The 72089-nt window shown below is 44.9% G+C and overlaps 1 protein-coding gene across 1 annotated transcript; it reads left to right on the forward strand.

Moving 5' to 3' along the window:
- The first annotated feature begins 14867 nt into the window (after nt 1-14867).
- On the forward strand, nt 14868-46995 carry mchr2a (melanin concentrating hormone receptor 2a). The gene is made up of 5 exons (XM_078542312.1): nt 14868-15055; nt 21889-22098; nt 32357-32551; nt 35166-35285; nt 46671-46995. The coding sequence occupies exons 1-5, from the start codon at nt 14868-14870 to the stop codon at nt 46993-46995; spliced, it is 1038 nt and encodes a 345-aa protein (XP_078398438.1).
- The last annotated feature ends 25094 nt before the right edge of the window (nt 46996-72089 follow it).

Raw genomic sequence — 72089 nt, forward strand, 5'->3', positions numbered from 1 at the left:
CTTCTAATTTGTCAGCTAGCAGTGGCTGCTTCCTGCTTCGGAACAAAGCTCCGCACTTTTGCGTTCATTTTGGCTAAGGCTCCCTGCCCAACGTGGAGGACAACACCATTTTGCACTCCTCATATGGCTTCTGAGTCTCGTACTGCACCTTCCATTGCCAGAGCGATTTCCAATGCCCTCTGAAAATCTAGGTTTGTTTCAGCAAGTAATCTCTTCTGAATTGCATTTTTATTTATACCGCACTCCAAATGATCTCTAAGCATATCATTGACAGATGTAACAAACTCGCGATATTCAGTTAATTGCTTCAGAGTTGCCACAAAACAAGCAACTGTCTCCCCCATGGCTCTATTTCTTTAATTAAATTTAATTTAATTAATTAAATTTAAACCATTGCATCGTCACTGATGGGCTGGGCTGGTAATGATTCTTTACGAGGTTCACTAAATCATCAACATTTTTCGAGTCACCCACACCCTATCCCCATAATCATTGATCCTTGGCATAGCTTTCGACCTCCCTACCATTACCCTTCACCCCTCTCCCTTCTCCTTCAACAGTGTTCAAATCACCGTCCACGTACCCTTCCTCCCCAAGAATCCCACCCCGTCACCATTGACTTGCCCACCCTCTTCCTGCCGACCTCCCAACAGCCCTCGGGGTCCCATTACGCGACATCATCACAGACTCACCCTCCCACCCTATGGCTCCCTCTCTCCCTTGTAACCCTCACCATTCTCTCAGCCATGCCTACCCTCAGTTTGCCCCCAGGAGTCCAAAATTGACTCTACCGACCCCTCCCTGTCAACCCCTTCACACCTCGACACCCTCTCCAAGCCCCTTCACAACTTGACACCCCTCCTCCATGTCCCTTCAGACATGCACACATAACCACCCCCCCTCTCCTGGCCCAGGGCCAACACAGCCCTTCCCACCCTCCTGCACCGTTCCATTTGTCGCCTTGCAAGATCCCTCTATTACCCTTTCCTCAGCACCCCCGACCACCCACACTCCCATCTAGGCCTGAACCCCCGCACCACCTCTTCATTCCTTTCCTACTATTCTTTCAACCAACCGTCTCCCTCCCCGAACTGTCCCTCACTGCCCAACAGTACCTCCTGCTACCTTCCACCTGCAGCGGGACAATCTAATCCCATGGCGAGATCCCTGGAGGAAGATGCAAAGCCTTGACGAAGTCCCTGGAGGAAGGTCTGATCCCTCGGTGAAGTAACTGCACCAAGAACAACCGTCTCCTGGATGCTGCTTTGCAGAGAAGATCCACGTGGTTGAAGCTCCACCCACCCAGCGCTACACATTGTGTTCCAGGGTCCAATTGGTGGAGGCCTTCATCTTCTCCTTGGATCTCCATGAGCTGCCCAAAGTCTTCTTAAGGTAAGTCCTGACTTTTGCACGCCACACTTTTACTCTGGCATCGTATACAATCAGACGAGGAAGGGAAAAGTCCAATCAGGTCTTCATCTGCATCCCATTAGCGAGATACAAATCGGTTTCACCCCATCCTTTGGCGGGAATCACAGGAATGGCAGACAGCAGCAGAGGATCATCATTTCAGACCAACATGAAACTGATTTTTGGACCTCCCGCCCAATTCTTCCCCACCGACACCACCCACCATTAACTCACTGACGGGAGCATGGTAGAATTCCACCCATCATGTTTCCACAATAAGCCAGGAGGCCCTCAAGGCAAACATAACACAGGGAATGGGAGCAGCTAGGCACATAGATCAATTCAAGGAGTGTGAGCCCGAGGGCCTGGCTACAAAGCTGGAAAAAGTTCAGTGACTTTGCACAAGTGGTCAAGGTCAGTAAATGCACCTTCAAATGTCATATTCGACTCACTGCACCACCGACCTCACAGACTGCTCAATGTACCATACACCCATCATTCACATTTCTGGCAATCCAGACTCATTTAGCTTCCAGCTAATTTCACTGTTCAGCTATGACAAGCACATTACCCAAACAACTTGTACCACACTCAATGACACCCTACCTCTCTTATGCATATTTGCCAAGGCGACACAGCAGGAGGCAGCAGCAAATAGCTGGCAAAGGACAAGAACACCTATATCTCCTGAGCTTCCAGAAGGAGATGGTGCTGTGAATCATTGGGCTGGCAGTGATTGAACCAATGTTACCAAGAACATTCAGGATGAAGATATGTTCCTTCCTTAAGTACCTTGTGAAATCCCAACTCACCCTCATCCCATAATCTGGCAAGAAGTACAAACTACAGAAGATGCAAACATGGACTTCTTGCTTACCAGCCTTCACTCCAACCCTTCCCCCTGCATTTGTTCTTTCAGATACCCAAGAACTGCCACCTGCGCTTCTTGGAAAAGTCCAGCACCACTCCCTTCTGACTCCAACAACTTTCAAGAGCTCCTCCAACAACACAGATTACAATAATTCTCGAACTCAACAGCATTAAAAGAAAATCGGAAGTCCATCACCATTCTGATGTCCTTCAACAACCATTGTGGGTCCCTTGTGCAGCTAAATGCATGTCAGCTCAGAATGGTTAACAGAGGAGGTCAAAAGAACTATTGAGATCCAAAATGGTTGGCACACATGCCAAAATCAGCGTTCGACGCTGAGTAACATCACAATGTGCCCACTCTGCATGCTTCCAGCATATGCACAGCACGCTTGTGCTAGCACCATTCCAAACATGGTGCATTGTGCAGGGTGCTCCAGAAGTGGCCAGAAGCTGATCAGTCATCATTTTCTGCATTTCCGGCTTCATCGCATTGTCACTAGCAGCACTACGGAGTCCAATTTTGAAGCCACTATATCATTTCAAATAAAATAAATAATATAGGAATATGGTGGCTTATTGGTAATGTCAGTGAACTAGTAATCCAAAGGCCCAGGCTACTAACCTAGGGATATGGGTTTGAATCCCACCATAGCAGGTGGAATTTGAATTTTTTTGAATTTAATTAATAAATTCAGTTGATTAATAAAGATACCTGGAATTGAAAGCCAGTCTTAGTAATGGTGCTATCATAAATTGTTGTTAAAAATCCATCTGGTTTACTAATGTTCTTTAGGGAAGGAAAGGAAATTGAGGAGGTGATATTGTCACTAGACAAATACTCCAGAGACGCAGGGTAATGCTCTGCACCACGGCAGGTGGTAAAATTTGAATTCAATAAAAATCTGGAAGTAAAAGTGTAATGATTGTCATAGGGAAGGAAATCTGCTGTTCTTACCTGGTCTGGCTTACATGTGACTCCAAACGCACACAATGTATCTGACTCTTAAATGCCCTCTGAACAAGAGCAATTAGGGCTAGGCAATAAATGCTGGCCTAGCCAGTGATGCCCACATCCCATGAATGAATAAAAATCTACCATCCTTACCTGGCCTGGCCTACATGTGACTCCAGACCCACAGCAATGTTGTTGAACTGCTCTCTGAAATGGCCTAACAAGTCACTCAGTTCAAGGGCAATTAAGGATGGGCAACAAATGCTGCCCTTGCCGATGACACCCACATCCCATGAAAGAATAAAAGCGAACACATTTTGTTGTATTTTAAATACTTCAGTGTATTCCTTTAATTTTTTATCTCTTCGCTATCCGCTGTTTCAAGATTTGCTGTAATCAAGCCCTTTCAAAATGCCAAACTGCAACTTATCAATATGCACAGCCTTTGATTCAGTGTGCAATTCCACAGGACACCAAATTACTATATATAAAGAGAATACTGTCAATTTATCCTCAGTTGATACCCAACCTTTACATTGAATAGAGCTTGAAATCAATAACTCTTGTAATCAGAGTTGTAAACAATTCTCCGACATCTTTGAAGAAGAACATCAAAGCAATTAACGAGAAAGTAGCTCATTATGTACCTCAGTCATTCCATACTAATTATACATCCTATCTAATGATAATAAATGCAAAGGAATTTACATCATATTTGAATGAATATATTGCAAAGAGGCCATAGCTTGCCAATTATAATACAATTACAAAAGTGAAAGATTTTGTAAGGACAAAATGTAAATGAAATGTTATCTAAAACAAAGAGTCCTAGGCTCCAGCATAAAGGAGGCCATTTGGCCCATCATGTTCATAACATACGCGCAAGAGCAACTCAATTTATCCCGTTCAACCTGCCCTACCATAATTAAAAATAGCTTCTTTGATAAGCAAAGCCAGCTAGTGAAAGACCAGAAATGCAACAATTTTAATTAATTTCCCATTTCATTTTTCCAATCCCTTCTTAGATATTTCCTTCCTTATCCACCACTCCAGTTTCCACAATTATGTTTCCTTCCACTACCAAGGTGTGCATTGCGAGTTTTCCCCTCAGACATCTGTACATCGCCTTTAACAGTGAGTTACAGTGTTGTTCCCAGGAGTCGATCAGCTTTTCTTCTCTTTTTGACAGAGAATGCTCCATGAGATACAAGTTTTCATTAACCATGTTGAGCAAGAACTAAAATACTCACCCCTCTGCGTAGATAGATTCTGATGTGAGTTAGTTAAATAGACTAAACTACAACAAGCCATTAATCTGTCAAGAAATCCACAAAGGAACATATTAAGACAAAACTGCGTTGTTCTGCTAAAAACCCTTAAGATCTATTTTTCTTATAGACTTGTCATGACAGTTTATGGTGATTTGTTTTACAATCTTGTAAGACAAGATTGTCTTTCACATTAACATCAAGTCACTCATATTTATTTTGTCAGCTTATGGTTCTGTTTCCAAAGTAGTTTCCATCATGGGCAGTACCAGCTAGAATAGCGCATTTCTGCACTTCAGATACCATAGCATTCATAGCAACAATGATCTCACTAATCTAATGTTGTGAGGATTTACATTAACCAACAAGGAAAACTAAATCTGTTATAAGGTTATGAAAAGCCCAGGTGGCAGAAACCATAGAGCAAAGCTGAAGTAATTCAGAAATATTGCTGAAACCAAAGACTGTGGACTGAATTTTAGTGGAGGCGGGGGGAGGGTGGAGTACTGTTAGCCAGGTGAGAAGTGACAAAGTGTGGTAAACATGAGCAGAGGCACCCACCCCACCCCGCCCCAAAGGACATACCCCCTTTCCTTCCCACCTGTTAACTAGTCTGGTTAATAAAAGCAACTTACCCACTCACACCTGCCTGTCCACACCAGTCCTACTATGGTGTGGACATTGTAATACTTGGGTCAATTGGCTTGTTAACAAGCTCAAATGCCCATTAATTATATCTTTAAAACTGGTGGGCAGGCTGCCAATTTTCTTTTATGGGGACCGGGTTAGGGATGAGCAGGGAGGTGATAGGCTAACCATCCGTCATATTTTACGTGCTCTCACTCTCCCACCAAAACCACATCCGGCAGGCTCATTACATTCAGCCCTGTGTTGTAGCTTTGTAACCCACTCCAATTGGATTGTTATTTCCTAAATATACAGGGTTAATTTATTTTCCTTTTTGATGAGTAACACCATTTTTTTGCATTAACTTATTTTGAATTGAAGTCTTGAGCAACAATGGCAGGACTTTCTGCTAGATGCACTGTTTTTAAGCGCAAATTTACCAAAACTAGCCAAACCAATGCGAAAGATTGGAGAATTTCAAAAGCAGCTTATTTTCTGCGCAAATTGATGCGCATGATCTTTTACGCTAGCTCAAAAAAACATTGCGATAGAAACAGCCCTGCCCCCAAAACTGGCCTTGTCCCCTGATGAAATTAATCACCATTGCAAATTTCCACCAATTGCTTTCATTAGTGGTCCTTCAAGAAAGCTCATAAGGATTCATCTTTGTCTTAGGCACAAGGATGTTAATAGAGATTAGAAGCTTTTATCTTTTTATTTACTAATTTGACAACTGTACCTCAGTGCAACTAATAAATGGTTCTGTATAGTTCTTTTAAAGTCACTTTCAGTTTTTTAATATTGGGATATTTACATGGTGGACATATTTATTTGTAATAAACCACTCATAAAAGTCGCAAGGAATATTTTTAATGTTAACACTTTTAAAGAAGCACTGCCTGATTGTGCTGCTTCAGGCAGACTCCAGGGTCAGGATTTTCGGGTCTGCGAGCTGGGGTGGGGCCCGTTTGCCAACGTGTAAAATGACATGCGGTGACGTCGGGCGTGCGTCCCAATGTCACCGTGCGTCATTCAGATTTTAAGTTCGGCGGGTGTGCACCGGAGTCAGCTGCGCACCCGCTGAACTGTCAAGGACCTATTAAGGCCATTTAAATATCAATTAAAACAATAAACTGAGCTACCCGTCCAACCTTAAGGTTGGCGGGCAGGCAAAGAGCCCAAGCGGCCTTCGCATTTATCATGTAACCTCCTCCATTGGGGGGGATGTGGTTTCATGAAGGTAATTAAAGTTTTATAAAAAATTTTAATAACATTCATAGACATGTCCCAGCTCATGTGACACCTTCACACGAGGGGACATGTCTTAAATTTATTTTTTTCTCTTTATTAAAATTTTCAGAACTTAAACTAATTTCCTTGAGGCTCAGGGAGATTTCTGCGCTCTTTAGCATTCATGTGCGTGAAAGAGCGCACTCCCCGACTCAGGCAACCTCCACCCGCCCCCACAGGGAGCGCTCAGCGCTTCCGGGTGCGCGTCACACTGGGTGGGCCTTAATTGGCCCGCCCACGTAAAATGGCGGCGCCCATGCGATTGTGGGTGGCGATCAGCTGCACGCCCGCCCGTGCTCGCTCCCGCCCAACCCCCCACCGATGGGGAGAAAATTCTCCCCCATATTCAGTGATATGCGAATGAGCTTGTGCAGAAACTTGAGAAAAACTTCTAAAAACTAGGGCAATTTTGAGCACAATTAGCACAGAGATCGTCAAAAGCAGAAACTCGTGGTTCACATTTAAGATCATGGGAGGAGAATTTTCTCCCCATCAGGGGGTTTGGGCGGGAGCGGGCAGGGCGAGCGAGCGAATTAAGGCCCGCCCAGCCTGACGCACTCCCAGAAGCACTGAGCGCTCCCTGTGTGGGCGGGGGCTGTTGCCTGAGTCAGGAGAGCGCTCTTTCATGCATGCGTGTGAAAGATCGCAAAAATTTCCCTGAGGTGCAGAGCTGCCTCTGGGAGATTAGTTTAGTCCTGAAAATTTTAATAAAGAAAATAAAAAATTAAGACATATCCCTCATGTGAAAATGTCACATGAGCTGTGACATGTTAATGAACGTTATTAAAAATTTTTATAAAACTTTAAATACCTTCATGAAACCTCATCCCGCCCATGGATGAGGCCCCATGAAAAATGCAAAGGCCGCCTGGGCTCTTCGCCTGCCCGCCAACCTTAAGGTTGGACGGGCAGCTCAGTTTATTGTTTTAATTGATATTTAAATGGTCTTAATAGGCCTTTGGCAGTTGGCGGTTGTGCAGCTGACTCAGGTGCGCGCCCGCCGAACTGAAAATCTGAAAGACGATCGGTGATGTCAGGCCGCACACCCGAAGTCACCGCGCGTCATTTTACATGTCGGCGAGCGGGCCCCGCCCCCACTCATTGACCCAAAAATTCTGGCCATGGAATTATAAACTGTCTGCCTTATGGAGGCCACATGCAAATTACAAAATAGTGGCACTTAAGGACTTAAATACAGTCCATGGTGTGATAGCAAATAGAAAGAATATGGTGCCTTTCCACACCCCAAATATCCCAAATTGCTTTGCAGCCATTGAAATACTTTGAAATGTAGTTACCATTGTAATGTATGGAAATGCTACAAAGTCAGGCTGGTCTCATTTAATCCTTGGGCACTCAGTTGGACATGACAGGCTAGGAAGATAGTCAGCCAGACTGAGCCCTATCCAACTGGGTCCTGTCAGAAGTGTGGCTATTGGGTGAGATCTAGAACAGATTTAGTCAAATAGATTGCCTGGGTACAGTAGCAATGTGGTTATATTATTAGACTAGTAATCCAAATGTTTAGACTAATTATCTGCAAAAGATGAGAGTTCAAATCTCAGCGGAACAACTGGGGAATTTAAATTCAATGAATTAAATAGAATGATGTAGTTGGATTACAGTCATCACAGCGCAGTAACAGATGAGCTACAGTAGATTTTTGAGGATGGCACAAGACAGTCAAATGTGGCATACCATGACATCAGATCTCTTGGTAGGAATAGCTACAAGCAGAAGAGGAAGGAAGAATTTAATAAACCTGGAATAAAAGGCTAGATTCAGTAATGGTGACCATGAAACTATCAGATTATTGTAAAATCCCTTTAGAAATGGAAATTTGTCATCTCTATCTGGCCTGACCCGTATGTCACTCCAGACTAACAGCAATGTGATTAACTCAGTTGTCACCACCAGCTATGGAAGGGCAATGGGCAATAAATGCTAACTTTGTCAGTGATGCCCATATCTTACCTTTAACATGGTAATCTCCTATAGCACATTGAGATCTCTGTGCTCCTCCAATTCTGGCATTCCCAATTTTATTCCCTCCTGCTTTGGCAGCCATGCCTTCGGCTGCCAAGGCCCAAAAATCAGGAATTCCCTCCCTAAATTTCTCCACCTGTCCATCTCTCTTTTCTCCATTAAGACACTCTTAAAACCTATCTCTTTGACCAAGCTTTTGGCCACCCCCAATGTTTCCTTATGAATCTGGATATTAAATTTTGTTTGATGATGGCCCTGTGAAGTGTCTTGGGGGCAGTGAAAAATAGTGGGAATGGGACGAGTAATGTTAAAAAGACAAGCCTTAAAGCTTTGTGCCTTACTCGCGAGGAACATTTGCAATAAAGTCGATGAATTAACCACGCAAATAGGTGTAAATAGGCATGATATAGTCGGAATTACGGAGACATGGCTGCAGGGTGACCAGGGATGGGAGCTGAACATCCAGGGGTATTCAGTATTTAGGAAGGATAGATAAAAAGGAAAAGGCGGTGGAGTTGCATTGCTGGTTAAAGAGGAAATTAACACAATAGTGAGGAAAGATATTAGCTCTGACGATGTGCAATCTGTATGGGTAGAGCTGAGAAACACTAAGGGGCAAAAAACGTTAGTGGGTGTTGTATATAGACCCCCAAACTGTAGTGGTGATGTTGGGAATGGCATTAAACAGGAAATTAGAGATGCATGTGATAAAGGAACATCTGTAATTATGGGTGACTTTAATATGCATATTGATTGGGCAAATCAAAATAGTATCAATACTGTAGAGGAGGAATTCCTGGAGTGTATACAGGATGTTTTTCTGGACCAATACATTGAGGAACCAACAAGAGAACAGGCCATCCTAGGCTGGGTATTGTGTAATGAGAAAGGAATAATTGGCAATCTAGTTGTGTGAGGCCCATTGGGGATGAGCGACCGTAATATGGTAGAATTCTTCATCAAGATGGAGAGTGACGTAGTTGATTCTGAGACTTGGGTACTGAATCTTAATAAAGGAAACTACGATGGCATGAGGCACAAGTTGGCTATGATCGATTGGGAAACATTACTTAAAGGGATGACAGTGGATAGGCAATGGCAAACATTCAAAGAGCGCATGGGTGAACTGCAACAATTGTTTATTCCTGTCTGGTGCAAACGTAAAACAGGAAAGGTGGCCAAACCATGGCTTACAAGGGAAATTATAGACAGTATTAGATGCAAGGAAGAGGCATACAAATTGGCCAGAAAAAACAACAGACCTGAGGATTGGGAGCAGTTTAGAATTCAGCAAATAAGGACCAAGAGATTGAGTAAGAAGGGGAAAATAGAGTACGAGAGTAAGCTTGCAGGGAACATAAAAACTGACTCTATAGGTATGTGAAGAGAAAAAGATTGGTGAAGATGAATGTAGGTCCTTTACAGTCAGAAACAGGGCAATTTATAATGGGGAACAAAGAAATGGCTGACCAACTAAATACATACTTTGGTTCTGTCTTCACAAAGGAGGACACTAATAACATACCAGAAATGTTGGGGAACACAGGGTTTAGTGAGAGGGAGGAACTGAAAGAAATCAGTATTAGTAGGGAAATGGTGTTGGGGAAATTGATGGTATTGAAGGTCGATAAATCCCCGGGGCTTGATAATTTACATCCCAGAGTACTTAAGGAAGTGGCCCTAGAAATAGTGGATGCATTGGTGGTCATCTTCCGAGATTCTGTAGACTCTGGAACAGTTCCTACAGATTAGAGGGTAGCTAATGTAACCCCACTATTTAAAAAGGGAGACAGAGAGAAAACAGGGAATTATAGAGCAGTCAGCCTGACATTGGTAGTGGGGAAAATTCAAGTGTCCATTATAAAAGATTTAATAGCTGAGCATGTGGAAAACAGTGGCAGAATTGGACAGAGTCAGCATGGATTTATGAAAGGGAAATCATGCTTGACAAATCTACTGAAATTTTTCGAGGATATAACTAGTAGAGTTGATGAAGGGGAGCCAGTGGATGTGGTTTATTTGGATTTTCAGAAGGCCCACAAAAGAGATTGTCGTGTAAAATTAAAGTTCATGGGATTGGGGGTAGTGTATTGAGATGGATAGAAAACTGGTTGGCAGACAGGAAACAAAGAGTAGGAATAAATGGGTCTTTTTCCAAATGGCAGGCAGTGACTAGTGGGGTACCACAGGGATCGGTGCTGGGACCCCAGTTATTCACAATATATATTAATGATTTAGATGAGGGAATTAAATGTAATATCTCCAAATTTGCAGATGACACAAAGCTGGGTGGGAGGGTGAACTGTGAGGAGGATGCAGAGATGCTTCAGTGTGATTTGGACAAGCTGAGTGAGTGGGCAAATGCATGGCAGATGCAGTATAATGTGGATAAATGTGAGGTTATCCATTTTGGTAGCAAAAACAGAAGGCAGATTATTATCTGAATGGCTATAAATTGAGAGAGGGAAATGTGCAATGAGATCTGGGTGTCCTTATACACCAGTCGCTGAAGGTAAGCATGCAGGTGCAACAGGCTGTAAAGAAGGCAAATGGTATGTTGGCCTTCATAGCCAGAGGATTCAAGTACAGGAACAGGGAAGTCTTGCTGCAATCGTACAGGGCATTGGTGAGACCACACCTGGAATATTGTTTTGGTCTCCTTATCTGAGGAAGGATGTACTTGCTACAGAGGGAGTGCAGCAAAGGTTTACCAGACTGATTCCTGGGATGGCGGTACTGACATATGAGGAGAGATTGAGTCGATTAGTATTATATTCGCTGGAGTTCAGAAGAATGAGGGGGATCTCATAGAAACCTATGAAATTCTAACAGGACTAGACAGGGTAGATGCAGGAAGGATGATCCCGATGGTGGGGGAGCCCAGAACCAGGGGTCACAGGGATCTGAGGATATGGGGTAGACCATTTAGGACTGAGATGAGGAGAAATTTCTTCACCCAGAGAGTAGTAAGCCTGTGGAATTCGTTACCACAGAAAGTAGTTGAGACCAAAACATTGTATGCTTTCAAGAAGGAGTTAGATATAGCTCTTGGGGCAAAAGGGATCAAAGGGTATGGGGAGAAAGCGGGAGCAGACTATTGAGTTGGATAAAACAAAAACAGAATTACCTGGAAAAATTCAGCAGGCCTGGCAGCATCGGTGGAGAAGAAAAGAGCTGACATTTTGGGTCCACATGACCCTTCAACTTTGTTTTTATCTCTTTTTTCTATTAAGTTGGATGATCAGCCATGATCATAACGAATGGCGGAGCAGGCTCGTAGTGCCAAATGGCCTACTCCTGCTCCTAGTTTCTATTTAACTACATTAAAGATGTTACAGGAATGCAAGTTGTTTCTGTTGTAAACGCATTCTCAGAGCATTTCCTGCAGTGGAACAGTTGGAACATAGTATGCTCAATATTCCAAAGGCAGCCTCACCAGGGATCTGTACAAAATTAGGATTAAGTTATTATTATTTTGGTTTACAGCTAAACATCTTTAAGATGCACCAAAGCAAAAGAAGCTTGCAGTTGAGAATTTGGAACCTTTGAGGAGCATGATTTACTGAAAATATGTCTTTCATTAACCTTTTCAAAAAAATGCATAAAGGAGTAAACCAGAAAGTTCTAGGTCAGTTAATTAAGAGGACAATGAAGCCCATTAACAGAGCAATTGACTCCGATTTTTTGTGGTCGTTCCAACCTTACGATGGCGGACAGGCGAATTGGCCAGGCGTCCTTTTCATTTCTCGTGAAACCTCATCCACAGGCGGGATGAGATTTCCGTGACGCAATAAAATGTAAATACATTTCTGTGGGCAACATTTTCAGCAGCTAAATTTTTAGGTGATTTATCATGATGCATGGACACTTTCTTTCAGCTTATGAAACCTTTATTTTTGATTTTTCAGGTCTTCAGTTCCCTGAGGCAGCTCTCTGCCTTCAGGGAGCTTTCTCTCAGCACTGACCTGCACCAGCATCGACATCAGTGCCCGGCATCTTCCCGCCCCCACCCCAGCAGCACTGAGCTTCTCAGCTTGTGCCCCACACTGGTTGACCATTAATTGGCCAGCCAGCATGAAATCGCGGTCGGAGGCCGATCATGGCCGGCGGTCTGTTCCCCGGCTGATCCTGGGCCCGCTGATCACACAGGCCTGCTGATTGCACCCACCCGCCGACCTAAAAATTCAAGCCCTGATGTTGTTACCCAATCTGGCCTGTATGTGACTCCAGACCCAAAACAATGTGATTGACTCTCAACTGCTCTTTGACATGGGGCAGGATTTTCCTGTCGGCAAGCAGGGGGCGGGGCCCACTCGCTGACGTGTAAAATGACGGGCGGTGACGTCAGGTGAAATCCCCATTTAAATTTTCAGGTAGGTGGGGGCGCAGCAAAATCAGCTGCGCACCCGCCGACCTGTCAATGGCCAATTGAGGCCACTGACAGAATAATTAAACTAATTAATGGACCTGCCTGTCCAACCTTAAGGTTGGCGGGCAGGTCAGGAGCCCTGGTGGGAATTAGAAAAAGCATGAAACCTCATCCACGGGAGGGATGATGTTTCATGTAGGTTTTAAAAAATTAAATTAAAGTTTTTTTTTTAAATCATGGACATGTCCCAACTTATGTGACAGTGTCACATGAGGGGACATGTCAGGGAATTTTTTTTTCTATTTTTAACATTTTTGACAGTAGAGCTGATCTCCCTGAGGCAGCACTTAGCCTCAAGGAGATGAGTGCACTTTTCTGTGCGAATGCGTGAAAGGGTGCACTCTCAGGTTTAAGGATTCCCCCCCTGCCCGCACAGGAAGCCCATAGCGCTTCCATGCGGACGTCACGCTGGGCAGGTCTTAATTGGCCTGCCCACGTAAAATGGCGCGCGCCCCCAATTGGGGGCGCCAATCAGGGGCACCGATCAGATGCGTGCCTATGCGCACCCGCTCTTCAACTTCCCCCCCAAAGGGGGGAAAGTCCTGCCCATGGTAAAGCATGGTGGTGACTCACCACCATCTTCTCAAGGGAAGTTAGGGATGGGCAGTGAATGCTGGCATTGCCAGTGATGCCTAATTCCCATGAATGAATTAAAAACAACACTCCCTGACTGGCTCACATGTGAAGAATAGCCACTGAATAGTGAAGTTTGTGAAGAGTTAAGCATCCCTAGATCACACTATAATGAGTCAAGTTCGAAAGGGAGAAAAAAATGAAAATAAGTGTGCATGAAAAGTAACAATAACTAAAATTGGACATCCAGTAAAACTAAGACCAATTCGAGGAGCGAACCTTAGTTCCATGAGAAAGAGGAGCCAACATGGAAAGAATAGCACAAGCAGGCATGTGGTAATTATGATTATTACTAAGTTTTAAAACTATTCATGATTTATCCACAACCATCATGTTTCTCCCTCAACTCTTCATGTCAACTCCATTTCCCTCACCTCTTTATGTGTCAGCTGCATCATTCCCTTTACTGTGCGGAAACGAGTTTCGAATCAGTTCAATTCAATTCAAAGCTTGTGCTGCTAACAGCAGCTGGGTCAATTTTCTTACCACCAGCAATTCTGTTTTAAATAAAACAAAGCATTTTTTAGTAAGCTGCTCACCTTAAATAAATCAAGCTATTATCTTATGCAAGTTATGCAGTCATATTTTAATTTTGTATATTTAACCTAAATACCATGTAACTCAAATAAAATGTTCCATTTTACTTATTTAAAACTCAATAACTATTAAAAGATAAAATGAGATAGTGAGTAAACAATTTTTAAAATTTTTACCTTATTTTCAGTTTCTTTCAGTCTTGATATTTCAATGGATTTTGCTTTAATAACATTGGAATAAACTCAATTTAATGCAACATGTTGCATTTATATAGCTGCCTCAATGTAGGAAAATAAGCTGAGCATTTGACAGGAACTTGAGGTAAAAAGAAGCAGTTTAGTTATTGTAAACAAAAGTTTGGTCCAAGATATGCGTTTAAAGGTTACCTTAACCATGTAAATACGGGTAAGGAAGTGGAAGGCTTAGGGAAGGATTTCCAAAAAGTGGGTCGAGGCAATTGAAGGCCAATAGCGAGACAAGGAGAGAAAACAAATGCAGAAGAGCTGGGTCAAAAGAATGGCAAATTTGAGAATTGGGGCAGGTGAGAGAGGAGAGGTGGACATTATAGCACTGGTGGAGGTTACAGAGATAGTCAGGGTAAGGCCATGAACAGAGATAAACACAAAGATAAGAATTTTAAATGTGATGCCTTGACGGACTGTGAGCCGAAGTAGGTCAATAACGATAAACTGATGGGCAAGCATTAGGTACAAATAATGTCTGGTAGCAACATTAGCATTGGCTTGACCTTTATATATTGCTAGCAGTCTGATCCTTTCTAACTAGAATGCCTAGTCTTAATTGGCTCAAATACCAATGCTTCTTATTATTCTCATTGCAGGAAGAAGAAACCATATAGAAAATGAATGGATCTCAGACTCCATGCTGGGCCTGGCAAAATGGATCTGACTGGATAAACAAGTCTTGCACTGCTGTACATCAATATCATATGGTTTATGTAATAGAGACAATCCTCCTCCCTTCTTTTATTGGCGTTATCTGTTCAACAGGATTGGTCGGAAATATACTCATCCTATTTACCATTATCAGGTACAGAGAAACAAAAATGAAAGGAACTGAAAGGTTAGTTGAGCCATAGGTATTCAAATTTTAAAAGAAGTATGCGGAATTAGTGAACATCAGTGATTAGATTTTATTTGAAGCAAGACCATGTTTTGTCATTGTGAATGAGCTTTTAGTGATGTACTACAATAACACAGAATTCTATTGTTGCTGTTTGGTGGACATTTACATTCTTCTGCTGTCAAGTAGTTGAAAAGTAAGAACAAGATTGATGGTCAGGCTTTCCCAGGAATTAAGTAAGATGGCTTTAAACATATTGAGCATGTCTGTATTGGCACATACATTCAATAAAAAGTAAAATAAGAATCCAGGACACCGAAGAACAAAGTTATTAATTGACAAGTGTTCTCTAAGTTTCAGACAGCAATGCTCTAGTGTTACTGTAGTGTATTAAACATGTATCAAGTACGTTGGAGAGGAATGTCAGTTTTTTTAGCCTGCATTCATACGTAGATGCAGTTTGAGCAATTACACAGAAATGTTTGCGTCAGAAAAGCCAAATATAGATATTAGGTTTGAAAGCAAAATTGATTAAATTGCATATTTAATTATGCTCCCCTTTTTAGTACATTTATATCACAGTCAGATGAGATGATCACAGACAGCCCAAACGAAAAGACATTGTCTCAATTGCCTCTTCCCTTCTTCTTCCTCCTCCTCAGCTGCTCGCTGTAAACCTGGTGGCCTGTGCCCTCACGAGGGAGAGGTTTTTCAGGATGCATGCCATGAATCATGAGATGTGCACTCAAGACTATTGCAGGGCTCTTAGAGAGTAGACAAGGCAGCAGAAGCGTTGCCCAATGATCTCCTGAATAAAATTTCAGATAGCAGTATGGCTTTCATTAAATCCATGCTACCCACATGTGCATTGGTTGCACACTGGAGTCAAGGGCTACTTGGTTCTCAGATTACCAGATAAGCCGTTCAGAGAAGGTTCACTCAACTCATTCCTGGGATGAAGGACTTGTCTTATGAAGGAATGTTGAACATTTTGGGCCTATACCCATTGGCGTATAGAAGAATGAGGGGTAATCTTATTGAAACATATAAGATCCTGAGGGGGCTTGATAGGGTAGATATCAGAAGAATATTTTCTCTTGTGAAGGAGACTAGAACGAGGGGACACAGTTTAAAAATAAGAGTCCTCCCTTTTAAGACAGAGGGTCTCTCAGAGGGTCGTTAGTATGTGGAATCTCTTACTCAGAAAGCAGTGGTGGCTGGGTCATTGAATTTGTTCAAGGCAGAGTTAGACAGATTTTTGATAGGCAAGAGAGTCAAGGGTTATTGGGGGCAGACATCAAGGTGGAGTTAAGACCACAACCAGATTAGCCATGATGTTATCAAATGGCGGAGCAGCTCGAAGGACTGAATGGCATACTCCTGCTTCTAAGTCTATGTTCTTATGTTCCTATAACCTTTGATATCCAACAGTCAGCTTCTGGTTTTTCCTGGTGATTCAAATGTAAATAGTACAGCAGGCCAGCGCAGAATAAAACCATTGTGACTGCTTCCAGGATATATGTGCATACAGAGTGTCAGTGACCTCCGTTAGGCATCAGTGGAAGGCAAACTGCAAGATATTGGACATGTTGCTTGCTCCAGCCTGGAATGAGCCCAACATAAAGAAGTTGAAAGCCATGGTCACTTTTGCAGCCATTGGCACTGCCATCCCTTCCCTGCTTTGAGGTTGCAGGTCTATCTGCTTCACATGGCAGAAGTACCTCTTTTTTAAAATGGAGATGCCATACATTGTTTGTAGCTAGGGTTGAGATAGAATGCTCCCTGAAAACCTTAGATTGAATACAGCCTCCTGCTGAGAAACCATCTTTCCATCCTCCTCCACCCTCTTTAAGCAGTTTGTCCTACTCTGTGTTGTCTCTAGTTATTCTCCCTGTTCTCCTGCAGAACCATGACTGGAAGCAAGTGGTTTGAGCAGAACTCTTGAAGTGAGAACCAAGACTTTCACCACATGCCACATCACTCCTTGTTGGCTTCACCAATTTTATGTAACAGGACAAACCACTAAGCACTTCTAATAACTCAGTAACAGCCAGGAAAAATCAATCAGCAATTAACCTGAAAGCAGTTGATAATCCCATTAAGTAGCACAGGTGAGGGTCTTTCCTGCTGCTGGACACATGTTCAACTGTGCGAAGTTAAGAGAGGGCATTACCTGGAGTGTTGAGGTCGTAAATGGCACACATGGCATTGCACAATCTGCCTGCTCCAGGTGCACGATTCTTGAATCCATGCTAACAACCTGCCCAAAATGGTGTGAGCCACAGCCAGCATCAGAGGTGGGCATGCATGGCACAGATGCCTTTTGGATCTGAAAGTACGGGCATGACATAATCAAATTTTGTGATTTCTGCCTGATGGTGTAGTGAAAAAAACCTCTATATTTCATGAAGAAGTGAATGTTCAGTAATGGCTTCTCTATTCACTTGTGGAGTTCCTCAAGAATATATCCTTGGCCCTTCCTATTCTTCATCTGTAAGTTACCCCTTTGCTAATATTATCTACCGGCTGCTGTCATGGAGTCAGAGAGTCGTTATGGCACAGAAGGAGGCCATTTGACCCATTAAGTCTATGCTGGATGTACATGTTCCGCATGTCAGCTATTTCGTAAAATGAACAAACTTTGCTAAAATATTCTGCCTATTAGTATAGAATAAACACCCTCCAAATTTCTAAAGTGAACAGTTTTGAGTTATAAGAAAAAATATTCTTAAGCAACCTAATATCGGGCCTACATTCTATGTTTACAGGGTTTTACTAACAATGCTACCAGTTTGACAGCAACAGGGACAACAACATGCATTTATATAGTGCCCGTAATGTTTAAAAATGCCCAAGGTGCTTCACAGAGACATAAAGGCAAATTCATGTCAAGCTAAAGAAGGAGATATTAAAAGGGGAGGCCAAATGTTTGGCCACAGTGGTGAGTTTTAAAATAGAAGGCATTGTAAGATGTTCCTGCTCCTTAGGCACTGTTCTTTCATTTTCAAATCTTTCATCATCACCCCCTCTTCTCAAAAAAACATTGGTCCTTGACCCCTCTCTCTTTAAAAACTGCCACCGCACCTCCAACCTCCTTTTCCTCTTCAACATCCTTAAATTGGCTGTTGTCCCCTAAACCTGACATTGCCTTTCCTGCAACTCCATGCTTAAACCTATCAGATCAGTTTTCTGCCTCCATTGCAGCACTGAAGTGACCCTTATCAAAGTCCCTCATGATGTTTCTCAAGCTGTTTTACATGGTTGACCACGCCATCTTCCTCCAATGCCTCTCCTCTGGCATCAAACACAGTAGGGCCCACATTTTCATGCCTCTGTCCATGTCAGAATGGAGGTGAAAGGCATTAAGAATGGTGGACATGACCCAATTCCAGAATTCCCACCACCATTCCCATTTCTGGCAATTTTTTCCAGTGGGGGATGAGGGTGCAAATAGCAAGCCCATAGGCAGCACTCCCACCCTTGCCAGCTCCATTGTTGGGCAGGAATTTCAGGCCCCCTGCAATATTGAGGAGTCGGGAAAACCTAGTCTGGAGTCAGTAACTAAAGCAAAACAATCAGGAATTCAACATTCCCTGTGGGGAAAAAAATTCCCTCTTACCTTATCATAAACCTGTCAATCAAACACAGCTAGTGGAAATTCCCATTGAGCAAGCCTGTAATCCTATCCAAATAAACACATAGGCATTAAAAAACCAGTTCAAAGAAAGATCAATTTATTACAAGGTAAACAAGAAGTCAATCAAATAAAGCTATAAGTCCCCTTTGAAAATGTGTAAACAGCCCCTCACAAGCCTCAATGAATTAGTCATTCACTCAGCCAAGTATTCATAATGGCCATCTGTTTAGGCCAGCTGCTTCTGTTGATACAGTTGCCAGATGTCCTCATTACGAATGTTTGGCTGATCATTGAGGTGGCATGGATGAATGGAGGCTGCATGGGGCATGAAGGGGATATGGGAGATATGAGGAAGGCATGGAGGGGCATGGGAGATACTGGGGCTAGGAGGGGACATGGGAGCATGGGAGTGGGTGGAGGGTGAGGGGTGAGGTGTGGAGGGCTTAACAACCATGAATACAAATGGTTTATGTCCCAGTAAACAGCAGTGGGCCTTTTAATCTTCCTTGCCATCCCCCCGGCTGTGTTTCCACCTCAGAGACAGCAGGCCCATCTGCAGCCCATGCCCACCCTGCTGATATGAAAAAAGGTAGAACGGGCTACTCAAGGACGGTGACAGGATCACTGCGTCAGGAAAATCCCCAATTTACAACACCTATCTCCTTGACGAACTGGCCTGGTTCCTTTCTTACCCATTCAATCCAGGCCAGAGAATTTCCATCCATAACTACCTTCCCTGCTCCTGCACCTTGATTTCTGAAATGCTCCAAGAATATGGCCTTGCCCATCTCCTATTCCTCATTTATATGCTGCCCCTCGATGACATCATCCATACGATATTAAATTGTACAAGTACTGTATTAACACCCAGTTCCAGCACCTCTTTCAAACTCTGCTCTTTCTTTGTGTTGTCAGTCTGCTGTCCAACATCAGTGTTTTTTTTTTATTCATTCAAGGGATGTGGGCATCGCTGACTAGGCCAGCATTTATTGTCCATCCCAAATTAACTTTGTTTAGAGGGCATTTAAGAGTCAACCACATTGCTGTGGGTCTGGAGTCACATGTAGGCCAGACCAGGTAAGGATAGCTGATTTCCTTCCCTAAAGGACATTAGTGAACCAGATGGGTTTTTACAAAAGCCGACAATGGTTCAATGATCATCATTAGACTTTTAATTCCAGATTTTTTATTGAACTCAAATTCCACCATCTGCCGTGGTGGGATTATTAAACCTGGGTCCCCTGGGTCTCTGGATTACTAGTTCAGTGACAGTGTCACTACGCCATTGACTCCCCATAAGGGTAGGCTGCAATTTACTTCAAGCAAACACTGAGAAGACTAAAGCCATTATCTTTGGCCCCTACATCAAACCCCGTTCTCTCCCCATCCATTTCATTCCTTTCCTCAGCCACTATCTCAGGCTTAACCAGACAGTTCACAATTTCAGGGTTTATTTGATCCAAAGCTGAACTTCCAACTCCATAACCTCTCCAGGGCTGACAAGGTCCATACCCATAACACTACCCAATTCCACCTCTGCCTCTGCCTCAGCCTGTTTGCTGCTGAGGCCCTCATCCATCCTTTTGTCACTTCTAGTTTCAACTATTCCAATGCTTTCCTGATCGTCCTCACTTCCTCACCCTCCATAAAACTCATCTAGTCCAAAACCCTATCAGCCATATCCTAAGCAGCACAATCGTGTTGACCAGTCACTCGCCTCCCACCGTCTGCTCACTATCATACATTTGCTCCCAGTGGACTAATTCTCATCTTCATCATGATTCAAACTTGTTCAAGGTCTCAGCACATCCCTACCTCCTCCAACTGTACAACCCTCAGAGAACGTCGTATTCTGCCAATACTGGCCTTTTGTGCATCTCTACTTCTTTTACCCCATCACTGGTGGGCATACCTTGAGGCATCTAGGCCCTAAGTTCTGGAGTTCTCGTTCTGTCTCTCCGCCTCTTTCTCCTTCATTATGAACTTTCTGCAAATTTACCTCTTTGACCTAGGCTTCAATCACTCCTAATATTTTCTGCGTTCGCTTAGTGTCAATTTTCATCTGATTGCACTTCTCTGAAGTGCCTTGGAGTAGTTTCCCATTTTCTTAGTTTAAAGGCATTACGTAATGACTCTGCAGCAGCTTAACCTGGCCTGCTGCTTCCATGCCAGCCAAAGAACCGTGTAAATCTTTTCATAATTTAACAAATCTGGGGCAAGAGGAAGTTTAATAAATTATCTTGCAATTGACTACAGAGCTGTCACGATAATAGCTGATTGTGGTAGTGGACTCCAGTATTAGATACTATACAGTACTCTGTATTAGATACAGGGTCACCTGACCTGGGGGTTGAAGGTCAGATAACATATGTTGGAACCTGTCTTGATGGATTTCAGATACTGCAGATATATGTTCATGTTAGGAAAATATGTTATCAATAAAGTTAGCTCAGCTACAATGTCGACGGCCTGTGTGCACCATTGAAACAAGAAACAAGACAAGAGCCGTGTGCAGGAGGGGTGGGGGTGTAATTTAATTCTTAAGTTCCCATCCACATAGCCTAACAAAGTTGCACATTGGAAACACAATTCATTCAAAGCATCCAGTGATGCATTAGAGCTAATAATGGGGGAATATATTATATATAATGCATTTCCGTAGTTTGGCATTCGCTTCAATCAGTGCATTTCGCCAGTGGGTTGGTGTGGAGCTATATCTGCTGGGAGCACTTATCTGACCATTACCTCAATGGTTGCAAACTCATGCACTATGTACATCTGAATTTCCAATGTGCATTTTGTGCAGGTGAGGTTCCCTGCCAGGAGTGTTAAGTCAGAATATTATCACATAAATTACTACTGTTAATGTATACCTAGCAGGTGCACTGGCTTAAACGCAAAGATAGCTTGTTATATGGAAAATAAATCAATGCCTTAGTAAATGTTATTATTAACAGGGTGCTTAGCTATCATTGAGAAATACATATTGTTCAAGGTCATCAAAATGTTATCTGTGTTATTATAGCGCCATTATTTGAATAAGCCCATCACTAAACAAAATGAAGTACATTTAGTAAGACAAACATAGAAACCTATTTTACCAGGCAATAATAGAGTGGAATGGAATAGAATGGTGATTGAATTAAATTTGGATCTGTTTCAGGTCAGTGCGGAAGACCATCCCAGATATTTATATTTGTAACCTAGCAGTGGCAGATTTGGTTCACATTATTGGACTGCCATTCCTGATTCATCAGTGGGCACGAGGAGGTGGGTGGGTGTTTGGCAGTACTCTCTGCACCATTATCACATCGCTAGACAATTGCAACCAGTTTTCCTGTTGTGCAATTATGACAGCTATGAGTCTGGACAGGTAAGCAAGAGCACAATGTTGTTACTTTAACAAATCTTCAAAATAAACAAATGAATTATTGATTTTTTTTATTCATTCATTCACGGGATATGGGGAGGAGGGGAATGAACAGGTGGGGCAGATGTGAAGGCCTGGGGGGAGGTTGGGGGTGGTAGAAGAAAAAGAGAGATGCTGCGGGGTTCATGGAATGGGTGAGCGGCAGGGTGGACCGGGGCGTATTGGAGTGCGGGTGGGGGGCTATTGAGGTGTGGACTGGCATGGGGGTAGGGAAGAGGAAAGGAGTTCAGAGGGAGGGTTCGGGAGAGTCAATGTAGGCATCCTCGGTATCAGTGATAGGACGAAATGGTGACAGTTAAAAGGGGCAGCGGGCATCAGTAGGGTGGTCGAGTGAAGGGGCGCTGAAGGTTGTTGGAGGGAATGTAGAAGTTGATGCGGATTCAGGGGGTCAGCAGGATGAGGGGGGCATGCCTATTGTAATGGGGGGGTTGGTGGGCTCTTTGGGAAAGCAGGGGACTTCAACATTGACCTGCACGGGATGGAAGCTCATGGGGGACGGTTGAAGGGTGACCCTGGGGAGGTCAAAGATGATTCCTGGGAGGTCAATGGTTATAGGGGTAGGGTGTGGATGATGGGGGTATGGGAAAAGGTGTTTGATTCTACCTCTGGGGGTACGGGACTCTACATCAAATGTTACTAGCACCATGGCTGCTTGCAACAATGCAGAGATTCGTGGTGAAGATCTTGAGATGCTCCATGGGATTTGGGTCATCGGGGATGGGTGGAGATGCGGGTCAGCTCAACTGGACAACTGAAGGGGAACTCCAGCCTATAGTACTTAAAATGTTAGGGCCTTGGAACAGATGAGAGTGTGAAGGGCAAAGTTTCAGCGTGCACAGGAGACTTCTTGCACATGGCTTGCAAGGGCCCTGGCAAAGACCTTTGCCTCCGTGTACATGCCTGATTCTGGGGGAAATGGGGTAACCCTTCGAAGATGGTAGGTAGGGACGGGGGTGGGGTGGGGGCTGCACAACTTAAGGACTATCGCAGATAAACCACATCAGACACAAATAAAGTGCAAGTCAACTCTATTTACCAAAGTGTGATAAGTGTAACAATCATAGTGCACTCGTGCAACCACCTGTGAAATCAGAACTTCTTAATTTTTCTCTCCCTACCACTTCTTCTAAATGCTCCCCCAATATCCGCTGCAGGGGTAGAGGCAGCCTGCTGACCTATTGGACTTGTTGCCTTGGGTGACTTTGGCGGCCATCCTCTGGAGACACGAGGCCCTGGAGGGCCCCGGCTTACTTTACTGAGGCTGAGGTCACATGATACCGTGCAAGTTCCCAGCAGCCTCCATGGCAGGAAACACTCTCCGTCCCCGCCCCCACCACAGGATATAGTCCCAGAATGGAAAATTCCACCTGATGATTTGTCAATACGACACCAGTGAGAAAATAAAAAGAAGGATACTAAGATTCATTTTTGCATATAACATTTAATTAATCTCTTCTGATATCTGAAAAAGTTCCTGTCTGGAGAATCTTGGAGTGAAAATCCAACTTCAAGGCTACAAAACAGGCAGTAGCAGATAGGCTTCCCATTATACATCCCGCCCAATCTGACTTTCCATTGATGCTCGCTCCCATTTTGTACCCATGCCAAAATTATTGAGGTTTTTCTACATTTCTTCCTATCTCTTCTCTGCAATTCTCCTTGGATCACTTCAAGTGCGAAGAGCAGACAGTGAGCTGCTTTAGGATCTCTACTAATGCTCAAAATCCAGCATTGAGGAGGTACATGTGATTGACTTGGGGAGTTGGATTCATCTCTACATTACTGTCGCTTTGGGATGCCAAAACAGAGTGAAATGGATTCTTAAAAACAATCACCTAAATTCAGGCGTGAAAAACTGTATCAGAATAATTGTATCAAAAAATTGCCTGTCCCCTTTAAGGCCACCAGGCGTTCACTCCGCCACAATTAAATCAGGTCAAGGGGGCATGGCTCATTATTCAACCCATTTCCCTAAACCTCCAGCCCAAATCCAATCCAATTCATTATTGCCACTATATAAATGACAGTACGAGATGCAGGAAGGCAACCGCATCAAGTGCTGCTACTGAAAGCTGGTGTTACTTTGCTTATATTTTGATCAGTTTAGTACATAGGCAAATTTTACTCAGTTTCATCCACATGAATCATAAAATCATAGAATCTTACAACATAGAAGGAGGCCATTAGGCTCATCGTGTCTGTGTTGGCCCTTTGAAAGATCACTTAGTCCCATTCCCCTGTTCTTCACAGTCCTGCAACTTCAAGCATACATCCAATTTCCTCTTGAAAATTACTATTGCATCTGCATTTACCACCCTTTTCATTTCAGATCATAACCCTTCGCTGCATAAAAAAAACTTCTCCTCGTCTCTCAGATTTTTTTGTCAGTTATCTTAAATTTATATTCTCTGGTTATCAACCATCTAACCCGTGGAAACAGTTTCTTCCCAACTACTCTATGAAAACAGTAAATCATTTTGAACACTTCCATTAAATTGTCCTTAACCTTCACTGCTCCCAGGAGAACAATCCCAGCTTCTCTCGTCCGTCCACATGTCCCTCCAAAATGGAACACTCACATGCCTTGCTTTCTGTCACTGTACAAACAGGGATGGGTGAGAATGTGTTGGGACATGTTCCCCAATTTTTAGGGCTAATCCCCCCTCCATGAGCATCTCTCACCTGTCCTGAGGAGTGTTAATACCGAGGCCTTGTGTTCTATCAGACCAAGAGAAAGCTTTGGCTTGGTGGGTAAGCAGAAGCATGGGAGCAAAGTAGAGCAGAGACAGCAAACATACCCAATCTTAGTGATAAGAAAGTCCATGAGCTCCTTGTCCTTGTTGTTGGGTAGGGTTGCGAGTGCTAAAAGAGATGGTTGACAGGCTTAAGTGTGCATTTCTTACAATTGATGGAGGCCTTTCCTGTGTTTTTTTAAACATTCATGGGATGTGGGCATCGCTGGCTAGGCCAGCATTTAGTGAGACTGATCATGATAGGAGAGACTAAGGGTGATTTAAGCCTGAATTTTATGCACGTTGGGCGCACGCAATCGGCAGGCCCGGAAGCGAATGCGTTATCCGCTCCTGCCAGCGATCACAACCCGGAAACAATTTCATACTGGCTGCCCAATGAAGGGCCGGCCAGTGTGAAACGCACCCGGATGCTGGCTCAGCTCTGCCGGGGGTGGTGGGAACATGGTGCGTGCCGGGTCCAATGGTGACCCAGAGGGGGCATTTAAAAGGGCACTGGCAGCTCCCTGAAGGCTGCCAGGAGTTGGAGAGAAGCCTCAGGGAGCTGTCAGAGAGAGAGTGCAAGATCGTATGCTTGGCAAGAGTGATGGCCTCAGCACCCGCTGGGCATACCAGGTAGGAAGGCAATGCCGGTGAGCATTCTGCCCCCCAGTTCTCTGATGAGGGCCTGCGTGTTCTCATGGAGGCAGTGAGTGCCCAGCGTAAAATACTCATGACACAGGATGGCAAAAGGAGGCCACCCTCCAGACAAAGAAGGCCTGGACGAAAGTGGTTGCCCAGGTGAGCGGGCATGATGTTGTGTGCCACACATTGATCCAGTGCCAGAAATGGTTCAATAATCTTCTGTGCTACACAAGGGTGAGTACCAACTTGGCATGGAACTGTGTTTATACGTCTATGTGACTGTGCTTTGTGGCGCTCAGGGGTGTGAGATACAGAGAGCCAAAAGGCATATATCCCGATGCATGCCAAGGCTGAAAGATCATCACACATGGGCACATCACACTCGCTTGAAGAGATTGCCAAAGGCCCTTTCTGGGTCACCATTGGACTGCTGGAAAGCATGCTGAGTCTGAGGCAGATGATGAGTCTTCCATCAGGCAGCAGATTCTGGATGTCCAGCGGGATGCATGGGAGGATGTGGTGGAGATCCCTAAGGATCTGCCAAGGTCTCTGTCATGGAGGAGTCTGTGCTGAGTGTGAGCACTGTGTTGATCCAGATATCCAAGCGCACAGCCTCCTCCATTGAGAGAGTGGCGACTCTCATGGAGAGGCAGCTCCAGGAACATAATCACGGGCAGAATTTTTCACATGGCGGGCAGGCTTGGTGGGAGCGGGCACAGAGCCGATCGCCGTCTACGATCGGCTCCATGCCACCATTTTTCGCAGGCGGGCCAATTAAGGACCGCCCAGAGTAAGACACGATTAGTAGCGCTCAATGCTACCTGTCCAAGGTGGGGGGAGAAGGGAGAGTCGGAGCCAGCGCTCTGTCGTGCATGCGCGTGAAAGAGCACTTCAATCTCCCTGAGGCACGGATCTGCCTCAGGGAGATTGAATCGATATGGAAAAAATTAAATCAAAAATTTATTTAAACATATTCCCTCATGTGACTGTGCCACATGAGATGGGACATGTTTTTATATGTGTGAAAATTTTTTTATTTATTTAATAAAAGCTTTAGGAAACCTCACCCCACTCATGGATGAGATTTCCTAAAAAACGCAAAGGCCACTTGGCATTTTTGCCTGCCCACCAACCGTAAGGTTGGATAGGCAATGTTAACAATTACTTCAATTAATTTCTTAATGGCCTTAATAGGCTGTTTACATATTGGCAGGCGTGCAGCCGACTCCGGCATGCGCCCGACGAACAAAACATCGCAACTCAGTGCAATGACATTGGACGCACGCCCGACGTCATCGCGCGTCATTTTACACATCGGCATATCGGGCCCGACCCGCACACCGACTGAAAAATTCTGCCCCAGGAGTTTATGGGGCTGCACTCGGACCTGCAAGCCCACACACCAGCAGCAACATCAGCAGGTCACTGCCAATGTGAGAGATGGATGAGGCACCTTGTCACTCTGCTAAGTGCCCGTCCATCAACGGTGAGCAGGGAGTTCAAACCAACCTCACGCTGGTAGACCAGCTGCATGCCACATCTGTGGGCTCCTCTCAGGATGCTCCAGATGATAGCAGCATCTTCTCTGCCCCTCTGCCAGTGCCCGTTGCATCTGAAGAGGCCACGATGACTGAGGAGTGCCCAGCCATGGCGCTGGATACTCCCTCCGAGGTGGTGCCTGCACAGGCTCCGCCATCCAGAGGGCGGCCGCCAAGTTCATCAGGGCCAATAGGGTATCACAGTCAGCAGGCTGCCTCCTATGCTGCTGCCAGCGAGGGATGGGAGGGGCACCAAGATGCAGCACTTGCAAATGGAAGCTTAGGGCACTACAAACATAAGAGGGGTTGTCATGGGTAATATTACTTCAGTTGAAACATGTCCGATGTTCAAATTGAGTAAACATGACCACCATTTAAAGGTGTTATAACGTTTCATGGTCTGAATGTGTTTTATGTTTCTCATAGATGTTGGACATGGGAGTGGCTTGTGACAGATGGGAAGGGCTGCTAATTTTATTTCAGAGGTCGTTAGTTGACATAGGGGGGGCCACAGGATGGCCTCATCAGGAATGTTCAGTAAGGTGGCTTCACCCTTGCCCTCAATTTCAAGATAAGCCTTGATGCCTGGCTGAATGGACAGAGAATCAAGCATCCGTGGTCTCCCTGCTTCCCACACCGTTCCTCACTTCGGCAGCCATGGCTTCATCCTGGGCCTTCTCCGGCTTCTCATCAGACCTATCAGTTCAGTGGCCCTCTGTGGCCTGGAGAGTTGCCTCACTGTCTTCATCCTCCAATGGGTCCCCCCTTGACTGAGCAAGATCATGCAGAGCACAGCACACAATGGCAGTAAGCGAGAGGCACTCTGGAGGATATTGAAGTGCCCCCCTGATCGGTCCAGGCAGCAGAACCTCATCTTGAGCAGCCCAATGGTCCTCTCAATTACCACCTTGTAGAGGCGTGACTTCTATTGTACTTCTCCGATTCTGTCCTTGGGTGTCGGATTGGCGTCATGAGCCACCTTTTCAGGGGATAGTCTTTGTCACCCGGGAGCCAGCCATCCAACTGAGCTGGAGTGACGAAGAGCCTTGGCACCTGGGAGTGTCACAGGAGGTACGTATCATGGCAGCTGCCAGGGTACCTGGCACAGACCTGCAAAATCTACGTCCTGCAAACAATCTGGATGCTGATGGAGTGGAAGCCCTTTCTGTTGGCGAAGGCACCTGGCTCACTCATTGATGCCTTTGTGGCCACATGCATGCAATCTAGGATGAGGGGGAACCCAGCAATTGCAGCGAAGCTCTTGCTCGCTCAGCCTGGCTGGCTTCGTCGGTCTGGAAATGAAGTTCATGACCCGTCTGAACAGAGCGTCAGTGACCAGCTTGACACAGCTGTGGGCAGCAGATGGGGAAACACCACATAGATCTCCCACTGACCCTTGGAAAGAACCAGAGGCGAAAAAGTTCAGGGCCACTGTCACCTTAAGGGCCACTGGCATAGAGTGGCCACCGACACAGTTTGAGGCGATCTCTGGGCCAATCATGTGGCAAATAGAGAATACAGTGTCCCTAGAGAGGCGAAGCCTCCTGCAGCACTGGACCTCAGACATGCCCAGGTAGCTGGAGCGCTGCCTGTAGACTCTGGCAGCAGGACAATGGCATCTTCTGCAGGCCCTTCCGCCTTGCATTTCCTGTTGGCCCTGCACCCATTGGCTGCGCCCCTCTTTCCACAGGTCGCTCTCTGGCATGCTGCCTGCCTCCTCTCCCTTCTGGTCCTCTCCTCCACTTCAGAGGATGTCCCTCCAGCGGAGTAGACAATCCCCATTTGCTGGAATACAGATCGCACAGGAGAGTGCGCTGACAGGTGCACCCGGCAGAAAGCCTCGAAGAAAGCTTGTAAGCCGAAGAGTCCTCCAGAAAGCACAGGAAATGCAATGAACTGTCAGAAAACCACCTCCAACCAACTGACACCTAAACTCTTACCTATTCACACAGTCATGGCTCTAGTCTAATTTTATCCCACCCTGGATTGAGTTTCACTTAAAAACGGGATAGCTGCCCAGCCGTGTGGCCCATCCGCCAACTGCAAAACCGCACAGGCCGCATAAAATTTCTATCAATTGTCTTTTTAATGGGTTTAATTGCCCGTTTAATTGTCGGCAGTCGTGCCTCCAACTCCCAAATGTGCCCGCCGACCGTAATATGGTGGAACAGCGTAATGACGTTTGGACACGTGTCCAACGTTTGATTGGCTCGGCCGCCCACCCGATCCTGTAACATAAAATTCTGGCTATACTGTCTAATGCAATAGTTGAAAATTCATTTGCAGTGAGCCTGTGATTACTTGATATTTTATGGCTGTATGTGACACCCCACCGGCAGTACAGGACCTTGAAATATGTACTTTCGCATTTAGTTATTAAACCACTTTAGTGTTATGTACAGCGATTGACGCTAAATTGTTGAGTCACTCAATGTGAGCTGATTATTTTGGTCATTGCTCCTCTGCTTAGAGCTTTGTGATATGTTTGTCGACACTATAGGTTCTAAATAAATGTAAGTTGCTGTTGGTTTAGTGTGTTTAGTGAAAAAGAATAAACCTAGGATTTTGTAAAGAGGGGCATAAAAGATGTGATATTAGACATTTTTAGGTATTCCTGATTTATATGTCTATTTCCATGTGAATAGTTTCATTTTTGTACCCATCTACTGTGAATATTTTTTGTAATAATGCAATGTTAATGTGTATCATGCCACCAACAGAGCATAAAAGGGATTCTTGATAATCACCTAACTGCTCATAAATGTACAGAGGATCATTTTCATTTATCCTCTTCCTTGAGCAGAAGTGCACAAATAACAGTAAATTTTCTAATTTTGAACTGCTGGCACATGTCTGTCAAGATTTCAGGCAATGGAGGTCACAGTATCCCACGGGATATTCTGTCCTTTAAAATTAAAAGAGAGAAAATCCTGCAAGGCCCACTGACCTTCATACCAGAAGTCCTGGTTTGTTCTCTCAGTACACAAATTTCTGCACTGGAAATGAAGATTCATAATATCTAGGGGACTATTTTAACCCTACCCATCCAGTGGCAATTAGACGGGTGAATAGAGTTGCCAGGATCTTGTCATCCGAGATTTTAACTTGCTCTCCTAAACAGGTTGTAAGTGCAACCTCCCCCAAAGCCAATGGCAGCCTGCTTTCCACATCATGATCTGACTGCAATTTTAACTGAGGCCTGTGTAAGAAAGTTGGCACAGAGGCTATGTTGTGTCCCTCCAGAAGAAGGAAAAGGACAGTCGAAGGGGGGACTCACACCTGATGGCCCCTGGCAGCTGTCTGCAGGAGACATTGTCAACAAGCTAGGAGCAGACTCCATTGGCAGCAGGCATACCACACTGTGCAGACCAGAGGCAAAGGAGAATTTATAAAGTAACATAAATCCACATAAAACATTGTAATTATCATTGGTCTGAAACCAAATTATATTGAAGACCACAGATGTCAGTACAGATGCCCCTGTTTCACACACAAAGAAAGTTTATTCATGGTCTGTTAGACTGTTTCAATGCAGTTCATGAACTATTGATTTGCTTTTCAGTTGATCAAAATTAAATGTCAGTTTCTTGAGAATACGGCTTAATGGTATTGATCTAAGATGAGTGGTTCAATGAAGATAATTAATAGGGCATCAAACTGTTCTAACCTCTGCATATATTTGTAGATTTTTTTGTTATATACGTATCAGCAGTCACGTGTAATACGAACAGCTCTTAAACTGTAATTACCAATTTATATATAGAAGTATAACTATAATATTTATAAATATGTTTATAAATTGAACTCAATATTATGGGGGTAAAAACAAAATCTCAAATTTTGATAATCTTTGTAAAAGCAGTAGTACAATCAACATCTGAAGGGCAAAAATGAATTTCAAGTATACTATTACATCTAAGGGGGAATCTCTAGACTTTGCATTTCCTTAGAAAGAAGGGCCAACAGGAAGGATAGATCAGAAATGTAAGCAAGGTGCCTTTGAAAAATCATGCACAACACTTGCCAGAATTTCCAATGTGGACTTCTAGTAGATGAAGCTTCCTGTCAAGTGCACAGGCTCAGATGGTTACCCAAAACTTTAACCTATTTTTTTCTCCTTTCGATGTAATCTCCCTGCTTTATGTTTCCAATAATTTCTGTGGAACTCTAAACATTTGTTTGCTTTGTATCGCTTTTCCCTGTGTAGTTTGTGTCTCAAAACAACCAGCACCTTTAGTAAAACACTGTCAGAGGTCCCATCTTTCGATGAAACATTAAACTGTGGCTCTGTCTGCCCTCTCAGGTGGATGTAAATGATCTTTTGACACTATTCAAACAAGGGAGTTTACCTGATGTTCCAGCCAATATTTATACATCAATTAACATAACTAAAATATAGATTATCTGGTCATGCATTATTTTATTGCTGGCTTTGGGATCTTGCTGTGGATGGATTGACTGCCACTTTTCCTTACATCATAACAGTGACTGCATTTGAAAAGTACTTGATTTCCTTTAAAGCAATACAAAACGTCCTGAGGTTGTGAAGGGTGCTATAAAAATCTATTTAAAATTTGTGTGTGATTTTTGCCACGAGTGCATAATTTAACAGGTTAGGACGTATGAGAAAACTCCTTGCAATCATTCCCATCCGTCAGGAGCGCTGATTGACCACATCAGTCTCACAGGTCATCAGGCTCAGATGAATGTTCAGACCCAGATGGAAAGCGTTAATTGGGACTTCTGCAGCTCAGCCAAAGTGAACTTATCAGGTTTACTCTTGCAGCAATAAACCAAAAAGGAAATGAGGAGATGTTTTTCAACAGCAAGTTGTTCGGATCTGAAATTCATTGCCTGAAAGGGTGATGAAAGCAGATTCAATAGTCATTTTCAAAAGGGAATTGGGTAAATGCCTGAGGGAGGAAGAATTGCAAGGCTGAACAGAAAGAGTAGAGGAGTGGGACTAATTGAAAAGCTCTTTCAAAGAGTCGGCCCAGACACAATGGGTTGAATGGCCTCCTTCCACACTGCGTGATTCTAAGTCCCTTCTTTCTTTCAATCTCATTCAATTTTACAGACCTTGACTTCCCCAATTAATGCCAGTTTAACCTCTGGAGCAGCAGCTACCAACAATATAGAAAGAAGTGCTAGGAAATCTCTAAAACCACTTTTCTCTGTATATCTTTTATATGATTTACAAGTGTATATCTGAGAATCTGATAAAAGATGATTATTGTGTTCAAAAGTCCTAATGGTTTTTGAAACTCTATTTGAATACTTGGTCCATAGGTACCTGGCTCTTGTTCATCCATTTCATCTGACAAGCTTCAGAACCAGGTCAAAAACAATTAAAATCAATTTCTGCCTTTGGGCAGCTTCACTTGTATTGGCTCTTCCTGTCTGGATACATGCGAAAGTCATTAAATTTAAGGATGGCTTGGAAAGCTGTGCTATTGACCTGACTTCACCCCAGGACATACTTTGGTAAGTGTATTTTAAAATAAAGCTCCTAAACGCTTTGGAAGGAACATGGCACAATTTTCTTTCAATTAGATAGGGTTAGCTTAAATTTCATGATGTGCTATCCAGAAGTATTTATTATTTATCTTTTAATTGAAAATTACATAGAAAACAAGCCATTTAGCCTAATTGATTTATGCTGGTGCTTTTGTTTCACATGAGTCTACTTCCAAGGTGACCAACCCTGGTTGAAAAATATAAGGGACACTTAGTCTTGCTGGCAAAGACTTGAGAGCAGTGATAGGGGTGGGGGGTTCTGGCAAACCTGTGAAAATGGGGAGGGGTGCTGGCAAACATGTGATGGGGGGAATGTTGGCAAACATGTGACAGTGGGTGAGCGTGGTTACTGGTGAGAGCGGGTGGAGGCTTGCTAACCTGTGAGGTAAAGGGGTATGGTGTGGTGGGGTGGGGTGGGAGGGGTGCTGGCCAAACCTTCAGGGTAGAGGGGGAGGAGGCCACACCCACCCTGATTCTGAAGTTCCCATCATCCCCCAGAAGAGCCCCAAGCACAAGTCGCCAACCTGCCGCGCCCAACACATGTGCAAAATAAAATAGGCCTTTCAGGACACCAGAGATTCGGGACAAAACGCATCTTGGGAGGAAAATCTGGGAGGGTTGGTCACCCTGCCCATAGAATATCCTTCCCCTTTTTTCTCCCTCATGTGTTTATCCAGCTTCCCCTTAAATACATTTATTTTATTCTCCTCAACTTCCCTATGTTGCAGCAAATTCCACATTCTAACCAATCTTTGGACAAACACTTTAATGCAAAATCTCAATTTATTCAGTGATGAATTATTCAGCATTTTAATAATGCCCTGTGAGAAAACAAACCTATCTTCACTTTCAACATATTCAAAGATTTAATTTTGCTTCCTGCCGAAGTGTGAAGTTTGTGCTAAGATGTTTTAGCATATCATTAAGCTTTCACTTAGCGTATACTTTTTCACTCAACACAAAAACAGAAACAGAAATACCTGGAAAAACTCAGCAGGTCTGGCAGCATCGGCGGAGAAGAGCACAGTTGACGTTTCGAGTCCTCATGACCCTTCAACAGAACTAAGTAAAGATAGGAAAGAGGTGAAATATAAGTTGGTTTAAGGTGGGGGAGGGGGGGGGCGGGGGGATTGTTGGGACAAGAAGCCAGTAATAAGTGGAGATAACCAAAAGATGTCACAGACAAAGGGACAAAGAGGTGTTGAAGGTGGTGATATTATCTAAAGGAATGTGCTAATTAAGGGAGACAGCAGGACAAACAAGGTACAGATAGCTCTAGTTTCACTGATGATTTTAACAACGTTCAAGAATGGCAGGTCATTAGGTTACATTTTTGTCACAATGCTTCATAGAATTCATCTCAGATATGCTCTGAAAGTGTGACATATGTTATTATTTGGATGGAGCAATAGTGAATAATAATGAAACTAAGGTCCACATTTTAAACATGTAAATATTGCTAGAAGATTTCTGACAATTTAACAGCAGAAAAATACAGTGGAGAGACTACCCTTCCTGACCCAATTACCACCTGACCCACCTACCCACTCACCCACCTGCCACCTCACCCACCTGTCACCTCACCCATCTGCCACCCCACTCACCTGCCACCTCACTCACCTGCCACCCTAATCACTTACCACACTACCCACCTACCACCCTACCCACCTGCCAACTCACCCATCTGCCACCTCACCCACCTGCCACCCTAGCCACTTACCAACCTACCAACCTGCCACCCTACTGACTTACCAATAACCTCACCCACCCTATCCACCATATCACCCTGCCCATTCACTCATGCATCCATTCACTAACATTCACACTGGACATTTAAACCCCCGAAGCTCCAGGGCAACAATGAATCTCTTCGATTGAAGGTACTCTCCACATTCCTGGAGAAGTCAGGCTCGGTATCCAGCCTGAAATGTGGAGCAGCATTGGGACACCAGAAAGTAGGAACAGAGCAGCAATCTGATGTTGATTGCCTCTTTGCGGAAGATCCAGGTCACCGCCGAAATTTCCTTAAATCTGCGGCACTGTGACAGTACCATGGACTGAGTGCAACCTTGAAATCGCAATATAAATTGATTCCCATATACCTCAAAGAGTGAATCATTCTCAGTTCATTTTGTGCAGTATAACACCACCCAGAGAAAGTGCAAGTTAGCAAAAATATTCCGAGCCTTCTTAAACCCCTATCGCTTTTCTATATAAGCATATATCTAGGGTGTGGTATGCTGCTGATTATATAACTGCAGCCACATTTTTAATGTCAGTGGTATCTATTTTGAATTGTTTTGCTGAAAAAAAAGTTGTTGTCAATTTGTCTTTATATACAGTTGAAACAAAAAAAGCTGAGAATTAAATAAAGTCCGGTGTTTTTGTTAATTCGCCACATAGCAAATCAGTGCTGCCATTTTGGGCATCATTTGACAAATGTTTTATTTGATGGCCACAATTACCAAAAAGCAAGACAACTTCAAAATAAGGCAATAATCTGCTGGGAAATCCAGATCAACGTACAAGCACTGATCAATAATCAGCCAAAATTAACATATTCTCTCTTCTCTTTTCACAGGTATACACTGTATCACACCTTAACTTCTTTTTTCTTTCCCTTGCCACTGATATTGATTTGCTACATACTGATTCTATTTTACACATGGGACATCTATCAGGAAAACAAGAGAACTGGAAGGTAAATCATTTTATCATACTCAAGTAAACTACATGAACAAAGGTGAGCTGTTCGTTCCAAAATGTTTTCGGGTTTCTTTTGGTTAGCCAAGTGTCTGAAACCAACTTTTATGTTTAATAGTCTCTAAGGCTAAGAATTGAGAAAGCCACGCTTATCGGCTATCAGAGTTGAATGTACACTCTTTCCCAATAGGGACAAAGTGCACTTCCCAGATTGCAGTGAACCTGGGGGCAACTTGGCAAAGAGTCAGTGATTCGGGATTCTCAGGAATGCTGTCAGTGGCCTGGGTTTTAGCCTTGTCGGGCGCGTGCGGTCGGCGGGCCCCGAACCGGTCAGGAAGCAGACCCCCGCCCGCGATCGGCCCACAACCATGATTTCAGGCTGGCTGGCAAATTAAGGCCCACCCAGCATGAAACACGTCTTCCCAACGGTCGGGAAGGGCCGGGTGGGGACGGAGGCCTGTCGGGTGCCCGGTCCAATGGTAACCCAGCGGGCAGTTTAAAACCAACACAGGCAGCTCCTTGAAGGCTGCCACGGAAGAATCATATATTCTGCGTGCCGAAGACCAAAGCTTTGGCCTCAACTATGGCTGGAGACACCAGGCGAGAGGACAGGTCGGGTGGGCACTCAGCTCCCCCCAGTTTTCGGACGAGTGCCTCGCGGTCCTCCTGGAGGAGGTGGCTGTCAGGAGGGACACCCTCATCCCCAGAGATGGAAGGAGGAGACCACCGCACCTTACAAATAGAGCTTGGGAAGAGGTGGCAGTGTTGGTCAGCAGCCATGATGTTGTCCGGCGCACTTGGGTCCAGTGCTGCAAAAGGTTCAACAACCTGCTGCACTCGGGAAGGGGGAGTACCGTGTTGTCATGGATCAATGTGGAGAAGTGTTAAGGGCTGGCCGTCCCTCCATGGAGCTCAAGGGTGTTAGAGTCTGAGTGCCAACTTTCAAGGACGCCGGAGCTGGCCAAGGGGGTGAGCCCTGGTTGCTTGGGCTGAGTGCCTTGCGGCTCGAGGGCCACGACTCGGATGTGCCCTGCTAAGTGTTCCTCAGGTTGGGTTAGTCAGCCTGCAATGGCGCTGCAGGTATATGGTGGACCAATCAATGCTCCTCTATCCTTTCAGGAGAAGATGATCCATAACAGATAGAGAGGTCATGGAGAGACAGAGGCCCCCCAAACCTCCTAATCCTGACAAGTTTGAGTAGGATGCCTTGGAGCTGGTGAGGCACCACTCACCTCGTTCAGCCGGTCGTGGAGAGGCGGGGGTGTCAGATGAAGGTAAGAGTGCAGTGCACAGAGGTGTGAGTTTTGGATTGTGCAAACATTCTTGTGTAGTCTCATCATTAATAGGAGCCTCAAAACTGGAGCCCCCGTTGATCATTGAAAGATGATTGCACCATGATGCAGATCTCCATGGTCTCACCAGGGTGCCTGACATGCACAGCAACACTGTGATGACTTAACTAATGACATGTCATTGTTCTCCCTTAGACTCGCCAGAGGCACTCATTCTCAGGACCCCGAAGAGCCACCCCTGACACCAGAGGAATGCCAGGCTTCAGTTGCACCTGCGTCACACTCGCTCTCTGAACCAGGTACCAGTGCAGATACCAGCACCTCGGTGGGCGTTAGATCTTCAGCTAGAATGTCAGTGCACAGCGGTGAGGGCACTTCACACTCGCTTGAGGTGCAGGCGGAGGCAGAGAGTGCCGAGGGCACCAGCAGCTGGAGGACTGCTGGGGACCAGGACGATGCTGAGTCGAAGGCAGATGATGAACCTCTGGAGTTGTCCATTAGGCGGCAGATGCTGGATGTCCAGCGGGATGTGCGGTAGGATCTGGCAGAGATCCATGAGGGTATGTGTGCCATGGTCTCTGTTGTGGAGGAGTCCATGTGGAGCATGAGCACTGCGTTGACCGTCATCGCCAAGCTCACTGCCTCCTCCATTGAGAGAGTGGCGACTCTCATGGAGAGGCAGCTCCAGGAACAGAATCAAGGGTTCCTGGGGTTGCACTCGGACCTGCAAGCCCTCACACAGGCAATGACCTCAGGTGGTCAGTGCCAATGTGGGAGATGGATGAGGCACCCAGTATCCCAGCTAGGTGCCCATCCATCAATGGTGAGCAGGAAGGCCCAGAACGACTTCATATTGGCGCACAAGCTGCTTATCATCTCTGCGGGCTCCTCTCAGGGCGCTCTGGATGATGGCAGCAGCTCCTCCTCCCCTCTGCCAGTGACCGTGGCATCTGATGAGGCTGCGATGACTGGGGAGATGCCAGCTGTGGCACTGGCCGCTCCCTTCCAGGTGGGGCCAGCACAGGCTCCACTGGCCAGAGGACGACCGCCAAGGTCATCAAGGTCAACAAGACAGCAGAGTCAGCAGGCTGTCTCCAATGCTGCTGCCAGCGAGAGAGGGGTGTTGGGGGGGGGTGGGGGGGGTGGTGGGGGGGGGGGGGGGGGGCACCTATACGTAGCACTCACAAACTTAAGTTTAAGGCACCACGAGCACAAGAGGGACTGATCAAGGGTGATCTTCTGGTGTGTAATGTTTTGTTTATGTTTTCTGGTCTGCAAATTAAGACCAGAGCAGGTGATGTTAATTTGTTTGGATTGTCAAATGAGATAAATTTTGGTTTTGTCCTAATGGCCTGAGTATGCTTCATCTTTGTATTTTTTTTGGTGCAGGGTACACCAGTATGTAATGCTGGACGTGAGTATCTCTAAACTTTATTGCACAGGCACTGAGTGAACTTTGGGTTCAAATGAAAGGGTCATTTCAGACATCTGGGATGGAGGCGGCAGCCCTGGCATGAGGTGGAAGCAGATCTTTGGCAGTCCAGCTGAAGGAGCGTTGGATCAAGGCGACCCTGGTGTCCCTGCCTCCCTGGAGGTTACCGAGGTCTGCCTCCAAGCCCTCAGCATTCTCCTCACTGTGCTCCTCTTCTGACTCACCACTGGGCTCATCCTCTGTGGCCTGTGCAGCTGCGTCAAGATCCTCTTCCTCCGGTGGGTCCCCCCTTGCCAGTGCCAGATTGTGGAGAGCGCAGCATGCAAACACCAACAGTGACACCCACTCTGGAGGGTATTGTAGTGCTCCTCCTGAACAGTCCAGGCATCGGAAGCGCATCTTCAGAAGACCTATGGTCCTCTCTATCACTGCCCTTGTGATGGCATGGCTCCTATTATACCGCTGCTCTGTCTCTGTTCTTGGATGGCGGAGAGGCATCATAAGCCACCATTTGAGGGGATAGCCCTTGTCGCCCAGCAGTCATCCATCCAGTTGGGCTGGAGCACTGAACAGCCTCAACACCTGGGATTGTCTGAGGATGTAGGCGTGGTGGGAGCTGCCTGGGTACCTTGCACAGACTTGTAGAATCTGCACCCTGTGATCACACACTATCTGCACGTTCATGAGTGGAATCTCCTCCTGTTGACGAACGCACGCTGACGCCTTGATGGCCACATGTGTGCAGTCGATTGCACCCTGGACGCGGGGGAACCCAGCAATCGCAGAAAAGCCTCTGGCTCACTCAGCCTGGCTGGCCTTGTCCATAAGGTAAAGAACAAATGGAGGTCACAGCTTCCCTGGAGAGGCGGAGCCTACTTCGTCATTGCACCTCGGACACATTGAGGTAGCTGCATCGCTGCCTGTAAACCCTGGCAGCAGGATAGTGGTGTCTTCTGCGGCCCCTTCTGCCTTGGGCTACCCGCTGCGCCCCTTGTGCCTGCGCCTCTCCTACCACAGGTCCCTCCCCTGGAAGCTGCATTGGAACACTTGGCCTCTCTCCCTCCTGCCCCTCTCTTCCTCCTCAGTGGAGGTGCCTCCAGTGGAGACCACAATCCCCATTATCAGGATAACAGAAGGCTGCCTGATGCTTGGAAGGATCCAAACAGTCAAAATCCTCCGGAGACCTTGGAGACTCCAATGAGTCCTGAAATGAAGCTTAGAAATGCTAAGGCTGAAGCTCAGAACTGAGATGAAGCTGTCAAGTTCAAATGAGCAACCAGCAGCAAACTATCTCCTAAACTCCTCACTATCCACACTGACAATGCTGCTGACTCTTTTTATCATGCCCCCAGATAAGGTTTTGAAAAATGTGGGCTGCCCGCCTGCCCATGCAACAAGTGCAAAATCGCACCAGGAACATAAAATTGGGATCAATTAAGTTTTTAATGGCCTTAAGTGGTCTTTTAATTGAATGCGGGCACGGCTCCAACACCCGCGTGTGCCAACTGACCTAAAAATTGCACGCGTGCGGAGTGATGTTGGGGCGCTCGCCCGCCCATGAGGCGTAAAATTCTGCCCAGTGTTTCACCAGATAGCATTACCAGCAAGGTGACTGTTGGGAATTCTCCACCCCAACACCGCTGCCCCCCCACCCCGACCCCAACCCCTAACCAACTTACTGGAGCCAAGCGGCAGAGCTACTCCTCCAGATATCTCGAATAAGCCAGACTGGTTGGTAAATCATTGACAGCATCCTGAAGTGTTAGAGACCCAGCTGGCTCTGTCAGATTGCCAGAGGGGATTGATTTGGTTTCAATCTCTCATTGTCAAGAATGCCATGCTGGAGGCAATGTAACCCACGACAAACATGGCTTACCGCCACAGCTGAGAACTTACAACCACGGATTTGAACTCTCACAAGACCGAGCAGGTCCACAAATTCCTCCTGCGAGCAGCCGTAAAATAAACGAGTTACATTGGAACATTAAATACAGGAGTAGGTCATTCAAACCCTTCAGGCTACTCCACCATCCCATTTGATTGTAGCTGATCTGCACCTCACCTCCATTTATCTGCTTTTGCTCCCTATCCCTTAGTACATTTGCCTGACAAAAAATATAAAGATCTTAGTCTTGAAAGCTCCAACAGGCCTAGCATCCACAGCCTTTTGGGGGAGAGAATCCAGTTTTCTGCCACCTTTTTTGTGAAAAGCTGCTTCCTGATTTCATTTTCCATTATTCTCCTTTCCATGGTTGGAAATATACCTCATTGATAGTGGTTCCATCAGCTGGAGGCGCTGAATTTTAACAGCAATTGCTGACCTTTTTCCAATATAATTGAAGCAGGCATTGAACCACTGACACATGAGCATATTGTCTGTTTTATTTGCACATTCACAGGATCTTGGCATTGCTGACAAGTTCAACATTATTGCCCATGGCTAATTGCCTCTGAGTAGGCATTGGTGACAACAGAGTGTTTTGTTAGGCCACGTTAAATATCAGATCCCAGACCAGGTGAGAAGTTTTTTTTTAATTCATTCAAGAGATGTGGGCTTCGCTGGCTAGGCCAGCATATATTGCTGGCCTAGCCAGCAAAGTCCCTAATTACTCTGGTGGTGGTGAACTGTCTTCTTGAACTGCTGCAGTCCCTGTGGTGTAGGTACACCCACAGTGCTGGTAGGGAGGGAGTTCCAGGGTTTTGACCCAGCGACAGTGAAGGAACAGTGATATATTTCCAATTCAGGATGGTGTGTGGCTTGGAGGGGAACGTCCAGGTGGTGGTGTTCCCATGTATCTGCTGCCCTTGTCCTTCTAGATGGCAGTGATCATGAGTTTGGAAGGTGCTGTCGAAGGAGCTTTGGTGAATTTCTGCAGTGGATCTTGTAGATGGTAAACACTGCTGCTACTGTGCATCGTTGGTGGAGGGAGTGAATGTTTGTGGATGGGGTGCCAATCAACCAGGCTGCTTTGTCCTGGATGGTGTCCAGCTTCTTGAGTGCTTTGGAGCTGCACTCATCCAGGCAACTGGGGAGTATTCCATCACACTCCTGACTTGTGCCTTGTAGATGGTGGATGTGCTTTGGGGAGTCAGTAGATGAGTTACTCGCTGCAGGATTCCAAGCCGCTGACCTGCTCTTGTCACCACAGTCCAGTTCAGTTTCTGGTCAATAGTAACCCCAAGGATGTTGGATAGTGGGGAATTCGGCAATGGTAATGCATTGAATGTCAAGGGGCGATGGTTAGATTCTCTCTTATTGGAGGTGGTCGTTGCCTGGCACTTGTGTGGCGTGAATTTTACTTGCCACTTGTCAGCTCAAGCCTAGATATTGTCCATGGGAGAATAAAAGCAAAATACTGAGGATGCTGGAAATCCGAAAGAAAAACAGAAAATGCTGGAGAAACTCAGCCGGCGAAATTTTACGGCAGCGGGATTTTACGTTCCCGCCGAAGCCAGTAAGGTTTAGAATGTCTCGCCGCATTTTATGGCCCCGTCCCCGCCGAAAGGGGGCCGTAAAATTCTGCCCAGCAGGTCTGACAGCATCTGTGGAGAGAAAAACAGAGTTACGTTTCAGGTCTGTATGACCCTTCTTCAGAGCTACAGAGAAGTAGAAATGTGATTAAATTTATACTGTTTAAGGTGGGTGGAGCAGGTGAACCTGGATAGAGGGTCAGCAATAGGTGCGAGCAAAGGAGAGATTGACAAAGATGTCATGGACACAAGACAAAGGGAGTGTTAATGGTTGTGGTAAGGGCTAAAAATGGTACTGATAGTGGCATAAATGTATGAAAGCAGAATGTGATAATAGCAGAACAGGGGTAAGCACTCTGAAAAGAACAACACCAACAAGTGACCGATGGCCCTTGTGGGGGTGGGGTGGGGAGAGGGGGCGGTGGGGGGGAAAAAAAGGATCGAAAATGGAATAAAAAGGGCGGGGGATAAAACAATGAATAAATGAATAAAAATAAGTGGATAAAAAAGTTAATTTTGAAAGAAGGGATAAAAAAGGGGTGAAGATGGAGGAGAGAGTTCATGGTCGGAAGTTGTTGAACTCAATATTAAGTTCAGAAGATTGTAAAGTGCCTAATCGGAAGATGAGGTGCTGTTCCTCCAGTTTGCGTTGGGCTTCACTGGAACAATGCAGCAGGCCAAGGATGGACATGTGGGCATGAGAGCAGGATGGGGTGTTGAAATGGCAAGCGACAGGGAGGTCTGGGTCATGCTTGTGGACAGACCAAAGGTGTCCCACAGTCACCCAGTCTGCGTTTGGTCTCTCCAATGTAGAGGAGATCACATTGGGAGCAGCGAATGCAGTAGACCAAATTGAAGGAGGTGCAAGTGAAACACTGCTTCACCTGAAAGGAGTGTTTGGGCCCTTGGACCGTGGGGAGTGAGGAGTTAAAGGGGCAGGTGTTGCACCATCTGCGGTTGCATGGGAAGGCACCGTGGGAGGGGGATGAGGTGTTGGGGGTGATGGAAGAGGGCCAGGATGTCACGGAGGGAACAGCCCCTACAGAATGCTGTTGGGGGTGGGGGGGAGGGGAAGATGTGTTTGGTGGTGGCATCATGTTGGAGTTGGCGGAAATGGCGGAAGATGATCCTTTGAATGCGGCAATATTTTCCATGTCTTGCTGCATTTGGACATGGACTGCTTCAGTATCTGAGGAATTGCGAATGGTGCTGAACATTGTGCAATCATCAGCGAACATCCCCACTTCTGACCTTATGATGGAAGGAAGGTCATTGATGAAGCAGCTTAAGATGGTTGGGCTGAGGATACCAGTCCTAGCATGGCTGGTTTCCTTCCCTAAAGGGCACTAATGAGCTAGTTGGGTTTTTATGACAATCCAGTAGTTTCATGGTCACCCTTCCTGATACTATGCTTTATTCCAGCATTATTTAATTCACTGAATTTAAATCACCCAGTTCTGGATTATTAATCCAGTAATATAACCACAATGCTACTGAACAGAAGCTGGCTTCAAGAGAATGCCGTTCGCAACTGCCTTCCCAAATATCAGGATTTTCTCATTAGCTCAGTGGCGGATATTTGCTTTCAACATGACGGAAAGACCTACCCAGGCAGCTTGGGACCTTTCAGCTATCCTGATGTTCTAGTGTTGCATTACCAGCCTTAGTAGTGTTTACTGTTTAATCTAGATCTGTATGTAAAAGGCTCTGACAAAGAGATTCACCCATTGTGAGTTGATTTTTTTCCCTCCCAAGGCCTGGATGCCTGACCACTATAGGTCAGGCTCCTCTGCTTGTTGCAGCCCTTTCCCCCTTTTTAGCCATAAATTCACTTTTGAGCACAGTACTGAACTTCACACATGCTCCGAAGGAAATCATTTTGTTTCATGCTCTGGAACCCCAATGGAAAGAGAACTGCTCGGACACATCTCATTCACCAAAAGCCCAGCCCGCGTGGAACCTTTCTGTCACTGAAGAGAAATAGTGAAAAACAAAGCACCTTTTCACCTCCTTGGCACAGTGGAGGATAGCAACAAACTTCAGGAGAGCAATGAAATGAGAAGACATATGGCAGATGAAATTTAACATAGAGAAGTGTGAAGTGATATATTCTGTTAGGAAGAATGAGGAGAGACAATCTGAATTAAAAGGTACAATTTTAAAGGTTATGTAAGAGTAGAGGGAGGTGGTGGCATAGTAGTATTATCACTAGTCTAGTATTCCAGAGACCCAGGGTAATACTCTGGGGAACCTATGTTTGAATCCCACCATGGCAGAGGGTGGAATTTGGAATTCAATAAAAATCTGGGAATTAAAAGGCTGATAATGACCACTAATGCCCTTTAGGGAAGGAAATCTGCTGTCCTGACCTGCATGTGACTCTTAAATGCCCTCTGAACAAGGTCACAAAAATGAATAAAATAAACCTGAGGCCTGTTAACACAAATCTTTGAAGGTGGCAGGGGAAGTATGAGAATTTGTTATATTTGCATAATCTTTATCTCTTTATTCGGAGATCTCTTTATTAGGAGGTCTGTTATATTGAGGTAAGTTTTAATGATTTGTCAGCAACGTTTAATGTGTACCAACTGAAATGTATGATAACATCTGGAATAACAACAGTTAATGATGTTGAAGAATCTCAACACTGATAATAATTTTGAAAAATATCTGAAAATTTTATTAACTTTCAAAACAATCTTCAAGGAGCAGGATTATGTAGGTTACATTTTCAGATGTTTGTACCAGATTTCTATTCAGGTTTTGTGTCATTGGCTATTTCTGTAAAGGGACCTCACATCCTTATAGTCCAGACAGTATTTTTACCTTTCCAACAGCTAGAAAAATGTCAACAATACCCAGAGATTAGCAAAGAAACCTCTTTGTTGTACTCTGCCTTACTAATACCTTTTCAGGGTGGACTGAATATTCTATCATACTGTGGCTCACTCTATAAATCAATAGTGAACATGTTTAACATGGAGCAGATAAGTGGACAGTACCTGGTGCAAAGTATTATATTCCCAATAATTGACAGACTTTTCTATCCTTCAAAATATATCAAAACTTCTCCTGAGATACCTTTTAACATGTTTATGTTATTCAGCTGTGCTCCTTTAATTCTCCTTTTATCAGTTGTTCTGATGCGGCAGATGATGTGCGCCAGGCGCATCAAATCCACAAGGGAAACTTGATCACGCAGTCACAGCAATTTTGCAATTTGTATTTTATTTCAAGAACGTGCCCTGAATTCAGAAGTAATAAGTCCACGAAGACTCTAGAGATGTTTTGCAAAACTAAATTAAACATTTATTAACAAAAGAAAAGATTTCAAGCACATACATAGGTCTACAAATTACTACTATAATAACTCCTAAAACCCCTAATTAATCTGGCTTCCAGTTACACCCCCATTAAGGCAACAATAAAAAACAAATAGATTTTAAACAGATCCAGGCAAATCACGACAATACCCTGGACAGTAGAATTCAAAATGGCTTATCCCAACTTCAGTTTTTGTACAGCTTAATGCACAAATACTGGAGGTTTTTCACACTTCCAGTAGATCTTGCAATGCCTTTTTCTCTGACGCATAGCCTCTTCTCCTTTATACATGTTTCCCCCTTTTAATGCAAATTCCATTGTTCCCATATGTCTTTGGAACTTTACCTTTCTCATAATACAAATCTTATCATGGTGCTAATAATATCAGTAACATTTGGGAAAAAAATAAACACACTATTTGGCTTAGCTTTTCTGGCTAGGTGTAACATCCTACCATCTCTTTGAAATTCAAACTATCCTGATTTATCTAAAAATGCAAATTCTCCTCAACTCACATTCTAAAACTTCAGCCATGTTTACTTATTTTGCATTTCAAACCTAGCTTCCTTTTCATGAATCAAAGCCTCCAAGACCAGCTGTCTCCAATTCAATGACACACACATGAAGAAACTATCCAAATCCCACCATTAACCTACTTTTACAATAAATCACAATAATATTATGAGAATTATTATATTTTCATGCCACCATTCTACTAATTATTTTTCTCCTCAGTCTTGTCTATGTTCTTCCTTGCTTTAGCCTGGCTGATTCTATTGAGTTGTTTTGCTCTATGACCTACTTTAAGCCCTTGTACCTTACATGCAGTATGAGAGGTTTCTCTCCTGTCTGGCTGCATGAACCAAATCTACAGGCAATCAATAGTTATGTCCCAGGAAAATCACATGGGCATTGCGCACAGAAAGATTATGCATGCTTTGTGGTCCAGAAACATTATGAAAGAATGTTAATTGAATACCATGATCCATGGGAAGAAAGTAAAAACCAATGCCAAGTCTGGTGAGGGACAAGTGGAGGCGGCAGCGTCATGAAGGTGTGGTGGTGACAATGGGGGACATGAAGTGAGGAAGACCAATGAAGAATGCTGAAGAAATATTGCAGAAGTGGAGCCATTCATGGAATCAACCTCCTTGTCAGGATGCTAATTGTATATCAATTGTGTTTGCAGATGGTGGGCATTAAGTGTGAATTTAAAAATACACTTATTGAAACTGTGGTGCAGTTGAGTTCGGAGGTGTATGCTTATAATGTTTAACTCTGTAAATAATTGTAAGGCTAAGTAAAGATTGGCTCCAAGTTCACCAGCTGGGCTTTCCGAAATAGAGCACAGAATTCCCTAAAACGACAGTGAGTGCAGATTAGGAGTTGAGGATAGGGAGCTTGTTTAAGGGATATGTTTGATTGCTTTTTTTACGAACAGGATTTATTGACAGATGGGGAAGGTACTGTGCCTGTGTTTATGAGTGTTCAGGGTTTTTCGATTGGTGCAAATTTCACATTCACTGTAAACAAACCAATCAATTTCAAGCCCTACAGAAATCTGTCAATTTCCCAGGATCAGGAACACTTTGCATACTCAATAGATCCAAATGTTGTAGTTATATACATATTCTAGGAATTAAGCCCAAAATCCCAAATCCCATTATAATTGTTTATTTGGCGCTGTTCAGAGATTGACACATTTTTGGTTTTTTCTCATTTTGTTGAAACATCAAGAATTGCCCTGCATTAGAATGTGCTAGAAAACCATAAAATTAAAAGTAGAATAGCCCTGCTATGACTGAAATGAATGAAGTGAAATCGGCTGTGCTTAAATAAATCATGTTTTCTTATTTCTGTTTAGATATAACGCGACTATCCCCAGAGCGCGACTCAAACGACTGACCAAGATGGTCCTGGTTTTAGTGAGCATTTTTGTGGTTAGTTCAGCACCATATCATGTGATGCAACTGATAAATCTCGAAATCACTCAGCCAACCACTGCTTATTACATTAGCTATTACATCTCCATCTGCCTCAGCTATGTCAGCAGCAGCACAAACCCCTTTCTCTACATCTTGTTCAGTGGCAATTTCCGCAGGAGGCTATCTGGCTGCAAAAAGATTCAACTGAAAGTGACTGAACGTGAAATTATTAACATAGAAAGCACAGTGAAGTTAAGTTATTAGATTAAATACCTCCTTTATAAGCAAAAAAGACTGTGCTTGTGGAATGTTACTGTGTGGGTTAGTATATAGTAATGTAAATGTTGATGTCCGAAGCACCATCTTGAATAAAAATAGCCCTGCAATATAAATATATTCGCTGAAACTCTTAACTTAGTTCAACCGATAGAATGAACCATATTCCTACCTCCAGTACACAGTGGAAAACCTATCGGGTGTAAAGAGTGTCCAAAGCCAATCAAACTGGATAGTGCGATGTGGCAGAATATTTTAGTTACTGCCCTTTCAGTCTGAATCCAACCAAAAGAGAACCAGAACTCTATCAAACGGTTGGCAAGGGCCAGAATTTCAAGAGAATCTGAGACTAAAAAATAATTCTTAGACTGAGGTCTCATTCTGAGAGGTAGTTAAAAGAGATTGCAGTGCACAAATAGAGACTTGCTCCTCTAAGGTACCAGTCAAAATCCATTGTCAGAAGAATAATGGTCAAAGCCCTGAAGTGCAGCTCTTCCACACCATTAGTTACAAAAATGTTTTTCAATCTCAGTGTTGCTGCCATCCATCTGCTCAATAAAAGTCAACATTCAGTTCACGTGACACTGGCAGTTCTAGCGGCATTGAAATAGAAACAACATCAAACAACTGTTATAAAGCTCACAATATATCCACTTGTACGTTTCTTAATCCACACCACAGCTCTTGCTTACAATTAGCAATGTTTTTGCATGTATTCCATACCTGTGATGATAAGGCTTTAAACAATTATTAGGAATAAATGGTATTTACAATTATGTTTTCATGTTCAAAAGTCATTTTGAGAAGAAAATGGAACAATCTTTTCATAGGATTTGTTCTATGCATGCCATTGATAAATACCATGTTTTCTGTTTTCACCTTTACATTTGTAATTACATTGAAGTAATAAAATACAGTAATTAAAGAACAATGTTAAGTATAGGATGACAAAAATCTGGTGCAAACTGTTTGGTAACTTGCGTATTAAACAGTGTTCCCAAATTATATGAAAATATCTGTAAATGCATGCACTAAATATCAAAAGGTTACAATATCATTTATTGTTTACTAAGAAAATAAAAGTTTTGTATGCCTGGATCCGGTCAAAATTACACAACCAGACTATTTATTTAATATTATTCAATTGAACTCCCAGAGCGTGGCTTATGTACCCCAAAAATAAAACTCAACTCTTGGTAAGTCTGCTTCTTTCCTGCTTCATGAAATTGTGACTGTGCTTCTCCCCCACACTGTAATTCTTCGGGCTGGATTTTCAAAGCGGGGGTCGGAAATCCAACACCCAGATAAACTTTAGTGCCTCAGCAATGCTATATTTAAATGCAAATGGATACTTGGCCAGGAGGTGAGCTCGGGGCCCAATTAGTGACACCGAGCACCTCCAGGAGGCAGAGCTACCTGTCTAGATCCAGCACAAGGGCCAGGTTGAGGGCTGCCACTGCCTTGCCAATTAGAGCAGACAGCGGATCAGGTGGCCAGGAAGTTGAACACAGAGGAGAGCGGCCAGAGAGGGTAAGGTTCGGAGCGGTTCTTGTGCTGGCCTTCCATCTGGCCCTAGACGTTTCGCCAAATATCAACTACAAAGAAACTTACATGGGCCTCTTGATGAATCCACGAACGGTGCACGAATGTGCACAAGACTGTTCGAGGCTCACCTGAAAACAACATTGAAAATTGCTGTGCTGAACAGACAGGCCCCTTATCAAGCTCCTTAATTAACTTAAGGGGTAGTTACTTGGCAGAGAGCCTGCTTCCTGCTCCTTGCTCCCCACCAGTCCTTTGAAAATTCAGAACTGTCCCAGAGGTTTCGGGATTTCGAGACAATCTCTGGGACCACGATTTTGAATTCTCAGTTGCATCGAGTCCTGCTGATCCGGTCGCCCTTTGAAAATCTAGCCCTTTGTGTTTCACATTTTATCTTTCTGCTTGACTTCCATTGTTTCTACCTCCATCTTTCTTGCTTCGTGTTGTGATGATCCCTATGGGGATCAACAAACCAAAAGAACTGAATTTACTGAACGACTCCAACATGAAAACCAATAGATAAGGTTTCACTTTTTATAACTTTTACTTTGACAAACCAAAATCAACATAAATTAAGCAAGCGAATTGCAATAAATAAAAACTATAAATTACACATTAAATGACAAATACTGCAAAGATAGACGCCATAGATTTATAAGCCAGTCCCCTCAGCACCACCAGACCATACTGAACCACACCAGGCCACAATAAGCACCAGACCATACTGACCACCAGACCACATTGACCACCAGACCACACTGAACCACACCAGACCACAATAAGCACCAGACCACACTGACCACCAGACCACATTGAACCACACCAGACCACAATAACCACCAGACCACACTGAACCACACCAGACCACACTGACCATCAGACCACACTGAACCACACTAGGCCACACTGACCACCAGACCACATTGACAACCAGATCACATTGAACCACACCAGACCACACTGACCACCAGACCACAATGAACCACACCAGACCACACTGACCACCAGACCACACTGACTACCAGACCACATTGACCACCAGACCACACTGAACCACACCAGACCACACTGACCACCAGGCCACACCAGACCACCAGACCACACTGACCACCAGACCACACTAAACCACACCAGACCACACTAAACCACACCAGACCACACTGAACCACCAGACCACACTGAACCACATCAGATTACACTGAACCACATCAGATTACACTGAACCACACCAGATTACACTGAACCACACCAGTCCACACTGACCACCAGACCACACTGAACTAGGTCAGGAGCCTAATTTTAATGCATTTCCATCTCATCACCTTGCCTGCCCGCTGGAATCACCACCGCCACATCCAATTTAACACCCATGTTGGCAGGAAAACACGTTGGCCCAGAGCACATTTGGACAAGTATGGTGTGCAGAAGTTGGGGCTTACCATTAGGGCTTTGTTCACATCACAAACACCCGAGGAGCAGAGATGCTGGAGCCTGGTATCTACTAGATTGTGGAGGAACACATGCATCGCATGCTGGGTGGATTCTCATGGACATGGTTCCATCGCGAAGCAGCTCACAGAAGGTGGGCGGTCACCATTGATGTCTGGGGTCTGCTTCAGAACATCACAATCTTGGACATGGGCTGCAATGGATGATTGCTGAAGCGGGGGACAGGAAGGTCTAGTTGTGAGTTGGGGAGCAAGGTGTAGCAGGGTGGTGAGAGAGCAAGGTCTAGGTTTGACTGGGAGAGGAAGGTGTACTGGGGGGAGGGGATGGGAGAGGAGTTGGGAGAGGGGAAACAAAGGTGTTGAGGAGTTAATAATGGCAGGGGGAGGATGGAGGACAGGGGACGGAGGAGGTAATGGGGGAGAATGTGGCAACTGGGAAGGTAAGAGTAAGGGGGAAGGGCGGTGTAAGGGAAGGACTTTGGTGGGGGGTGGGGGTGGAAGGACTTTGGGAGTAGGAAGGAGTTCGGGGGGAGGTAGGAGTCCAGGGGGAGGAAGGAGTAAGGATGGAGGAGGGAGTAAGGGTGAAGAAGGGAGTAAGTGGGGGAATGTCCAGGTGAACGTGCAAGGGAGGGGTCTGTGGAGTCAATGACTGCCTCCTGGGGAGCGAACTCAGGGTGGGCATGGTAGGAGGGAATAGTGAGTATGAGAGGGGGGAGAGGGAGCCACAAGTGTGGGAGGGTAAGGTTGCGACGGTAGCGGTAGAAGGCCAGGGTGGTTAGTGGGGACTTGGAGGCAGACATGGACCTTAGGGGCGGGAAAGAGGTGGTCAGGGTGGTCAGTGTGGATAAGGGTGGAATTCTCAGGAAGGTAGGGAACATGCACGTTCATCTGGACATCCTGAGAAGATAAGGATTCTGATTGATAGGTGGCGGTGGGGAGATGGAAGGTGATGCCGGGGCATCAACAGTGATGGAGTAAAGGACATGGTGACAGGGGGAGGGGAAAGGACAGGGGAGCTGAGAAGAAACTTAACGACTACCATGGCTGTCAAAATCGGACGTGAGCGGAGCCTCGAGTTGGGCGGGCACAGGTGCTGCTGGGAGTGGGTGGGCGGAGATGCAGGTCAGCTCAGATGGACGACTGAAAGAGAACCCCAGCAGGCAGCATTGAAAATGCTCAGGACATTGAGATGAGTGCAATGGAGGAAGGCTCCACCTGTGTGGGAGAGTGCTTACACGAGGCTCCGAAAGGCCCTGCTACATATATACACTTCTCCCTCTAGAATCACGCCTAGTCTGGCTGCCTGCAGCTGAACTTCTAGTGTGGTGGGCGGGGAGGGGAGGGGATGTGAAAGTGAATATATTTTCAGATGATTAAGTGACAAAATGCATTCACCCATGCAACCACTTGTGATCAGAAATTCTTAACTTTTCTAGGCCTACCACTTCTTGTAGGTGCTGCCCTGACATCCACAGCAGGGGTGGAGACAGCCTGTGCAATGGTTGGCCCTGTTGCTTCTGATGACTTCGGCATGCATCCTCTGGAGGCCTGAGGCCTGGAGGGCCCCGGCTTGCTTTGGCTGTCCTCCTCTGGGTCGGCTGCTTCCTCTGCGGTGATAGAAGATGAGGTTGAGGGGCTCACAAGCAAAGGGGACTCAGAGAGTGAGGACAGCCTCTGTATTCCTGAGTGGACGACTTAGGGTGTCCAGCTGCTGCTCCTCCTCCCTTCAAGTGCTCAATGGCTAAGGCCTAACAGCTTGAGGGGAAGGAGCATCTAGAGAGAAGTCAGGGTGACGGAGGGGTGGAGGAGCGAGTAAGGTGGGGGAGGATATCCGGTGAACATGCAAGGGAGGGATCTGTGGGGTCAATGACTGCCCCTTGGGGAGTGAACTGAGGGTGGACGTAGTAGGAGAGAATGGTGAGTGGGAGGAGGCAGATGGGGCTGGTAGGTTAGGAGGGTGAGGGTGCGTCGGTAGTGGTAGAAGGGTCAGTGAAAGTGATTGGTGGGGACTCGGAGACAGACACAGATCCTGGGGTGGGAAGAAGGAGGTCAGGAAGATCAATGTGGATGGCAGTTGGATTCTCAGGAAGGTAGGGAACGTGCATATTCACCTGGACATCCTGGAATGACAAGGGTTGGGGTTGGTAGGTGACAATGGGGAGTTTGGAGGTGATGCCAGGGGGGTTTCAAAGTGATAGGGGAAAGGGTATGGGTGACTGAGGGAGGGGAAAGGATGGGTAGCTGATCAAAAACTTGACTACAACCATGGTTTTCAAATCGAATGTGAACAGAGCCTCGTGTTGGTTGGACACAGATGCTGCATGGCCCTTTTATCCATGGGTGGGCAGAGATGCAGGTCAGCTCAGATTGACAAGTGAAAGAGAACACCAGCAGGCAGCATTGAAAGTGCTCGAGACAATGAGATGATTGTGATGGATGAGGGCTCCGTGTATGTGGGAGAGTGCTTGCATGAGGCCCTGCCACACACATACTTCTCCCTCCAGAATCATTCGTGGTCTGGCTGCGTGCAGCTGAACTGCTAGTTGCGGGCGTGGGGGAAGGATGCAAAGGGAGGAGTCGCAAAGTCTGTCAATGAAGCTGAAGGACACCATTACACATTATTCAGTGAAAGTGAATATATTTTCAGATTATAAAGTGACAAAATGTGTTCACCCATATGACCACTTGTGATCAGAAATTCTTAACTTTTCTAAGCCTATCACTTCTTCTAGGTGCTGCCCTGACATCCGCAGCAGGGGTGGAGACAGCCTGTACAATGGTTGGCCCTGTTGTCTCTGATGACTCCGGCGTGGGTTCTCTGGGAACCTGAGGCCTCAAGGGCCCCGGCTTGCTTTGGCTGTCCTCCTGTGGACCAGCTTCTCCCTCTGCGGTGATAGAGGATGAGGTTGAGGGGGTCACAAAGGGGACTCGGAGGGAGAGGACAACTGCTGAGATTCCTGAGTGGTGCCTAAGGGCCCCGGACTGACTCCTTGAGGGGTAGGAGCACCTGGAGGGATGACGATGTGTCCCTTTCCCCCTCACATTGCCACTGCAGGAACTCACCCATGGCTACCATGGAGTGCAGGTCTGCACGCATCTCCATGTTCTGCTGGACCAGGGTCTCCATGGAGTCCACCATCCTTCCCATGGAGACTTCCATGCATGCACATGTGGGCACCACTTCATCAGAGAGCAGGAGGAAGCACTCCTCCAACTCGCATGCCACTCTGTTGAGGGCTTCCAACAGCTCTGCGAGATGTTCCCCCATCTTCTGCTGACTCTCCACGGTGAGTTGAAAGGTTAAATCCAGAGGCTCGTCATCTGACTCGGACCTCACAGATGCCTCTTCCCCAACAGTCCTCCAAGTGCCGGGGAGCTCAGCTGAACCTGCCGCCTCCTGCTGCGGAGACGTGCTTGTGCGGTGACCACTAAATTGTGAACCCGAACATACTCTACATCCAGATCCCACCAAGGTGTGTCTCTGCACTGGTGGAGGGTGTGGGTGAGCACTGTGATGGGTCTTCCAGGCTGCTTATTTCCAGCTCTTCAATGGAGGTGTCCTCTTGGCTGGAGGTGAGGATGTGGTTGGAGCTGAGGGACTGGCTGGCTGAGGATGTCGGTCTCTTGGCAGAGCTCTTTGTGAACCGAAGTAGAGATAATTAGTGCATGGCAGCAGAGTCAAAAGCAGGAGACAGAGCACTCACAGTTGCGTTGAGAGAGGGATGATGTGGTGTAGGGTCCTCATGTGGGTGTTCACCGCCATGACTAGCAGATTGTGCAACCCAGGTGAAACTTCTGCCCAACAAATCAACAACAACAACTGATATTTTTTAGATAGTGCCTTTAATGTAATTAAATGTCCCAAGGTGCTTCACAGAGGCATTATAAAACAAAATATGACACTGAGCCACATAAGGAAACATTAGGTCAGGTCACAAAAACCTCAGTCAGGTGTTATTTTTAAGGAATCTTAAAGGAGGAAAGCAAGATAGAGAGGGAATTCCAGAGCTTAAAGCTCCACCAATGGTGGAATGATTAAATTCAGGGATGGTTAAGAGGTCAGAATTAGATGAGTGCAGATATCGTAGAGGCATGCAAGGAGATTATAGAGGTGGGAGGGGCAAGGCCATAGAGGGATTTGAAAATAAAAATGAGAATTTAAAAATTGAGGCATTGCTGGACTGGGATCCAATGTAGGTCTGCGAACACAGTGGTGATAAGGATTTGATGAGTTAGGATAGGGGCAGCTGAGGTTTGAATGACCTCAAGTTTAGGGAGGGAAAAATGTGGCAGGCTGCCAAGGAGTACATTAGAATAGTGAAGTACAGAGGTAATAAGGCATGGAGGAAGGTTTCAGCAGCATAACAGCTGAGGCCAGGTGGAATCAGTCAATGTTACAAAGTTGGAAATAGGTGGCTTCATGATGGTCTGGATATGTGGTTGGAAGTTCATCTGATATGACACCAAGATTGCAAACAGATTGGTTTAGTCACAGGCTGTTGCCGGGGAAAGAGATGGAATCAGTCACTAGGGAATGGGTTAGGAGCAGGGATCGAAAACAATGGCTTCAGTCTTCCTAATTTTTAATTGGAGGGAATTTCTGCTCATCCAGTACCTAACATTGGACACACAGTTTGACAATTAAGCGACAGTGGAAGGGCTAAGAAGCGGTAGTGACATAAAGCTGGGTGTCACCAGTGTACATGTGAAAATTGACATTGTGATTTTGGATGATGTCACCAAAGGGCAGCATGTAGACGAGCAAACAATACCTTCTATCCATGACATGTTACTCCACAGTTCAATCATGAGAATTATGAAAAATAATGAGACAAAACTCAAAGGTCAAATTAAACACTAATGTCTTCACTAGGTTTTGTAGGAATACCAGCAAGTACTGTAATACAATAAACCCATTAGATTACGTTACAAGAAGTGATACATGCAATCACCCAGTGAGTGGTCATCTCCCATTGATTGTACTCTTCAGCAAGTTGACCAAGTTGCTCAATTGCAGCACCAACTCATTTTGAAAAGATCTTTATGCTTTTTTTTCCAAGTCGGGCATAGATTTTGTGTTGATAGGGTCACACTCCCTATCAAAATCAGCTTTAAGCTACAATTGTCCAATGGTGTACCTAACTCTTTGTTCAAACCATGGCATTAGAGCCTACCCTGATGTAACACACCTTTCTTTTCCTGGTCACACATTCCAGGACCACCAAAATAATTAAACAATTAAAGTCCTTTAAATTACTGACTTCTTGAAAGCTGTTGCTGGACGAATTAAAAAAAAAAGCTTATCTGATACTAGTTTAAGAATCCTTGAACTTGACAAAGGAAGTCAACAGAAGGTCAGATCAATGGTTGGCAATTTGGATGAATTTATTTATTTCATGAAAGGGTATAAAACTTAACAATCCAGACAGTAGGTTACAAGTCACTATAGGCTTTACTTCCCTTGTTAACCTTGGACATGGAGCAGGCTACTCAGTTGGATGTCAATGCTTCCCCTTCTCTTTGACTTGCGATGATGTCTTTATGTGGTCGTGAAGCTGTCCATTGTGGTGTTCCCCTTCTCTGTCATAAATACTGGTTCTTGGCTGTGCTCTTTTATCCTGTTTTGGACGTGATGGTTTCCTTGTGCATGATCCTATTCTACCTGATGATTGGTTCTAAAGACAGGTGGTAGTTATGTGATTGGTCCAAGCCTGTTATCTCCATCCATGACATTCATAGACCATTACCCTACAAGGTACCTTGGGTATGACCACATGTCCTTTCCTTATATGGTCCTTTTTTGCCCTTCAGCTGTTCTCCTCTGTCAACAACACTGAGTATCCAAAGGTTATGTTTAAAGCAAAGTCCATATAGTTTTTTGATAATACCATTAAGATCAGGAATTAATGAGATTTTCAGTCATACTTTAGCAATTGTAGTCCAAACCAGTGCTTTGTCATTATGGTTGCCGGGGTTCATTATACAGATACAAAAAGTTTAAAACGCATAAAACTGAGATCCCTTAGTAGCCTAAGAACCAAAAAAATTGAATGTTAGCATGATTTTCGGTAGTTACAAAATGAATGTTAACATGATGAAACACTGACTAAATTGAACATAATCCCTTTGAATGTTAACATAATTAAGTACAATTGAACACCAAGCATAATCCCCTGATACCAGGGAGAACAGAAAAATAAAAACACATAACTGAACCTCTTTTCATTCCAAAAAAAAGGCAAACTCTGACATCATCAATCAATGTCAGCTTGTGTCAGTTTCTTGGAGCTTTTAAATAAGCTTCATCCCACTTAAGTATAAGCTAAATTCCCATTCATTTTCCCCATTGTTGGGTTTTGCAACCCTCTGAAACAGATTTCTCTCTCTGGGTTCTTTGCACCCTTATCAGCCATGATTGAATGGCGGAGCAGATTCGATGGGTCGATTGGCCTAATTTCTGCTCCTATGTCTTATGGTCTTATGGTCTCACCCACTTCTATTTCCTGTCAAGTGTATTAAAACCTAAAGGGCCAGATTTTTGTGGTTGAGATGGGTAGCAGGAATTTTACCAATCCCATCTCCTCCCCGGAGGATGGACATGGGCTGGAGATGGTGCTGCCACCTCTGGAGGCAGGCCCGAGGTGGCAATGGAGGCAGGTGGATGGCAAGGCTGTTAGGCTAGAAGGCTGTCTCCATTTACTGGAACAGCCTAGTTCTATTCAAGGCTGTAAGGCCTTCTAGCGCTCAATACTCACCACCACAGTGGTTGGTTCCAGTTAGGCACTTAACAGCCTTCCGGACTTAACATTGAGTTCAACAACTTCAGATCATGAACTCTCTCCTCCATCCTCACCCCTTTTTTATCCTTTTTTTCCAATATTTATTTTTTAATTTTTATATATATATTTTTTCCCCACCTATTTCTATTTTTAAAAATTTATTTCCATTCACTGTTTTCTCCCCACCTTTTAGCCTATTTCGATATTTTCTCCCATACCGTCCCCTCCCCCCACCCCACCCCCACTAGGGCCATCTGTCACGTGCTCATTCTGCTTTCTACTCCTCATGTCGCCATTCGCACCTCCTTTAGCCAGTACCACCACCATCAACACCTCTTTGACCTTTTGTTTATGACATCTTTTGCAATCTCTCCTTAGCCTCCATCTATTGTTGGCCTTCTATCCAGCTTCACCTATCTCGCCCCCTTAAACAGTATATATTTCACCACATTTTTACTTCTCTTTAGTTCTAGAAATGAGTCACACGGACTTAAAACGTTAATTCTGCCTTTCTCTCCACAGATGCTGTCAGACCTGCTGAGTTTTTTCAGCAATTTTTGTTTTTGTTTCAGATTTCCAGCATCCGCAGTATTTTGCTTTTATGCTGGTATAAAATTTGGCCAAGTCTTTTTTAAATTGGATCAATTTAGATAAAAACTGTATATTTTAAAGGACCAAGGACACCAGAGGTAACAGTGTGGAATTGGCAAGAGAAGCCAGTGATGGTGATTCTCAGGCTACGATTTGATAGATAAGAATGGAACCAGGGTGATAGAAGACCAACCCAGCTGGTTGATGGTGGAGGGGCATTGCAGGAAGACAATGTGATCAACTATATCAAAGGCTGCAGATAGGTCAAGAAGCATGAGGGCTGGTTTGCCTTTTTCACATAGTATGTCATTTGTGACCTTGATAAGCGCTGTTTCAGCATTGAGGCTGGGGCAGAAACCTGATTGGAGGGTCTCAGACATGGAGTTCTGGCAAGGATGGGTATGAATTTGGGGGATAAGAACACATTCCAGGAAAGAATCATGCAATGTCACCCGAGCAGCATGACCTCCAGGTGCATACTAACAGAATGATGCTAAAAATATGAATACTTTCAGAAATACTAAACAGTGAAAACAAATCATTCAGGATTAAGAACAAGTACAAAAGCTGACAAGTGTGCAATTTATGTACATAGAGCTACATGGCAATACAAAACCCAGAAATAGAAACTAAAGAATACAAATATGGATAAACATATATAAAAGTATTTCTGTGAGAGTAAAATAATCCCTAGAGATTTATTTCTAGAAATCACACATTATTTAAAGGCATATAGCCATTATAATGGTACGTCTCTCCATGCGGAGGTAAAAATTCTTTAAACCTTTGTAATGGATGGAAATTAGGCCTAAGGTTACCTTGTTGGGCCTTGAGGAGCATTCCTGCTCTTCCTAGCCCACAAGGAAAGCATAAAAAAATTAAATCCTTACCCTTGCTCCTCTTTAACTTTTTCACAATACTCCAATGTTGGTGTTTCACGTAAGCTGTACTATCATTTTAATATTGAAATTTAAAAGTAATTGGATCATTTCTAGAGCTGTTATTAGAAGTCTTTAGAACAGAAGTAAAAGGACTGGCCTGTTGGCTCTTTTCAAACTTGAGAAGTTACACTGGCTGTTGGAGGCTGGTGGGTAGAACTCGGATTAGGCAACATTTGATAGGTAGTCGAACTCTTCAGTGCTAACTAGCACAACGCCAAAAATGGTATAGGTATCATACTGCTTCTAACAATATGGCTGAGGCATTAGTCAGCAGTACCATCTGGTGGTGATTCATTTTACTTCAGTTCTAGAAATTGCTATTGTAAAGTTAAATCATTGCATTCATACCTAAAATAGTGCAAAATTGAAGAGCAAGTATGAAAGAACGATCCTCGTCCTTCCCGACCTGTCTGCAACTGTTGATACAGTTAACCACACCATCCTCCTCCAATTTCCTCTCCAAGTTCTATCTAATTGCAGCCAGAGTATGGCTTACAATGGCTTCTCTTCCTGTTCCTGCGTTGTTACCTCTGGTGTTCTCTGACCTTGGCCCCTTCCTAATTCCAATCTACATGCTGCTCCTTACCAACATCATCTGAAAGCACAGCATCAGCTTCCACACATATCGTGAGGACACCCAGCAGTACCTTACCATCTCTCTTGACCCCTCCATTGTCCCTAAAGATTCAAACTGCTTATCTGACAACCAGTACTGAGTGAGCAGAAATTTCCTCCAAATAAATGTTGGAAAAACGAAGCCTTTGGTCCCAGCTCTAAACTCTGTTCCCTAGCTACCAACTCCATCCTTCTCGCTGGACACTGAACCAAATAGTTTGTGATCTTGGGGTCATGTTTGACCCTGAGATGAGCTTCCAAACACATATCAGCACCATCACTAAAATCACCTATTTCCACCTCCATAGCATCCCCCGACTCTGTCCTTGCCTCAACGGTTCTGCTGCCAGAACCTTCATTCATGCCTTTGTTACCACTATATCAACTATTCCAAACCACCCCTGGTTAGTCTCCCACATTCTACCTTCTATAAGCTTGAGGTCATTCAAAAGTCTGCTGCCCATGTCTTAATTTGGACCCAGCTCTGTCCCCCATCACCTCTGTGCTCGCTGACTCCCGATTAAGCAATGCCTCGATTTTAAAACTCTCATCCTTGTTTTCAAATCCCTCCATGGCCTCGCTCCTCCCTATCTCTGTAACCTCCTCCAGCCCACAACTCTCCAACATATCTGTGCTCATCTAATTCTGGCTTCTTGAGCATTTCTTATTTTAATCGCTCCACCACCAGTGGCTGTGCCTTCAGCTGTCAAGGCATGTTCTGCAAAGCTGAACTGCAGAGACTCAGTGAATGTCATGTCCTAATCATTTCCAGCTGAATATGTATTCAGCTACACAAGGGACCACTCCACTCCCCCTACGGCTGCACGATTTAAAGGTCCCTCCATCCAATTATACGTGAAGTGCTTTTGTTTTACTTCTGCTTTTGTAAAGTTTGTGGAAGTACCTGGGGTGTCTCTTTGGAGGTGTCGTGGTGAGCTGCCAGGTTTGGCAGGGAGTGCTGCTGCATCTTGACAGGAAGGACAGGGGAGTTTTGTAACCAGTTCACAGGAAGACAGAAGCAATTATGGGGACTGTAGCTGCAGTGTCTCTGGGTCTGCAACATGAAAGGGAAATGAAGCTGAGGCTGCAAGAAAGGGCAAGCTCTGCACAAAGGGAGGCAGTAGAGGAGGGGGAGGGGGGGTCTAGTCTAGAACAACACAGAAGGCCCCACCCACCAAGGATTTCTAGGGAGTGCCTCTCCGACCTCCACTTCAGCTGGGAGCAAGGCCTGAGGCGCCTCAAATTCAACAAGAAGGTGGTGAAAGAATTGTGACAGGACCTATAGCCTCACACCAGGGCAAGGACGGGGATGCCGGTGGTCATTAAGGTCACCATCTCTCTAAACTTCAGCACGACCGGATCCTTCCAGATGGGAGAAGGTGACAAAAGTGAACATCTCTCAGTATGTCATCCATCGCTGCATCCAGCAGGTGATGGGGGGTCTTTCATTGTTTTCTTTGCAACCAGAGAGAAGCTGGATGAACCATCACATGGAATTTTTATTCATTTATTTATCAATATAGTGGAATTCCTACTGGTGCAGAAAGACATCAACTGTATGCACATAGACCCTCTGCAGACCCCTGCATGACAATGGGGAGAGGTACAAGTACTGCAAAATGTTCCACTCCAAGTACAGACAGTTGGTGTGTGACCACGCACAAACCATCATGTTGAGGCAGTCTGCTGCTCCTACCATGTCTGGGCCACAACAAAGAACCAGACCCTGGTTGCTTGGAGAAAATGGATACCTACGGTACATGTGGCTGATGCCCACCCCCCCCACCCTTCACCCAGCAACCCTCACCACCCCCCATCACTAAACCATGTGAGGGCTTTGGGCTTCAGGTTTCGGGAGCACAATGAAAGCCATGCTGCCACCAGAAACATTATGGAGCAGACTACTGATGTTCTTAAGCAATGGTTCTGTTGCCTAGGTCACTCAAGGGGAGCCTTCTATACTGTCTGGTATTTGTCTGCTGTATCCTTCATGATGTCACTCCTATGAGGGTGCAGCCATTGCCATCAAGCATATGGAGGCCATGTCAGGAGGAGGAGGAGGAAGAGAAGGAGGCAGGAAGGAGGCATCCAGGACCTCTTTGGTCCAGACTGTGCCTACTCAGACATCGGTTCCCTTAGGAGGCCCCTTCACTACCATTGCTCTACTATTTTTCAAGTTCCCATCCATCTGTGATGTCCCATTACAGTGTCGTCTTTGCCCCTTTATCCACAGTACCTGTTACTTCTTCAAAGAACTCCAATAAATTGGTTAAACATGGTTTCCCTTTCACAAAACCATGTTGACTCTGCCTAATTACCTTGAATTTCTCTAAGTGCCCTGCTATAACATCTTTAATTATAGCTTCTAACATTTCTTGATCACAGGTGTTAGGCTAACTGGCCTATAGTTCCCTGTTTTCTGTCTCCCTCCCTTTTTGAATGAAGGGGTTCCATTAGCTGTTTTCCAATCTAATGGAGCCTTCCCGAAATCTAGTGAATTTTCGAAAATTAAAACCAACACATCAACTATCTGTGTGGACGAAAGCAAGGTCTGCAGTGTAGATGAGCAGACTGACCATGGTACAGGAAGCCAGTCAAGCAGGGGCAGCAAAAAGGAATGTAGTGGTTGTAGGGGACAGTAAGGGGGATTGACACTGTTTTCTGCAGCAAATAATGAGGGCCCAGACAGCTATGTTGCCTGCCTAGTGTCAGCATTCAGGACATTTGCTCAGAGCTAGAGAAGAACTTACAGTGGGAAGGGAAGGATCCAGTTGTCATGGTACATGTATATACCAACTACATAGGCAGGACAAGGAAAGAGGTTCTGCATAGACATTATGAAGAGCTAGGTATCAAATTAAGAATAGCCTCAAGGGTAGTAATCTCTGGATTATTACCTGAGCCACATGCAAATTGGCATAGGACAAATAAGATTAGGGAAATTAATGTGTGGCTCAAAGGCTAGTGTGGGAGAACTGGGTTCCAGTTCATGGGACACTGGCACAAATACTGGGGACAGTGGGGCTGTATCGTTGGGACGGTTTACACCTGAACCGTGTTGGGGCCAGTGTTCCAACAAGCTGCATAACTAGGGAAGTAGAGAGGACTTTAAATTAAACAAGGGGGTAAAGATCAGGCTTAGATTGATGTAGCAAATAAAGGGGTAGAGTCAAGACAGGAGAGCAAAAGAATAAAAACAAAAAACTACTGCGGATGCTGGAAATCCAAAACAAAAACAGAATTACCTGTAAAAACTCAGCAGGTCTGGCCGCATCGGCGGAGAAGAAAAGAGTTGACGTTTCGAGTCCTCATGACCCTTCAGCAGAACTGAGTGAAGTTAGGAGAGGGGTGAAATATAAGCTGGTTTAAGGTCGGTGGAGGGGGGTGGGGGGCGGGGGGGAGAAGTTGGGGGGGTGGTGTGGTTGTAGGGATAAGCAAGCAGTGATACAGATGATCAAAAGATGTTACAGACAAAGGAACAGGGAGGTGTTAAAGGTGGTGATATTATCTAAGAGAATGTGCTAATTAAGAATGGATGGCAGGACATTCAAAGTACAGCTCTAGTGGGGGTGGGGTGGAAAGACTGACGTTATATATATTTTATTATATATATTATAGTTATAGTATTATATAAGTTATATATATATAGTTATAGTATTATAGTATATAGTATTATAGTTATAGATTTAAAAATAATGGAAATAGGTGGGAAAAGAAAAATCTATATAAATTATTGGAAAAAACAAAAGGGAGGGGGAAGAAACGGAAATGGGGGTGGGGATGGGGGAGGGAGTTTAAGATCTAAAGTTGTTAAAGTTGATAGCCGACTAGGCACTTTACAGCCTTCCGGGCTGAATATTGAATTCAACAACTTTAGATCTTAAACTCCCTCCCCCATCCCCACCCCCATTTCCGTTTCTTCCCCCTCCCTTTTGTTTTTTCCAATAATTTATATAGATTTTTCTTTTCCCACCTATTTCCATTATTTTTAAATCTATAACTATAATACCCTGTCAGTCTTTCCACCCCACCCCCACTAGAACTGTACTTTGAGTGTCCTGCCATCCATTCTTAATTAGGACATTCTCTTAGATAATATCACCACCTTTAACACCTCCCTGTTCCTTTGTCTGTAACATCTTTTGATCATCTGTATCACTGCTTGCTTGTCCCTACAACCACACACCCCCAACTTCTCCCCCCCGCCCCCCCACCGCCCCCCCCCCCCCCCCCCCCCACCCCCCGCCCCACCGACCTTAAACCAGTTTATATTTCACCCCCTCCTAAATTCACTCAGTTCTGCTGAAGGGTCATGAGGACTCGAAATGTCAACTCTTTTCTTCTCCGCCAATGCGGCCAGACCTGCTGAGTTTTTACAGGTAATTTTGTTTTTGTGTTGAGCAAAAGAATAATATAGGAAATGGGGGGCAGAGAATGGCAGGAGGGGACAGAGAGAAAAAAAATCTAAGGGTGCACCAATATCAAGACTAGGTGTTACAAAGATAACAAAAAGACAAAACTAAAGACTCTGATGCTGAATGTGTGTAGCATTCATAATTAAGTAAATGAATTGATAGCGCACATTGAAGTAAATAAATATGATCTGATAGCCATTACGGAGACGTGGCTGCAGGATGACCAAGATTGGGTGCTGAATATTGAAGAGTATATGACATTAAAGAAGAATAGGAAGCTAGGTAAAGATGGAGAGGTACCACTATTAATCAAGGATGTATTGGTGCAATAGTTAGAGATGACCTTTGTTCAGTAGATCAGGATGTAAAATTAGTTTGGGTGGATATGCGGAATAGTAGGGGGAAGAAGTCATGAGTGGGAGTGGTCTATAGGCCCCATCACAGTAACCACAGTGTAGGACAAAATATACAAAAAGAAATATTGGGTGATAAAGGGGCAGCAATAATCATGGGTGATATTAATCTACATATAAACTTAAAAAATCAGATTGGCAGTAGTAGCCTGGATGAAGAGATTGTGGAATGCTTTCAAGATAGTTTCTTAGAGCAGCATGTTCTGGAATCAACCAGACCGCATGTCATATCAGACTTGGTATTATGTAATGTGACAGGATTAAAGTAATGACTTCAGAGTAAATGCACCCCTTGGTAGCAGCAACCACAATATGAATGAATTTTACATCCAATCTGAAAGGGAGAAGAGTGGGTCTAAGACTAGTATTTTAAACTTAAATAAGGGCAACTATGTGGGCATGAAAGCTGAGCTAGCTGGAGTGAACTGCGATACTAGGCTAGAGGATAGGTCAATAGAGAAGCAATGGCAGACATTTAAGGGATATTTCAGAATACTCAGAATAAGTATATCCCTACTATAAAGAAAAATTCTAAGGCGAGGGCCCACGATTCATGGCTAACTAAAGAAGTTAAGGAAAGTATCAAACTTACGGAAAAAGCACACAACTGCACAAAGATGAGTGGCTGGACAGATGATTGGTCAGAATATAAAGAACGACAGAGAATGACTAAAAAGGTTAATCAGGAGAAATAAATTTCAAAACATTTGTTCATTTCATCCACCATTTCCTTATTATTTACTATTAACTCCCCCTTGTCATTCTCTGAATGACCAACACTCACTTTACTTACTCTTTTCCTTTTTAAATACCAGCATAAACTCTTGCTATCCATCTTAAGCCAGCTAGAAATGTAAAATTGGGTAGCAAGAGTTTATGCAGGTATTTAAAAAGTAAAAGACCAAGTAAAGTGTGTAACAGTGGGAGTTAATAGTAGATAATAAGGAAATGGTGGATGAAATGAACAAATATTTTGCTTCTGCCTTCAGAGAATATACTATAGAGAATAGAAAAAACATTTCAGTAATTTCTGCAAATCAGGAGGTGGCCACATTTGATCCCTTAACTGCGCTATTTAGTTTAAGACCCTCTCTACTTCTCTGCTTATGCGGCTTGCAAGAACACTGATCCCAGCATAGTTCAGGTGTAAACTATCCCAATGGGACAGCCCCCACTTTGCCCAGTGCTGGTGTCAGTGCACCATAAACTGGAACCCACTTCTCCCACACCAATCTCTGAGCCACATATTCATCACTCTAATTTTATGTACCCTATGCCAATTTGCACATGGCTCAGGTAATAATCCAGGGATTATAACCTATGAGGTTCTGCTTTTTAATTTAGTGCCTAGCTCCTCATACTCTCTATGTAGAACCTCTTTTCTAGTTCTACCTATGTTGTTGGTACCTACATGGACCACAACAGTTAGATTCTCTCCCTTCCACTGCAAGTTCCTCTCCAGCCCTGAGCAGATGTCCCAAACTCTGGCACTGGGCAGGCAACACCGTCATCTGGACTCTCGCTCTTTGCTACAGAGAACAGTGTCAATCCCCCTTACTATACTGTCCCCTACTACCACTACATTCCTTTTTGCTCCCCCACTTGATTGGCTTCCTGTACCACGGTCCCATGGTCAGTTTGCTCATCCACCCTGCAGCCCCCACTCTCATCCAAACAAGCTGAGGGAACCTTAAACCTGCTGGACAATTGCAGAGGCTCACACTCCTGCACTCCTACCCTCTGGGTCCCCTTACCTGCCTCCCTCACAGTCACACCCTCTGTCCCTGAGTGCGGACTACATCAAAGGACCCTATCCTAAGTGGTGTGACTGCCTTATGGTACAAAGCTCCCAGGTAACTTTCCCTGTCCCTGATGTGTCACAGTGTCTGCAGCTCATCCTCCAGCTCAATGACTCTGATCCGAAGTTCCTCAGGCCGCAGATATGTTTGCCCTGGATCACGCTGGCTTCCAAGAGTTCCCATATGCTGCACCCTTGACACAGCGCTTGTCCTGTCATCCCGAATGTGTTTTAATTAATTACTTTATATTATTCATTTAATTATTTTCCTTTTTCATATATTTTATTAACTTTACCACCAGCTGTTATACTATTTTAAACCTTAGGACTGGAGCAGCCCTTAATCACTTACCAGATACTCACCAAACAGTTAGCTCCGTTCCCGGTAGTAGAGTAAGAATCAACTCCTTCAGGGTGAGAAAAGTAGAAAAAGCAAAAGGAAGTGAACACCTCCTCCCCCCACCCACCAAACTCACAGGTATGTACTCAGTTCCTCAGCTGCACTCATTTGCCTTAGCTGCACTAAAGACCAGAATTCATAGAAAACCGAACTGGGGCGAGAGAAACCAGATTCAACCAGTTAGCTAACTAACTACTCAGCTCTCTCAGCAAGTGTGTTTACCTGTCTAAGGCTGGAAGAAAGAAACTTTTACTGACACAATACTTTCCAGTTACTGCCAATTGCAGACTAGACTAGATTTTGCAGGAACAAGATTAAACTTTAAACTCCCCCATTCACCAAACTCTCAGGTATGCACTCAGTTCCTCAGCTGCGCACATTTGCAACAGCAAGGGCACTGGCAGAATGAATGCTGTAATCTTCATAGGGGAGTAGTGTCACAGGATCATTTTTGTCTGGCTGAGAGGGAGGACAGACCTCAGCTTAGCATCTCATTCGAAAGACAATGCTTCCGCAGTACTGCACTGGAGTGTCAGCCTAGATTTTTGTGCTTAGGTTGAGGAGTGGGAGTTGAACCCACAATCTTCTAAGTCAGGGGCAACAGTGCTACCAACTGAGCCACCTTATTGGACTGCCAGGAGAACGTGCATGCCCCTTTGAGTACTGAGATCTGCAGCCATAGTGGCAGCGGTTTGAGCCAGCATGACAAGAAACATGGATCTCATTACCTCTGTCTGAGCTTCCACTGCAGAACTGAGACATTGGGTGACTTCTACCTTTGCTGCTGTGGAAGCTGAGACATTGCTCAATGGTTCCTGCATCACAGTTGGGTTTGCAAGTACAGTTGGCCACCAGTTCCAAGCTGGAAAGAATTGGCTCCAGGCTCTGCACAATGCCCCGTGCCATGTTGGAAACAAACTCTTCCTCCATGCTCCTTGACGGTGACAAGAATGTTTCTGGCAGGTCTGCCAATGCACCAAACATCTCTATGTGCTTATTCATAAGCATTCACTTGTAAGCTACCCTAACAAAGTTCTCATCTAAGTCTCCTGTAGCAGAGCTAAAAAGCAACTTCATCCTCTGGGGAAATGGCAAAATGAACTGTCCTAACCCCCTGGCTTGGCCGAAGCCCATTTGTTCTTGGTGACTCACCACCTGCAGGCCCTGATCCTATACAACTCTCTAACGGACATGCCATGCCAGGATCTGAGTGGACAGCTGCAAGTGTCAGATCAAATTACAATGGTTCCTCATTGACAGTCCAGTGCAGCTCTCGTCCTTCCACCTGGGGCTGCTGTGGCTGGCCAGACAGCAATTCTTGAGCATCTGAAAACAGGGAATCAGGCAGGGAGAGTTGAAATGAGGGAGATGTGGGTTGGTGTGGGATAGAAAACGAGAGGCCCATGGTCATGTCATCAGTAGCTTGCACTTCATGTCAGATAACAGGATGAGCAGGAACTTGCAAAGAGCCATAATTCAGAAACATATCCTCATCCTGAATGGTCTTGGTGGAGCTGGATGCAACAGTCTCGGCCCAATGATGCACAGCAGTCTGCTTCAGAGGACTTAGGTGATGCAGGTATGCCCAACCACTCTGGTGCTGTTCTGTTCCCAGCGGTTATGGGCCATCTTGTCCCGTGAGAGAGAGGGAAGAATATCAGTAATTGTGTAGCGCTGCGTTTCCATGATGTGTCAGCCACAGCTGAATAGCTGGAAGTATGTGGAAGCAGTGGGAAGCTGGTGTGAGGCTGTCATCATTGAAATGTGATGAGGATGAGGTGGAGCTTGTGAGTGTTCAGTCTGAGTCCTGGGTGCCAAGCACTGCCAATGGCTGTGTGATGGTATGCGGGGCATTAAACAACGTGAGGGATTGGTGGACTGATGAGTAGGAGATGTCATGTGAAGATACAATCACTGACCCTGACCACCTGCACGAGGTCATTGAAATTCTTGCGGCGCTGCTGTCAAACCCTCGGAGCCAGACTCGCTAATTTAACCTCCCTGGCCACCTGCTCGATTCCCTTCAGAGAATGTTTCTCGAAGTCTCCAGGCTCCTTTCCCCTCCTGTCAACTCCCTGGATTAAGGCTTCCAACGTGGCATTCAAGGACCTGGGAATCCTCTCCCTTCCCTGTTGCTCCATCTGAGGTGCTTTACCTTCTACCCAATTCCTGCAGGCAGTCAGCAGTATCTTGCTTTGACAAGTGAAGTCCGTCTTTAAGAGGGGCAGGCTGCCTTCAAGTGATGGAGTCAGCCACTCACACTGTTGGATCCCTTATTGAGCATTCAGCCAGCCAGCACTGGGGCGCACTCAGCTGAATGCTACAATCATGGAAATGAAGAGGCACCACAAAGTTTACCTCAATGGGACTGGGTGCAGACATATCACAAATTATGACCCACATACCCCAAAATGGGATCCAACCCAAATTTCAATTTTAGTTTCAGGAGGTGGTAGACTAAATGTTCTATTAAGCTGTAGCCCAATCTATAGACTGCCAATCAGAATGTTATAAACAGAAATGAAAGTGAACTGTAGCAATGATGCACTGTAGATTTACAGTAACTACAGACTTAAGATGATAATAAAAACAGTCAAACCTGCGGTATTAATCTGCAATTTGAATTGTAGTTGAATCTAGGTCCCTGACTTGAGCCTATGTAATTCTTCACTACTGTCCATCCATGAGTCTCTCTGGCCTTTCAAAATTTGTTATTCCTCTTACGGCTCCAGATTTACAACTAATTTGAAGAAAAAGGCTGAAGTAACTAAGTATTAAAACCAATGACTGAGCTACAAACATTCCATTTCAAATTGCATTGGAAACTCATGTCTATAGCAAAATCCACTACGCAGGTGTCAAAATTTAGCTGCAGCAGCTGTTACACCTGTGATGACACATGTTTCATCTTTACAATATCTAATTTCTCCCATGTACTGTTAGCTGCAGTGGCTATTGAGGTATTTTGTGCCTGAATATCAGCATGCTCTTCAATGACACTGACACTGGGTGGCAGTGCTGCAATGTATAACCACTTATCAAGGAATCTCACTGTGGATAAGGCGTATGTGTGCCTGAATGTAAAACTGGATTATAAATCTCTTATTGAGGCTTCTCACTGGTGCCTAAATGCCAAATCAATCATTCCATCCTTCAGTTCCGTGTCCTTACCACTCCATCTTCTTGTCCATACCACTGTTCAGATGAAATTCTCGCCCCAGCTAATGTTGCTCCACTTGCTCAGTACCTCATTGACAGGGCAGAATTTTGCCTTTGTCAGGCGGGCTCAGCGGGGGCGAGCGGGAGCGGTCAGAAAGCCGACCACCGCCCGTGATCGGGGCCGTGACTGCGATTTCACGCTGGCCCGCCCAGCCTGAAACACGCGCTGCAGCGCTCAGCGTTGTCTGTTTGGCTGGGGGAGGAGGGCGAACATGCATGTGCGCGGGTGCGCGCTGGAAAAGCTGCCTGAGGCACAGAGCTGCCTCAGGGGGCTGAAGATTTTAAGAATTAAAAATAAATACTTTTAAAATGTTAAAAAAATATGTCCCCTCATGTGACTCTGTCACATGAGTAGGGACATGTTATTAATGAAATGTTAAAATTTTTACTTAATTTTTAATAGCTGTTGGAATCCTCACCCAGCCCGTGAAGAAATGCAAAGGCCACTTGGCCTTTTCGCCTGCCCGCCAACTATAAGGTTGGATGGACAGTGAAAAATGTCATTTAATTGGTACTTTAATGGCCTTAATATGCCTGTTAATTGTCGGTGGGCATGCTGCCGACTCCCGCACGCGCCCGCCATCCGAAATATCACGCATGTGCGCGATGATGTCAGGACGCTGGCCCGATGTCACCATGCGCCATTTTATGTTCGTTCAAGTCAAGCATGCGCCCGCCCGACAAGTGGAAAATTCTGGCCACCGTCTTTCATAGCCCTAATACATGACATAAGCAAAGTCCCCGCTCAACCACTGAGATGATTTTATTTGTATCATCCCCTAATGAAGTTAAGTGTATTTGCCAGTTCCGGCCAAACTCCTCTTCCAGTCCCATACCCTGCCCTCCTACTGCTCCTTTACCCACTTCTGATATATCTCTCCACCTTTCTTGTCTGCTTTATTCTGCCTTCCTTGTTTCCCCTCCCTGCCCTCTCCCTTTCCTTCCTCCTCTCCAACTTTCCACGCCCTTCCCTTTATCTCTTGATCTCTAAATCTATTTCAGCTAAATATTGCATTTAGTTTTGACTTCCCACATGTAACATCATGTAAGATTTACTAGTTATATATTAAAAATGCTAAGTGAGTAACTACATTTGCTATAGTGCCAGTTATATGCATGGGTGGCACTTTGATTGCAATAATAGATATGTAAGGATAAATGCCACAACAGGAGATTTCCAGTCCACTACAAAAGGTCTAAGACAGATAGGTAGGTCTGCAGTTCATTTCTGCATAAAGCAAGTGATTGATGCTATGTTTGCCAGGCGGACTTTGCTAACGCTGCTGATTCAACCTCAAACATACCTTCCACCCAATACACTTTGAGTACCCTAATACATAGTGTCTGCAATGCCTTGCCTTGAAAGCCTATGCTTGAAATTTGCACAGGTCTCTCTGAGACCCCACATTTTATTTAAACTCCACCATATTGGGCACCCATTTTAAATGGGTCAGTGGATGGACGATGATCCGCTTCCTAAGTCTTGTGGAGGCACAGGATAGAGCAATTCTTGAAAGGTTTTCTATTTATTACCCTGGATTCATTGCCAAATTCTTCCCTAAAAATCAGTGCCAGTGAAAACATTCTTGAGATTGTGAGAAACTGAAAACATTTTTGAATCATCTATAATATGGAAGGCTGGGAAAAACCCAAAAACAGAGCACAGAGGACAGCATTGCTAATGTTTAAATAATTCCCTTTCTAAAATTATTTATGCTGTTTCATTGCCTGTTGTGGGGGATTTGCGGCACCTCCAAGCATTCAGTGGAACAGCTTCAAACCCAGCTATAACCCAAATACGCAGCATTCCAACCTTACACTGGGATCCCCATATGACCTTGTCAGGGTGGAGCCACCATCTACCCTTACATGGCCACCACTGTAAGAGAGCAAGGCGAGGGACAGCATCTCTTTAACTGAGGTGTAGCTAACCCCAGACCCTTAGGCAGAGCTCAACATAGGGCAGGATTTTAGGAGGTGCCACAGTCCTCACTCCCCTGACTAAAATGTAGATGGGGAGCCTGCCCATGATCCCAATGGCTGCCCCCCACAGCAATTTTACACTGGGAGCAGGGTTAATCGCTTCGAAGTGAGGCTTCTGCCCAACTTCAATCACTTGAGAGAGTTGCTAGCCAATCCAATTGGTTAGCAACTCTGTAGACCCATCAGTGCCAGTGCGAGCGCAGGCAACTGCAGGGACTACAGGTAGTCCCAACACTCTGAAGAGCCCAGCTAAGTCCGGGGTCAGGCATCTCAACTAGTGGGTTGAGTGGGGAAGTGGTTGAGGGGGACCAGGTTCAAGAAGCCAGTAGGGAGGGTTAAACGGGGGTTGACCTTTGTGCTGTGGGGGTGCCTCCAATTGGCCCAGGGGAGGTCCCTGTAGTAGAAGGATCCAATAAGTTAAAGGTTAACATGTGAATGAGTACAGTACCGTCCACTGGTGATGTAAGAAGGCACCTGACCTAGAGCTTAGGTCAGCAGTGTAGAGCTAGGTAGCAATATTTAAGGACATGCCATGGAGTCCTCTCCATACTTATACCCTCTACTGTAAATATGCACATAGTTCAGTAATGATCATAAAGACTTCTTGGTAACGTCTACGAGACTGCTTAATGGTGTCTAAGCAGTACACACCACAGGTAGTGACAACCCAACAAAACACGGTGGCAGCTGGAGATCAAAATCTACGTCCTCTACAAAAAGACTGAAGAAATCAAAAGGACACTGGCAATGAATTTCTGCTCTGCAAAAACTTCACTCAAGAAGCAAGAAGCTGAGGAAACTCACCTGAAAAGCTCCAGAGACAGAAGATCCTGGCAGCAGAAAAAAAGGCAGAAGTTAATCTCAAGCTAGTCTCCATTGGATCCCAGTGGAAGCAGCTTCAACAAAGCGGAGCTATCAGCCAGCAACCTGCAGGCTGA

The sequence above is a fragment of the Cetorhinus maximus genome, chromosome 5, assembly GCF_964194155.1.
Source record: "Cetorhinus maximus chromosome 5, sCetMax3.hap1.1, whole genome shotgun sequence".
In the NCBI taxonomy this organism is placed as follows: Eukaryota; Metazoa; Chordata; class Chondrichthyes; order Lamniformes; family Cetorhinidae; genus Cetorhinus; species Cetorhinus maximus.

Excerpts from the sequence above, each read along its gene's own strand:
- mchr2a (XM_078542312.1), top strand. The coding sequence starts at position 14,868 with ATGAATGGATCTCAGACTCCATGCTGGGCCTGGCAAAATGGATCTGAC. Across the intron at positions 22,099-32,356 it reads ACAGCTATGAGTCTGGACAG|GTACCTGGCTCTTGTTCATC; the intron begins GTAAGCAAGAGC and ends CTTGGTCCATAG. Across the intron at positions 32,552-35,165 it reads TCACCCCAGGACATACTTTG|GTATACACTGTATCACACCT; the intron begins GTAAGTGTATTT and ends CTCTTTTCACAG.